The 71144-nt window shown below is 40.1% G+C and overlaps 6 protein-coding genes and 1 long non-coding RNA gene across 8 annotated transcripts in view; 1 reads left to right on the plus strand and 6 right to left on the minus strand.

The window, feature by feature from the left end:
• Positions 1-2454: 2454 nt before the first annotated feature.
• Positions 2455-6553, minus strand: ambp (alpha-1-microglobulin/bikunin precursor). Its single transcript, XM_056404356.1, has 10 exons — positions 6348-6553; positions 5643-5785; positions 5077-5153; positions 4863-4979; positions 4448-4549; positions 4266-4327; positions 3710-3794; positions 3402-3569; positions 2841-3014; positions 2455-2638 (listed from the first exon to the last, which is right to left on the minus strand). Exons 1-10 carry the CDS (start codon positions 6462-6464, stop codon positions 2613-2615), a joined length of 1071 nt encoding a protein of 356 aa, XP_056260331.1. The 5' UTR covers positions 6465-6553; the 3' UTR covers positions 2455-2612.
• A 1549-nt stretch (positions 6554-8102) lies between these two features.
• Positions 8103-10435, minus strand: LOC130186968 (protein AMBP-like). Its single transcript, XM_056404357.1, has 7 exons — positions 10231-10435; positions 9864-10009; positions 9705-9781; positions 9372-9491; positions 9146-9247; positions 8774-8823; positions 8103-8673 (listed from the first exon to the last, which is right to left on the minus strand). Exons 1-7 carry the CDS (start codon positions 10348-10350, stop codon positions 8611-8613), a joined length of 678 nt encoding a protein of 225 aa, XP_056260332.1. The 5' UTR covers positions 10351-10435; the 3' UTR covers positions 8103-8610.
• A 109-nt stretch (positions 10436-10544) lies between these two features.
• On the plus strand, positions 10545-11823 carry LOC130186970 (uncharacterized). Its single transcript, XR_008830367.1, has 2 exons — positions 10545-11186; positions 11269-11823. It is a non-coding gene; the product is annotated as an uncharacterized LOC130186970 (long non-coding RNA).
• A 50-nt stretch (positions 11824-11873) lies between these two features.
• Positions 11874-15685, minus strand: ptgdsa (prostaglandin D2 synthase a). The gene is made up of 7 exons (XM_056404358.1): positions 15496-15685; positions 13692-13831; positions 13359-13435; positions 12531-12641; positions 12334-12435; positions 12198-12226; positions 11874-12071 (listed from the first exon to the last, which is right to left on the minus strand). The coding sequence occupies exons 1-6, from the start codon at positions 15589-15591 to the stop codon at positions 12198-12200; spliced, it is 555 nt and encodes a 184-aa protein (XP_056260333.1). The 5' UTR covers positions 15592-15685; the 3' UTR covers positions 11874-12071.
• Positions 15686-17206: 1521 nt separating this feature from the next.
• On the minus strand, positions 17207-35601 carry slc27a4 (solute carrier family 27 member 4). Its single transcript, XM_056403860.1, has 14 exons — positions 34826-35601; positions 33076-33237; positions 30280-30490; positions 29661-29844; positions 27692-27850; positions 26255-26324; positions 25969-26060; positions 25382-25491; positions 24930-25139; positions 24480-24606; positions 23424-23561; positions 23171-23335; positions 22435-22581; positions 17207-22049 (listed from the first exon to the last, which is right to left on the minus strand). The coding sequence occupies exons 2-14, from the start codon at positions 33234-33236 to the stop codon at positions 21892-21894; spliced, it is 1932 nt and encodes a 643-aa protein (XP_056259835.1). The 5' UTR covers position 33237; positions 34826-35601; the 3' UTR covers positions 17207-21891.
• Positions 35602-37907: 2306 nt separating this feature from the next.
• On the minus strand, positions 37908-44260 carry swi5 (SWI5 homologous recombination repair protein). Of its 2 annotated transcripts, XM_056403988.1 has the most exons (6): positions 44070-44260; positions 43126-43174; positions 42835-42935; positions 42425-42519; positions 38217-38308; positions 37908-38052 (listed from the first exon to the last, which is right to left on the minus strand). In XM_056403988.1, the coding sequence occupies exons 1-5, from the start codon at positions 44165-44167 to the stop codon at positions 38244-38246; spliced, it is 408 nt and encodes a 135-aa protein (XP_056259963.1). In that variant the 5' UTR covers positions 44168-44260; the 3' UTR covers positions 37908-38052; positions 38217-38243. The 2 variants fall into 2 exon arrangements, with proteins under 2 accessions (XP_056259963.1, XP_056259962.1); XM_056403987.1 differs by having other exon boundaries at positions 37908-38308.
• Positions 44261-49150: 4890 nt separating this feature from the next.
• The window catches only part of fam163ba (family with sequence similarity 163 member B, genome duplicate a), a 27217-nt gene continuing 5223 nt past the window's right edge, over positions 49151-71144 (minus strand). The window contains exons 2-3 of the mRNA XM_056404295.1: positions 55727-55842; positions 49151-51825 (exon numbers count right to left, since the gene is read on the minus strand). Coding sequence (XP_056260270.1) covers positions 51388-51825; positions 55727-55819 — 531 coding nt within the window. The 5' untranslated portion in view covers positions 55820-55842 and the 3' untranslated portion in view covers positions 49151-51387. The remainder of the gene's footprint in view (positions 51826-55726; positions 55843-71144) is intronic.

Below are 71144 nucleotides of genomic sequence, written 5' to 3' on the forward strand. Positions count from 1 at the left end.
TGGGTTTGTATATATGTTTTCTAGCCTTTGCTCCTAAAAAATGTAACCTCTAAGACACTCTCCAAACTCAGTAAATGTTTCCACTACAGGCCATATGTTCATTGTGTGTATGTCCAGCTCCCATCTGTGTGCAACCTGTGTATATTGACATCTGCTTCATTTTTTTCAGTGAAAGAGACATCAGTTCACTTATGACGCTGACTGAACAGACTTATTATCAGCAAAATCTACTTTATCTATGATAAGTTAAAGTACTTATAGAATTGTAATATTTTGTTGCTCGAAATAGAGCAAGTTTGAACTATTTTTATTATTATTATTATTGTTGTTCCAAAGGGTCACAGGATAAATCTGAGGGGTTGTGAGATGATTAATGGGGCAGGAAGGAAAAAAAAGGATAAAATATTTATTATTTAAATAAACCATGTAAGAAGTTCAGTGGGGAAATCAGTTTTTGTGGAGCTGCTAACAAGTCATACACATCTGAAATGTGATAAGGGGCCCCAACTCACGGTTTGTGTTGCTTAGATTGTTGACAGTACATAATAAAATAATAAAATGTCCACACCCTCATTCATTTCTTATTTCCAACTGCTAAATGAAGTAATCCCAGCCTATGGGCAGTGGGGACCCTGATCAGATGTTACAGTAAAAGGGCTGATGAAGTTCTAACTGAGAGGATGGTGGACAATGTGGATGCCTTCAGCTTTGTATGGACAGTAGGGAGGGTATTGTGTGCATTGAGGGAGGAGGGGTGGGGGGTGGGTATGTGTGTGTGTGTGTGTGTGTGTGTGGGGGGGGGGGGGCGGCGGTTGTCCTCCTAATAGTCTTGAACCTTAAAATAAAACTCTTCTTCTTTCTCTTCCCCTTTCTTTGTAACTTGTTGTTAACCAATCCAGTCCGGAACACTGTACAGGTGACTGCATTTTGTGCAGTTGAAATGAATAATACTGACCAACTCAAATGGTCAGTCAGCAAGAAAAGCATACAGGCTGGCAAACATCTTGTAAGACAGACAGTTCATCAGCTGAAGTGATGAACCCACTGAAGTGTGGTGGGAATTTTCCTGTCAAATATGTGGTTAGTTCAGCCTGTCTATGCAAAGGTACTGGAAAGTTTTGTGCATGACCAATTGAAGTTATCGCTTCCTCTCTCTCTTCGTGGGAACCTTGCTAAAAGGTTTTCCTCTCTCACTCTTTCTGTTCTCCTGGAAAGAAAAGTGAGGGCAAACTGAGGGGTCCGAGTGTGTCACTAAGTTTCGCTTAGTTATGTGCATGCATGTGTGTGTGTTAAAAATGAGAGAAGTCCTGTATGTGGCTCTGATTATGTATGTGTATGTGTGTATGTGTGTATGTGTGTGTGTGTGTGTGTGTATGTGTGTTTGCACTTGTTTGGTAGCTCTCCTCCCTGCAGCACCAGGTGATATGGCCTGGTACGGAAGGTCACCACTGTGATGTCACTTCCCCTTCCTCTCCGGATATTCCCAGCATTCTACTGCCAGCAGCCGGGAACTCTGGGAACTAAGAGCAGGAAACCTGGCTCCTTTGCAGGAGAGAGAGAGAGTGAGCGATAGTGATAGAGCAAGTAGTGTGGAGGTTATGTAGTGATTTTTCAGCACTTTAGACTCATTTGCTGTAAAAAAACAAAACCAAAAACAAACAAACAGTGTGGAGACAGTTAAAGTAGATTGAGAAGCCCCAATGACACAGGAATGAGGGACCCTCTGTTGTGTACTGTTTGTGTCATTTACTGTAGAAATGTGAGTGTGTGTGTGTGTGATTGAAATTGTGTCACACACATGAATCCTCTTTAAATGGAGAAATATTGCCCCCTCCTGGTTATACCCACATATAGGAAATCAGTAGGATCCAAAGACTGTGTATAGAAAGTGGGTTGGCCCGGTAGATGACGGAGTCTGAGACTGATTTTATTTCCGCACTGTTCACACTAGTGTATGTGTAAATATAACACACATCATTTTTTTATTTCCTTTGACCCTATAAAACTGAGCACAAAGGTTTTGAAGTGGAAACACTTTCCTTTGCTGTAAACCAGGTTTGATGAGAGGAGCAAAATACAGAATGACCTTAAGGCACCGTTATTACACCAAATAAGGAAATATTTCATACCTTATATGTTATGAGGGCTATGTATGAATAGTTATATTTATTTTGTTTGTGAAATGGAAACATTGTCACTCAGTATTTAAGATACAGCAGATTTACAGCAGATACAACCAACAACCTCCACTGGTTTACTCTGATAAAGCTCTATAATGCTGCAGTCGGTCAGTGGTAAGAGTGTAATGAGAGCATATAACTGGTTATCCTTATGTGAATCTGAAAAGGAAGAAAGCCCAGATTTTTGTCTGGTCTCATTTGCATATATTTATAGAGCAACTACATGAGCAGAAGCCTATCAACAATTCAATAAACAATAAAAACACCAGCCAAACAGAGTAATGACTTGTTTTATTGGTGATCTGTTGTGATATGACTTCTCATATTTTGTGAGTGCTTAGACAAATTCATGTTTCTTTACTGTGCACCTTCTGTGATGCTGGTTCATGCTGCATTAGTGTATTATAAGTTCAGAAGAGCACATCATGTCACTCAGTTTGTATTCAGGAGCTCTCCGTCTGTAAAAGAGCAAAAGGACATTAAATCATATGTTGGCGGAGGCAGTTTAACCAAGTTTTCTTTGTGATAACAGAAGTTATCTCAGTGTGTTGAATTCTCTTTCTTCAACTGAGTCTGTGATGTTTCCATGGGCTAGGTCAACGAGATGAGTGTGTGTTTCTATTTGCACTCTCTGTGTGTTGCTGTTCTGCATTATCTCACCATCTTTAACCACCCCGCAGTACTCCTCACACTCAGCCTTGCTGTAGAACTTGTTGGCGTTGGTCTGGCAGAAGCCCTGTTTGTAGGGCACACAGAGACCAATGGTGGAGTCAAAGGACCAGATGGGTGGCTGACCTGTGCAGGGTTCGGCTGCCAATGGCAGACGGCACACAGCTGGAGAGACAGAACAGAGCAGTGCTGATATTTTTTTATGTATTTCCATTGTTATACATACATATATGTATTTCCAGTCCACACATGAGCATCATGACGGGCAGTGATACTTAATTCTGGCCCATGGATGTACTTTTTTCTGTTTTCATGCTGTTATTCATGAGGATAGAAGTTAGCTGAAGGGAAGTGTACATCCTTCTCCCACCAAATTGCCAGCAATTAGTTGTAAGAAAATGGCTTCTCAAATTGTGGAAGAAAGTGGTTCAAAAGCAAACAAAATTAAAATAAATACATTCACATAATTAACTAGAAATGGATAAAAATATTGATCTATGTATTTCATATCATCCCATATGCAGATATTGTGTTCTGTGTTTCAGCCCTCACCCTCAGTGCGACATCTCTGCAGACACTCTCTCTCACTCTGAAAGTTGTTCTGGTTGCCCAAACACCCTCCATACTTAAAGATTGCACAGCTCAATGAGGAGGCGTTGTAGTAGTAACGCTGGTGCAACCCAAAACATGGTCCCGTATCTGGTTCTGCTTGACAAGCCTCTATAGAAGGGGGGTGGGTGGCATAAGAAAAAAATAGTTCGAATGTTACAACATCCGAATCAAGATCTCTGATTTCTCAGTCAGCACATGCTCATTTTCATGACTGTGATACACTGTACATTTATCATTAATTATCATACCGGTTCCATTGAAAAGAGGTGAATCATCAGCAGAACCCTCCTCCTCTGCAGCAACCATAACAGGGATCAAAGTTCTCCTCACCCGCTACATCACACAGAGTCAGTCAGATATACAAAGCCACACATTCTCCTTAATATTTTAAACAATTCTGTAACTCCCTCTTCCAGTGTTATATTGAAGCTATACTGCTACTAATATACAAAATATTATATAATAATATTCTGTTGTTGCAGCATTACATTAAGAGTAGAATTCTATATGCCCATATTAATGGAACAATACTAAAATGCATTGTCCACATTCATTTAAACTTTTCACAATACTTTTTACGATATGTACTTTTACTTCAGTGTATGCTTTTTTTCTCCAGTTTTCAGTCAGAAAATTATGACCAGCATTAAATGTATTTTTGAGTAATATATTGCTGTTAAAGGGGATTTATATTTGACTGTACTCAACAAGAAGAATAAAACTTCAGTAGAGCTTCAACCAATTGTTAAAAATGCAGATGATGCATAATAAAACAATATAAATCAGATGATGTATTTTCAGTACCTGAGGCTCAGGCTCAGGCTGAGCTGATGGTTCTGCCACTACCTCTCCAGGAACACAGTCACCTGCACAGAAATTCAATGAAAACATTTAGACTCTTTTAACATCTTCAGTTTTTCTTAATGTGTCGTTAATTAAATAAAGACCTGAACTGAAGTGTTTCATCTCTCTCCTCTCTCCCTTACCTTTGTCCTGCTTAATGATAATAGTGTCGGCACTCATTCCCTCTTGTCTGACCAGTGTTTTGAAGTCCTCCAGCACAGTGGGTCTCACAGCCATAGTCCGACCTGAACGGGACATAGTCATTTATTTGAAACTGATGCACAGTAAACTCAAATTTTAGTACAGTGTAAGTTTTTTATTCATTTGGTCTATCTTACAATGAATTAGGGGAAATCCTAAGACTTGAATAAAGTGAATAAAAACTAATTATACAGGCAACAGAAATAAAAAATATACTTGTTTGATTTTGTTTTGTGTTTTATTCAGCAGTATTTTGGTTGAAATGCTGCTGAAACACCTACAAAGAAATCATCAGTCAAGACTGCTTTTCAAAATAAAACAATAGGGAAAAAAAATCCATGGAGAGTGTGCACTTACTATAAAGCTTCAATGAGATGCTCTTCTCCCTTGATGATTTCTGTTTGCTCATTATCACTATTGCGTACTCGTTGTAGTTTGTGTGAACCACGTAGGCATCCACGTCTGACCCATACCCTGCAGGAAGGACAGCACAGGGACAGTGAGGGAGTCACAGCTGCACCAGAGACAGAGCTGAAAGGTTATAGAGAAGGAGACTGACAGAGATACATACTCTCAACATGGTAGAAGAACCGTCCTGGTGTGGTGGTTAACTCGTATTCCCCAGAGATCTCCTTACATGTCCCATGTCTACACACACACACACACACACACACACACACACACACACACACACACACACACACACACACACACACACTTCCTCTTTTACATCATCGTTACATATCCAACTAAATCTGACTAAATGTGCAAAATATACCAGATGAGATCAACCTGAGATTTTAGACTCTTTATTTTGACTGTTGCACTGAGATGTTTTTGATCTAATCTTGACAAACCACTGACAGCCTCAGTCTGTGCACAATAATTTACATAATACGTAGATACATTTGTTATTTACATTTTTTCCCCCTCTAATTTCTGTCAATTTTGCATTAGCTAATTCCCCAAAACATTTTATATAGCAATAATTGCATGTATGTATTTCTTTCATTTTTTATTTTTTTTTTTACAGATTTGTATTATTTTAATGTGTCTAATGAGCAACTACAACTTTCAAAAAATGTTTTCCATCTGTGTGCCTCTGTGTGTTTCTGTCATACATACGCTTTTACAAACCTGAGTACGGTTCGTTTCATCTTGAGTTTGTCTTCGCTGGTGCCTCTTTGCAGAACCAGCTTACCAATGGCTGCATCTCCCCGGTGACGCTGCATATGGGGACATGTACTTGCAATGGCAACATCATGCCAAGTTCCCAAAAACTGTTAGGAAGAGAAGCCATAATATACTTGATAATATATACTGTACATAACACACATAAAACCTAAACCTGAATTTGGTACAGTACTGCTGGTTCAGTATATATATATATATATATGTATTTATATATATATAAATAAATACATAAAAAATTGTTGCTAAAAAATGAAGATGTTGTTCAAGGCATTTCTTTTGCAATGCTGAGACCAGTAATGCACACGGCTCAGTACAGCCTTCCCAATGGAAACCATGTTGAATTTGTTGAAATTGAATTTAATACTTAAGAGAGGCACTGCTTTAAAGTTTTCAACCATTTAATGCATAAAAATTTGGTTTAATGTATTTTGAGGTCATTATGTTATGAAGGTTTCCACTGCCTGTAGAATGTCAATCTAACAATAGAAAGAAAATGACAGAAAAGAGAATACAAAGGATGTACAGAAGTACATTTCTACACCTCTGCGTTTAATCTTAATATACTAAATCTATAAATTGAAGTGAAAGATTATTACGCAAATATAGGAGGAAAAATAAAACGTAAGATTGCAGGACTCAACCACTCACCTGGGCCAAGTCAAAGTTCTCCTGTGTGGCGTAGAGAGGTTCTGGGAGAACAAGGAGCCCCTCAAGGGTCGAGGTCCATCCCAGGACCAGCAGGGGAACCAGAATCACTTTCTGCATCCTATCAGCCTGTCTGCTCACTCGTCTCTGAGAGGACTAAAGCCTAAGACACTGAAACCCAGGAAAGGGCTACCTGCTCTCAACTCTTCAAAGGGGGGACGGGGCATTGACCTGTTATATGTGTGCTGCGGCCCTTGCATGTACACACTCCCGCTGCCGAGTAAATAACAAACAAGTAAGAGAGCAAAGTTCTGCTTGTCTCTGTCTCGCTCTGTGTGACCTGACTTGCCTGGGCAGCTGACCACTTAAACATTGGACTTCAGGTTTAGCAACGTCAACAAATCAATACCTGTCTTAATCTGACATACAAATGAGTAACAACTACCTGATATTTCATCCTGTACATGTGAAGTTTATATTGCAAATTTTCCTATGCTGGATGGGGCTTTTATCTTGTCAAATTCTACAAGTATGTGGTTTAATCTGTGGCACAGGGTCCACACCCCAACCCAGTCCCGTTTCTACATTTTGGAACTACATTCTACATTTCAAACCAAATGCAATTTTCATGTCTATTGTGAATGTGACCTCCCAGTCACACCAAAAATGAATGCAGCTATTGTTATTGTAATTGCTTCACCTATGCTTTTCCTGCTATGACAAGTCAAAATATGTGGGCCAGGAAAAGTCTACAGCCTGCTGGGAAAAAGACAAAATGATAACAGTAATGTCACACATGACAGAGAAAACATAAAAACAAATGCACGTTTGTTCTGATTCATGATGATAGTGCCATCACTCATTCCAAGTTGTTCTACAATTTGGAACTACAGCTCCCATAATGCTTTGGGAGATGTAAACAAGAAGTACAAAGCTGCCGTGGAGTCAGTGGGTTAAGCTGTGGGCTACGACTTGAGCCCTGTTTTATTTAACCCCAAACATTGTTCACATTTTTACAAACTGACACCATTAAAAACATGCCAAATTAGATATCAGCAGTTCCTGCTTGTAATGTACCTGTGGATGTAAAGACAGCTGTCACTGAATCACTGAAGAAAAACATGATGATTCCCAGGGAAGTTCTGGAGAAAAGTCTTATTTCTAAGATCCCTAAGTGAGTTTGTGGGTTTGTGTTTGTCTGTTGGTTCGATTATGACTGAGATATAAAATATGAGAACAGGACTTACAGGAAACTCTTATCTATAAGCATTTAAGAACATACATGCTTTTCTTCACCAACCTGGACTATTGCTTTTCAGCCGATATTATTTTGTATAAGAATGTTAACTAACCAATGAATCTAAATAATAAATTCATTTTAGTATCCTACTTTCATTTATTACTTATATCTAGAAAGTAATCGGTGATGGCAAGGCACTGAGAAACAACATAATGTCATGTCACCATAAACAGCAGAAAATACGAGCACTTCATTCAGCAGATAGACAGAAGCTTTATGGGGAGATGAAGTGAAATTACTACAGGTACCAGACAAGCAATAAATTACTAATTATGAAAAGAGACCTTAATAGTATGTCAGCCCCTTAGGACTCCATATTCCTGCCTTTCTCTCTATCTTTTATTGTCTTTAACTTACTACACATGTTTGAAAATGAGGTGAGGCTCAGTCAAACGTTGCAGTACGAGGGTAGTATTGGCTTCGTGTGCTGTAGCACTGAAAAGTCAAATGCACTCAAATAAACACTGAATCATTTTATTACAAATTAATTTGGATTAATACTTTTCATATATATGAAAAATGCAATATCACAATAAAACAATGAGATGGAAACATATTCATACAATTTGCACTGCATTTGTAGGAAACCAGTACCAGTGACAATAACAGTTGTTTTTTCCATTGAAGATGTGACAACGTGATTGTCTTGTGAGTGTTTGTGTGATGACCCTCCTCTTCAGTTTGTCCACATGACCTCTCACCTTGTGCAGTCTTACAGTAAACATACATTTATTAATATATATTAACCTCTCCTTATCCTCACCGCTAATATACGGGGACAAAAAGGACCCTGTAGTATTTTTAAGTATTAGTTTACAGGTGTACATTACTGCTCCCATGGGCTACCGTATGTGATCTGCGGGAGACTGAGTGACCGTAAAATTCTGAAGAAAATTTGATACAAACAGTAAACACTAGAGTTTATAGTGACGTGACCATTAAATAACGAATCATTTATCCATGTGGTTAAATATTACCGGAGTTCACAGCTGGCACCACCTTTCTCTTCAACCTCTTGGTAACAGAAATCTGAAGGATAGATTCACAAGACACAGCTGATTAATGCTCATTCTCATTACAGACACAGATCTGTGGCTTCAGTATGCATCATGTCATGTCTGGTGTGTACCTGAGGCTGAGTAGTTGGCTCTGTCTCCAGATCACCTGGAACACACTCGCCTGGGAAGATGGGAAGAGATGGGAGAGGGTGTTTATGTTTTTCATGAAGACAACATTGGTCCCTTTGTGTCAAAGAAAAGCCACAGAAAATGTAATTTGCATTTCAAACCAAATACAATTTTCATGTCTATTGTGAATGTGACCTCCCAATCACACCAAAAATGAATGCAGCTATTGTTATTGTAATTGCTTCACCTATGCTTTTCCTGCTATGACAAGTCAAAATATGTGGGCCGGGAAAAGTCTACAGGCTGCTGGGAAAAAGACAAAATAATAACAGTAATGTCACAGCAACACAGAGCAAACATAAAAACAAACCTACCTCTGTTCTGATTCATGATGATAGCGCCATCACTCATTCCAAGTTGTCTCACCAATGTTTTGTAGTTGTCCATCACCGCAGGAGTCACATCCATTGTTCGACCTGAAGAAGGCAGAATTTCTATCACACACACTGATCTGTACATCCAATGACAAACTTGAAACACATTTCAAAAGCATAAGTACAACAAATTGTCATTTTGATAGATTCAAGAATGGTCACCCACTATAAAGCTTGGCTGTGGTGGTTTCGTTTCCTGATGGTTTCTCAATGCTCAGCAGAAGCATCATTGCATACTCATCATAGTTGGTATGAACCACGTATGTATCAACATCTGCTCCAAACCCTGTGGAAAGGAAAGTGTTGGCAATATGCTGCGTGGCAGATCTGTGAACAACATATTAGTGGCTGATGTACCAAGTCTGTGGCATTTTAGTTTAAAATTGAAAAAAAATCCTTGTTAATGTGGTGTGAAATGTGTGGACAGAATGCACAATTAGATTTAGGATAACAAAAAAAAAAAAAAGGATGGAGAGATGAAAGAAGCTGAGAAACATACTGGCAATATGGTGGAAGAATCGTCCTGGAGTGTTGGTCAAAGCATAATCTGTGGACGTCTGCTTACATGAGTCATTCCTACACACACACACATGCACAGGTTACACTGAGTTTAACACATTTCAGATTGTGTGTGCGCTGGCGTGGATGTGAGTCTGACCTGAAACTAGTGGCCGTCATGGTGAAGTTGCTCTCAGAAGCAACATGTTGTAGCTCCAGTGCGACAATGACGGGGTTTCCCCTCTTGCGCTTCATGTAGTGAGGACAGGTAGAAACCACTGCCAGCTCATACCACTGCCCCATGAACTGCAAGGTGAATGCAAATATTCGCTGCACATTAGAAATAAATACCATATAATAGGAAGCATTAGCATATGGAAGGGTATGCACCCATGACAGCATGCTGTTAAGGACAGTGCTATTGTTTACAGTTTATAATTGTACTCTAATGCGCAACTGGAACAAAATCTGATACTTTCAAAAAACTTTCAAACATTTCAAAAAGATCATTTTCAGTTGCCACTCACCCGGCTCAGATCAAAGTTCTCCTGTGTGAGGGTAAGAGATTCTGGGAGCACATGGGCCCCCTGGAGGGTCCAGGCTGATCCCAGGACCAGCACAGAAACCAGAATCACTGCTCTCTGCATCCTGCTGTGTTTCTCACCAACCAGTCCTTCATGCACTGCTCCTCCTGCTGCTGCTGCTGCACTACGTCAAACTGCCACAGTGAGAATGTGAGTTTTCTCAAAATTTTCTACAACACTGCAAAAAAAAAAGAAAAAGAAAAAAAAGTTCTGATGATATCTTTATCTGCTTTTGTGTACTTTTATCTGGCATGTGCACTAAAGTGTGTCCATGTGATTGCGTGTTTGTTGGTTCAACTAATCAGCAATGAATGACTGGACTTCAGAATCTGTAGCTAAAACAAACAACCAATCAATACATGGCAGAATTTAGCAGCTGATAAATAGTAGGGAAAAGGCTGCACTGCCACAGTGAGGCTGTACAGTCAAAGATTTATTTTAGAAAAGTTTGTTCTCTGACATGAGGTGTGAAGAGGGTGGGGGGTGGTAAAAAAATATTTTCTGTCAGGCCAGTGTTGTTGTCTTATAGGCTTTATGATATATGGTTGCACAGCCAGCTTGAGCGTAATCCAGCACTATGTAATGTGTTAATACAGCTATGAGGTCTTGTTCACAGCAGAAACATACTGATGAGGGGTGAACTCTGCCCCCTTGTGTTCATATTAGACTACAGGCCTGATTTACACAAGACACAACTCAGCACTACCTCCTGCAGTATACAGCAGATGGAGGGTTCTCAGTACAAACTGAGTCACACACACACACACACACACACTGGCAGTGGTTTCTACCTGTCCTCACTACATGAAGCGCAAGAGGGGAAACCCCGTCATTGTCGCACTGGAGCTACAACATGTTGCTTCTGAGAGCAACTTCACCATGACGGCCACTAGTTTCAGGTCAGACTCACATCCACGCCAGCGCACACACAATCTGAAATGTGTTAAACTCAGTGTAACCTGTGCATGTGTGTGTGTGTAGGAATGACTCATGTAAGCAGACGTCCACAGATTATGCTTTGACCAACACTCCAGGACGATTCTTCCACCATATTGCCAGAATGTTTCTCAGCTTCTTTCAACTCTGCGTCCTTTTCTTGGTTGTTGTAAATCTAATTGTGCATTCTGTCCACACATTTCACACCACATTAACAAGGATTTTTTTTTTTTAATGTTAAACTAAAATGCCACAGACTTGGTACATCTGTCTGTGTATACAGTCATGAATTAAAACTTTTTTTTACTTAAGTAAAAGTACTACAGCACAAACATCAAAATACACTTAATGGACCAAAAGTAAAAGTACTCATTATGCAGAATGGCCGATTTCAGAGTCATGCTTATTATGTTTTTGGATTGTAATTATTGATGCATTAATATGCAGATCTCTTTAATGTTGAAAGTTGTAGAACAGAGTAAATTACTCTCCACCATGGGAAAGTGACTAACATTTAGAAAACTCAGAATAAATTCAACAGAGCTGCCTGATCATAAAAAAAGATTTTATATCAAATTTTTTGTCCAAAGGCCAAAACCAGCTAAAATGTGTTGTGATTACAAACAAACAAAAACAGTATAATCATGACCTGAAGGTTAGTTTTATTTATTAAACCATGCCAACACAGCAGAACAATGAAAATGAAACATTACATAAAATAGGATTAGATGTTATAATAGAATGATGATATTTGCTTTGCTGAGAGAAAGCTCTTTGCAGTAAATGCTGGGAAATACAGAGCTGGAGCCGCACATCAGAACACACTGGCACCCTCACCGCAGGTACATCTGGGAACATAGAGGAAGAAACAGAAAATAATTTACACTAATTTACACACACATTTGTCACACACCCCTGACTATCATTAATGAAACAGCCTTGGTTTTCAGATGTTCCTAAAGAAATAGACCCACCTAACCAGATCCAGATTGTGGGCAGTTTTCTGTTGGCCAGAAAAAAACACACAAACAAGAAAGAATTAGGAAACTTCATGGTCATTTAATCTGCATTTACATATACTGTGTATGTGTGTGTCACCCAATACTTTACCTGCTGGAGGTGGAGTCAGAATAGACTCTCTGGAGAAACCGCGGGACAAGGCTAAGGTTTTAAACTTGTTGATTACTTCAGTCCTAACTCTTTGAGAGCGACCTGCAAGTACAGAGACACATGAATGTGCGTGTATTTGTGTGTGTGTGTGTGTGTGTGTGTGTGTGTGTTTGCGTGTGTGTGCGTGTGTGTCTCACCGTAAAGTGCCACTTGTGTGTACTCGCTGTTAAAAACCTTGTGTTTGAGAACCAGAGCGTATTCGGTGTAGTTTGTGTCCACCACTGTGATGTCCTTCACCATGTTGTGGCCTGACAGAAAACACAACACAGAAGTACTGAAAATGTACCGTATATGTATGAAAATGCAAAATACAAAAATGCGCTATAAATATTTACAACACAATACGATACAATATATGCTGCACAAAATGAGAGAAAAAAGAAAAAACATGAAAGGAATTAAATATTAAATGTATGTATTGGAAATATATCAAGATGATGATCTACAATGTTAGACAGAACACAAATACAAACAATGTATCAATCGTAATACTTTTTTATTTTTAAATGGAAAATTTCAAAGTGCTACAGTTCTTGCGTAAAAACACACTCGAGTGCATCACCAAAACTTTAACAAAAACAAAAAACAGGTTTGTTTCATTTTTGTGTGAAAAGAGACACAAGACAAAACTAATACATTTCTGCTTTGCTTTCACTTCTGTTCTCATACTTCTCGCACAACAATGTGACAAAATGCAGTTTTGAAGAACTTGTTTTGACTTGCTCAGGCCTCCTGACTTACATCTGTGGTTGTTTCCTCGAACTGAAGAGATTCAGAATTTGAGCCACTGCTGTTGGCACCCACTGAGTGCCAGTCAAATATTTACATTGTCACGTAAACATTGTCAGAACAGTCACAAAACTTACTAAATATCATTTATCTTGTCTTTTTCTCAGGTTCAAAGCAGAAACCTTGTTATCTGTTGGAAAGCTGATGAGTCAGATGTGAAGTGAGCAGAGACTTACGTGAGCTGAAGTAGGTGAACTGTCCCGGGACGTTGGTCTTCTCATACTGGTACAGCTTACTGTGACAGCCCAGAGGTCTGAAGCAGACAGAGGAAACACAATGTGTCTTTATCTCCTCCAAATCTGTCCATTCATCCATCTCTCTCTCCTGATTTCCTCTCTTCTTTTCCTAGCACATCTATTTCTGATGTACACAAAAATAGACTATGCTGTATATGCCCCTGTCTAGACTGTGCTTATATATGTCACACACACACACACACACACACACACACACACACACACACACACACACACACACACACACACACACACACACACACACACACTCACGTGGCTTCCCACATTGTGAGGTTAACGTTGCCGTTTGTCAGCGGTGTGATGATGCCCATTGAGGCCTTCAGTTTGTCTCTGTAGGGAACAAAACTTGGAGAGTCATAGGCCAGGCCCACACGGTACCATCTCCCTGCAAACTAAACACACACATAGGCACACAAATTTCAACACACAAAGTTTGACTCTATATTTGACTTTAACCAACAGCTATCATTCATGCACAGGTTACACCTTTACTTTTCATGCCCTGACAAGTCTAAACGTCTGATTCTATTAAAAAAAACAAAAAGAACATAACAGCATAAAACATCAGAACTGTAATTTCTGACTTCCTCACCCTGTATGTGGTTCTCAGCCCTAAGCCTATTGATTTACATTGAAAATGTAAATCTGTCAAAGTATATAGTTTCACTTTTGAAAACAGCTGAAGTTTTTTAAATTAAGGTTGCTCAACAGCAGTGATTAGTGTGCAGGGACTATTTTCAGCTATGAATTTGTTGCGCTACTAAATATTTAAGGAAGCATGATGGCGTTGTATGTGGGATCAACTCGAAATAAACTACAGTGCCCATGTTCATCATAATGAAGGAGCATGTTACCCAGTGCGATCATGTGGCTCACTGATGTGCTTTTAATAGTCCCTGGACAAAAATAAAAGTCTGTGGCTCAAAGGAATAAACTTTATCAGGTAATACCTGTTGATAGTATCAATTCATTATTAGTTTTGGTCTTTTTATGAGATTTATTGATAATAAAAGAATATAGAATATCACTAGACTTCTTCCTTAATGGAACATCTGCCATGTTGTGGCTGTATGTTTATGTATGTATGTATACATACGTACATTTTTAGAGTTGACATTTTTAGCATTAACAGCCCCAGTGGGAAAACAAGCTGTACTGGTACCATGATGCAAACATTGCTGTAAACCACTGTATTCCCTCATATCTATACATAGATCCTTTAAAACACGGACTGGTTGTTAATGTTGATTGAACATCCTGTATTTATCTAACCAGACAGAGTCAGCATGTTTCTTTATGTAAGGAATAAACATCAGCTGCCGTTTATCCTTTGAACTGCTTTAGGTTTGAAGAGTAGGCATGCGAGAATTTCAGGTTGGGTCTTGTCCTACGTTTTACATGAACTCACACCAGATTCACTGGTTGATAAATCTGGAAAAACCTCACCATAAAGATTATTAAAATGCTTCTGGGATACATCCAGTTGCCTATCAAATCACCCACAGGAAACTACTGAGGATGTTCCTTTTCCGGACATTTCTCATGGCACATCTGCCATGGGAAATGTCAAACTGACCTCTCTCAACCTCTGGTGTGTGACGAAACCAGAAAAACAAGGATTCACAAATTTATTAATCATAACAGTTTGTGACTTGACTGTCAGCGCTGAGGCAGGACTTAAACCCATAACTGTTTGTCTTGGGTCACCAACTGAGAAACTTTGACTACACACACACACACACACACACACACACACACACACACACACACACACACACACACACACACACACACCACACACACACACACAACACACACACACACACACACACACACACACACACACACACACACACACACACACACACACACACACACACACACACACACACAGACACCAGTACACAGTGTTCCCTCACAGATGGAGTCACCTATGATTAACAACAAATAATGAGAGCACGACAGCAGAATCCCTTCACTCATCAAACCAAACTGAGTTAGATACATTCATGCTGAACAGCAAACATCAAAAGCAGAATGTGTGTGTCCATCTTACCCTCTGCAGGTTGAAATCTCTCTGCGGCTTCACGTCTGCGTGCACCATCATCACACACAACATCACCATGACAACAGCGACCACCGTGGTCCTCATGACTGCCCGGGAGAATCGAATCAGCGAGATGGGCTGAAAAGTTGAGAGAGGTTGTCTGACCTGAGCCTTTAAGTGAACTGTGGGTTGTCAACAGACAGGTACAGAGTGGCAAAGCCTGTGGCAATGTTTGTTTTTCTCCTGATCCACCCACCTTGTTGTCAGCCAATCATCGCTGAGGATCAGGGATCAGGGAACAGTGGCCAAGTGTTGAGGATGTGTGGCTCCAAAACAACCCAGACTTAGACTTCAGTTCCCATAGGTTCAGGAATATATCCTGCTTGTGGTTTATTAGCATCAGCTGAGGCTGGTATGGTGCTCACACACACAGGTTCACAAGACCTTGTCCCACACTGACACATACAGCATACACCAAGAAGAAGCAGCTTCTATACATTTAATAATGCTGGTAATGTTTTAAAGACACTAACAGATAATGGTGGAAGAAGTATTCAGATCATTTACTGTCTCCATTTAGTACAAAATAACAGACTGTTGTACAAAATGTAGTGTAAAGGCTATGAAGTGGTGGAAAATGGAAAAACTCCAAGTACAAGTACCTCAGATCTGTACCTAAATATAGTTTTTTTCCACCTCTGCTAACAGATAGAGACATGTACAAGACACAGCATCTTTCAGTATCAGTCTTGGCTAAAGTACAAAATGCTGGTCATGGTTATATTCATGTCTCGACAAGGGAATCTACTCCATAAATGAGTCTCACAGGTTCATTTTGACTCTGCTTTCTTGGTTGCAGTTTCAATATTTCTGTCTTGGTAGGAATCGTGTTCTCATATTGAAAGTGATTTCTTTCCAAGAAACGTTATACTATAGCTTGGCTGCCAGTTTTCGCACAAAAAGTATACTTTAAGAAGTATACCAGTTAACCATTGTATAGATTAGGCTAAAATCACATTTCTAATTCAGAGCCTTGCTGGGGAGTAGCTTGACATTGCTAAAATCGAGACTGTGGCTGTAACGGATGTTGTGGGCTGTGTAAATGTTGAAAATAGGCCAACAGTGAGGAGAGTAAATGGATTTACAGAACATACGATCAATGTTCAAAGTGGGTTTGGAGGGAGGTGAGTTTGCAGGACACAAGAACTCACTGTTGAGCCTTTCAGAGGTTGTTGTGGGTCAAATTAAATTTTGGTTTCCTCTAAATTCCGAGGAACATTTTTTCATGCAGTGGTAAATTAATGATCTTGTTATAACAATGATCATCTCCAACAGCAGTGAAGGAATCTGTTTTTCTTACAAGAGAGTGAACTCCTCTCTGGTGCACCTGAAATACAAGTGCAAGTCAATTTGTTACAGCAGTAAATAAAACACGTGTAGATCAGATCCTATGGTGTGTGATGTAATAGGAATGGTTTACTTGTTGGACTGTCAAAAGGGACAGTGAATAGAATTGAATAGTTACTAGGGAATAGGAATAGGAATTCTCTTACAGGTTTGGTGCAACGATAAAATACAGACCTTCAGGATAAGGCCTTGTTGTTCATGCTGAAAACGGTTCAGCATAAAAACACAAAGAATCTGTGTGGATGAGCTGAGCACAGCAGTCTGGTGTCAATCATACTGTAGAAAAAGTGGCACAACAATCAGGACCCAAGTGAACAATTTAAATAGTTTTTTATTAATAATGATTTTTCCATTTGCAGCACTGCTTTTGTCTCATTTTCTTGAAATGCATGATGTATACAGCTAACCTTCAGTGGACAAGAGGACATCAGTGTGTGTGTCTCACACACACAGCACACCTCACAGACCTCCCCTACACACTCTGCACAAGCTGAGAGCTGCTGCCTTTGCAATGAGACGATAAAATAATTATAATAAAAAACACGTTCACACACACATAGGCAGACACATACAAACTTGTTTCCTTCTCTAGCGCTGTTTGATGTTCCTGAGGACCACGACCGGGAGAAAAAGACAAACAAAAAGTGCAAAAAAAAAACAAAAACAAGGTGTTAAATGTTGATCAGAGACATGAGGGACAGTAAGACCAGAGAGATAAAAACAAACAAATACACGCAAGTCTTCAGTCAGGGTTTGTGATCTGTGGCTTGTCTGGCGGGTAATGATCCTCACATAATTGTGAACTTCACTGTGACTTATTCTTTGATCATATGTCAGTGATTTACACTCAGACTCTGGTTATCTTGATTAATCTCAGTGTGAGCTGGGAAAGCTGGTGACAGTTAGTTAGATGCCCGTGAGGCTTTCTCACAACATTGTTCACTTTGGAGCTCGACTGAATAATCTCATACATCAATATATACATCAATCACCATACACTGACAACATTTATTATCTGTGTATTAAGTGAAGGCATTGTATTGGTTTAATCTGTCAAACTGTTTGACAGTCTTTTGAAGCAAAAATGCAATAGTGAAGTGATTTTAGCTGATTATAAATAAAACAGTGAAATCTGTTATAAATTGTGTGAAAAATTGCATCGCAAAATCACATTTTGAAATATATCATATAAGGTTTCATTTAAATCAGTACATCTCTTATCCAAGGACTGTGTGATGAAATAATGGCAAGGAAGCTTGTGTGTGCCTCTCTTTGACTCGCCCCTGTCAAAGCATTGGTGAGGGTACAGCGCCCCCCTCTGGTCAAACAGGTGACTGGAAAACCTCAATACACCCTGTCCCATAGACCCCTCACTCCCTACAGGCCTTCAGCTGGGAAATGGTTCCTGCTCAACATCTACAACCCATTTCATCCAGAAAGGTAGATCCCTGGCTGGTTCCTTGTGCCAAAGGTAGAAAAAAACAAAAAAAAAACAAACAACAAACTGACATTTGATTGTCTTCCACTCATGCATGAATCCCCTTTTTCTATACCAAAATCACAAAGCTATAATTTCACAAAAAGAAAACAAGAGCAAACACATAAAGCAGTGAAACAATCAAAGTATAATTAACAGTTCTTCAAAAATAATAATTTAAACTCATTTAAAAAAAAAAAGTGAAAATGGAAACATCTTATTCAGAGTGCTCTTTGTGGGGCTGTTTAGTCACGCGCCCCCTGGTGGTCAGGGTTAACAAGTGTAACCCTCAGTCAGAAGCATCATAACAGCCAAATTGTGTTCGCTTAGATACGTAAATCACACTTTAGAAAATCAATATCATTGGTCACTCATTTGCTTTTCAGACATTCATGAGAACATTTCACACTCATCATTAAAGAACAAAATACTTGTGAGAGAGAAAAAGACAGACTCATTGAAGACTACAGAAGAAGCAGGGGTGAATCGCAATTTCTGTCAAACGGCTTTGTTGGTGTTCTTCCCAAAACAGGGGAATGATAAGTGAGAGCAACATTGACGAACGCTGTCAGCAGACTGCAGCCGTCAAGGTCAGTCAGTGAAAAGTACAAACCGAGGAAAGCCGTTGAAACATATTGAGAATCAGTCTGCAGAAAACAAAGTAGCCTAAGCATTGCCACAGAAAGAAGAATAGGAAGTCATCTACGTTACAGTCGGTCCTCAAATGTTGGCAACACCTTGCCTGGCTGTACTGTAGGTGACTTAGGATGTGGTGAGTTTCAAATGTAAGGAAAAGAAATATCACAGGGTAATGGCAGACTACACACAACACACATCGGCAAAAGATACTTGGAAACAGTTTTGAGTGTGTAGGTGGAGCTTGATGTTACCAAACCTCCTGAACAATCTCAAAAATTGACAAAAGAAAAATCCCTCCAATATGCTCAATCAAACATTTAAAGAGATCCAATTAGGAAATATTCTAAAGGTATTCAAATGCTGTTTTTTTTTTTTGTTTTTTTTTTTACCCTTGTCTGAATCAACATGACCACAGACGTGGCAGACAATGAGGCTTGGAGCCTGACAGAGACAGCCAGGATTAAACAGAGGTGCCTGCTCGAAGGGAAGGGGGGCCACAGTCAGAAAGAGAGAAGACAGAGGAAAGAGGGAAGAGATGGTTGAATGCAAAGGATTGGAGTGGTTGGCAGAAAGACGATAAAGGCTTAAAGTAAAGGTGCCGAGCAAATGGAAACTTGGGCGAGTGATATCTTAAAGATAACCCAAGAAACAAATGTGTAACAAATAAAGACAGCTAGAAGACAAATTAAGGTTACAGTCAGGGCTGAGAGATCCGAGGGAAAGGAAGTGAGGAGGATAGAGTCCTCGAAAATTCTGTGACAGCAGTCTCGCAGCAATTGGACTCTTGCCCAGTGAGACATCATCACAAACTCGTCCTGCACCTGGCAGGATGAAGATGTCAGTCGCTGGGCTGCCTCCGTTTCCTAGGAGATGATTTTTCAGAGTAAAACCTGAATTCCCAAGATTTGGGCCAGCTTTGCGATGCCACTGTGACAGGAAACTTGGACACGGACAAATGAGATTATGGTAGATAGAAGCTTAATGAGACGAGTGACGGTTGAAGTCCAACACAGGGAACCATATGAGACACTATGTATGGGCCAGGGCCTGTGAATCTGGGAGGTGAACTCACAGTAAGGCACAGTGCTCTGCTTGTGGTTGCTCATTCATGCTGCTACAACCTCTGATGACAGCTACTGCAGACAACGGACAAGACATCGATGGCAAAGCACATTTTCTCTTCTTCTCTACTGCTCCGTTCCGATGCATCCTCTCCGTTACAGTGTCCTTACTCCCTGCCTTTGAATCTTTGGATCGTTCGGCTCTCCTGAATCTGGCAGAACATCCCTCCTTAGCACCAGAATATCGTTAAAAACACAAGTCCTCGCTGATGAGGCAATTCGGTGCTCCTGTCTCTTCAGTCAAGTCCTTCTCATATGTTTCAGAAGAATATACGAGCACCCTACGATAGGCAAAATCTACCTCTTACGACAAAACCTGCACAATAAAGCCACACGACCATACTGCACGTCCGCTCAGTGAGTGAACAGTGCTGTGTATGGAAATAACCCCATGTATTTAGCCCAGGGTTGACTCAGTTGGAGCACTTTACTTTTGTGTTCCAGCTGCTGATATAAAATGCATACTGCAGCTCAATTCATGAGGACTCCAAGAGCTACTGAAGCACAGATTTGGATTCACGTAAAGCAGAAAAACCCTGATACATTTGCACTACAACAAAAGAGAAAGCTTTCACAACAACATAAATTACTAAAAGTTTCATATTTTCTTAAATATGTAAACAAACACTACAACTTAAATATATCTGGTGTAATGCAGACATATTTAAATAAAAAGCTTTGTTTTATATCAGCTGTGGTGCGGCTGATTATTGCACTGCAAACTCTGGAGCCCTATTGCACTTTAGTAAAATTTTCAGCTTCAACCACTGGTCTAATTTAACTTCTGTAACCATTAGTTACATGTCAAAGGCTCTCCAAAATCCTTCACATCTTAATGTGTTCCCTTTAGAAAAAAAAAAAAAAACCTTTGGTGTCCTTACTTCATTTTCATTGCAAGCTCTGTAGAGCAAGGATGGAAACGAAGACAAGGAGACCAGAGAGCTGAAGGAAAGACTTTGATAAAGTTAACTTCAAACAGAGGAAAGGTGTAGGTGTCACATAGGTCTGTCACTGCTGGCTAATTGTGCAGGTGAGGTCAAGGATAGAGGCTCCAGTCTTTCACAGAACAATCTCGTTAACATAACAACAATCAGAGAGACAGTTTAGGTCCTAACAGGTCCCTCCGCCGTGCCACATATGTATGCACTGAATCCATGCTCCTCTTTATCATCCATCAAGTTTGTGGTTATCTGTAGTTTCAAGTTTGTGCATTCTGGATGCCAGGCAGCCTGTACTCCTCACCCCCCTCCCCCGAGCGGTGTCCCCCAGCAAAACATCTGGTTTGATGGACCATGATGAACAGGAAGGGGTTGTCTGAGGGCTGTGTGCACTGGGATTGTGTGGCTATGAAGAGTGGTTTCAAGTTACCAAATAGACCTGGTTACTGGGTTTGTGCCCCTCTCTGTGTTTGCTGAGGTAGCGAGAGGAGTTGCCGCGGAGATTTCAGGAGGGATGGATGGAGTGGTGCTGTGTTTGTGTGTGTGTGTGTGTGTGTGTGTGTGAGTGGCGTGCATAAGTCTGTTTTCAGAGATCAAAGAGCAAAGAGGGTTTGGGAATACAATGTGTATGTGTGTGTAAATGTGTTGGCTCTGGGTGCACAGAATGTGTATGGCTATTACTTTATACTGTTTGTATTTTTGTGTATATGGGGGCAAGGTTCTGCATTCTGCTATCCTGCTCTCAAAATATTGTCTTCTGTTCTGTATTTGTATGTGTGTATATGTGTGTGTACATATGTAAATGTAGTGGTCAGCCTAGTCATCACAATTTGTGTTTCCCTGACAGTATGGAGCGGTAAGTCTCCTCGTCCAGCTGCACATAGCGCCCTCTGCTGGAATCCAGGAAGTAGAGTCTGTCCGACACCGCGCTGGGGTCAAAGCCATCCCTACGCAACTCCGTCTTTTGAAACTTAAATGTTCCTGAGAAATAGAGACACAAAGAAATAATGCAGATAATCCAATTTGCCTTACAATGCCTCTTAGCATTATTAGTCTTACTGCTTTAAGAAAACTATCAGAACACATCACTGTTTAATCAAATTTTGCTTGCAAAGCAATTCTAATATTATTATTACTTTTATAAGTAGTGATTTTGAATTGGTGATGCTGTTTAAATTAACACTCATAATGCCTTGTAAAATCCCGAATCTGTGAATATTTAAAATGGTTTTAATTTCAAAAGATGTCTCCTACTCAAACTGAGATTCTTTAACTGCTTTTTTATTACAATTGCATTGTAAAAAAAACTATATTTATCCTTGCTTTCTCATGCTTTACACAAACAGCTATGAAAAGCGCATTGTACCCGTCTTGTTGACCTCTGGAAGGAAGCGAAGGAATACAGGTCTGGCGTACGGAGGCAGAGCCTTCTCCATGTCCTTTACAAACTTCTCCAGATCAGTGGAACGAGACGGATCAGCGATGGCTGCCATTCCAGCCTTTCCCTCTGCTCCTGCTCACACAGAAACAGGCAAATGAAAGGTTTGATTCTGTGGACCACTGAGTTTCAGGTCAGACATCCTTGTGTTTGTGGAAGGAGGTGATGAGTACTGTGCAGAACCATCCTTATGTCTTTACACAAATGAAATCTGTCTGCCAGTGTTAATTTACCTCTACTTCTATACATCATTGACTGTATTAAACATAGTTTTTAATCTAGTGGCTAGATGGGTAATGTGGCAGTATCTCTTGTCTATCGTGATCTGTATGACTTGTGTATCTTTTGTTATTTGTCACTGCGCATTAGTGACCAAACTGCTTCCCTCCTTCGGGTATTAATAAAGTTATCTAATTTAATCTAATCACAGCGGCTGGAAAGTGGCGTCGTGATTTGTCTTTTGTGGCATTCAGTCTGCAAAGCTTCAGCTACAGCTCTGCTTTAAATGTAGTGAACTTTCTAAATGGTAGAAATCATTTAATGTCATAATAGGTCAAGAGTACGCAAAGACATTGCAGCTGTAAAACTGATACAGTATGGTTCTTGTCTTTTCTAATGGAGGAATCTTTAATCTCAAAAGGTACTGTATGTTAGACATTGTTACCTGGTACTTCCACTCCATACACAACTACATCTTTCATGTCTAGCAGCCTGCTGAGCGTTCCCTCCACCTCGGTCGTGGAGACATTCTCTCCTTTCCAGCGGAAAGTGTCTCCTGTTCGGTCCTTGAAGTACATGTGGCCGTTCTCATCCATGATCAACACATCACCTGGTAAGAAGGGGTCAAAGATCATATTCATTTATTTCAGCACTTCAGCAGGGAATATAGTGAATAGGTGTGTGTGTGAGTGACTAACCAGAGAGATAGGCACTGTCTCCCTTCTTGAAGACACTTTGAGCAATCTTCTTGCTGGTTGCTGATTGGTTGACATAGCCATCAAACCTCCTAAGAGGGTCATTCTGAATGATCCTGCCGACTAGCTGGCCAGGCTCGCCTAGAAAGAGAGAGAAAGAGAGAGAAAGAGAAACAAAGACAGAGAGAGACAAAGAGTGAGAGAGAGGTGTCAAAGACCAGAGGGATTTACAGTATGAATGTATAAATGGCATTCACGTGAATTCAAATTGCTATTTTAACTATACAAAGTGTATTATTTGAGCTCCATCAGGGGTTTCAGAGAGGACTAATGTCAATAGGCCCTTTTACACAGCCTATTCAAGGAGGGAATGTTGCACCATTATTCTGCCTTGCTGTTCTGTATAAAAGGTACAAACACGGAATGGGGGTGCTTTGTTCTTCTGCCTTTATGACGGCAGTGGAGGTAGTCACAGAGCCGAATCAACGTTTGCGTAAAAGCGAGAGAGGGCATGGAGGGGCAGGATGACGACACTGTTGACATCACAAATCACACCTCTGATCCTGGAATTCCAGCATGCTATCTAAAGGTCACATTATACTGACTTTGTTTGGTTCAGCGAACACAAGCACAGAAATGAAGGGTCTTCTTAATGGCAATATAGTGCAATATAGTACAAACACAATGTTGTGCTATATAATTCATGGGGGTGGTAGGTTGGTTGGTTTTAGCAGAAGAACTCGGCCAGTGACTTTTTATGTAAAAATTTCGAGAAAAAACAAAACAAAAAAAAATTGCAATATACCAACAGTAGCACTTCCTGATAGGTAGACAAGGGTATGTGCATGGATTATCAGTGTTGAGTGATGTCATGAGTGTTTGAGTTGAAAGACATAGCCAGAATCAGTACAGACTGTATGTTCAGGTTTATTCCACTGTTAATCAAACATATGATGTGGATGGGAATATATGAACAGCTGTGTATTCTCCTGATGTGTTTTTTTCTGTTTAACACCACCTCTCTTTCTGTAGTTTAATATGTGTATACAGTAAACATACCAGGTTTACACGGAATGCAGACGCCATCAGGTCCCCGAATGAGCTCCATGGTCTCTTCATCAACCCTCACTAGTCTGATGGGATAGATGAAGGGTAGAATCTGACTGTTGAAGCCACATGCTCCAACCTAGAGGACAGACAAAAAATGTCAAAAACCAAAGAGCTTTTAATGTGGTGAGGAAGACGAAAGGCAGATTAGTATTAACCAGCCCAAAAAAATCAGAGCTGTGTGTTGTGTTAATGAGAAGCTACCAAATCTGATACAACAACACATTTACAGCATCAGCATCAGAGTGCTTAACATGAGGAGGCTTTTAGAGCAGTAATGAAAAAAAAATCCTCATGATGTTCTCTCAGGTGAGAAGACTTGAGTGAGTTGTGGTAGTCTAAGGATTTATATGAAGTTTGGTCAGAGCATTATCACCACTTCTTTGCAGGACACCTTCCCACCTTGTTATCGAAGTTGCCCAGGCTGCAGTTGCACTCTGTTGCTCCGTAGAACTCTGCAATCTGCGAGATATTGAAGCGGTTCATGAACTCCTCCCATATGGACTGGCGAAGGCCGTTGCCCAGGGCCATGCGCACCTGATGTTGCTGCTCTGTGTCCCGAACTGGCTGGTTCAGCAGGTATCTGCAGATCTCACCAATGTACTGCACAATCTGGAGGATGGTGGTAAGAAAAACAGTAGTTTAGTGATGAGACATAACAGCGATATGAATAAACCAATTACTGATTTAACACCAAGTTCACAATAATGAGAAAGGGAGTCCAAGAGCTTGGCTGGGAGTAACATTAAATCTTAAGATTCATTTTATAGGCACTGACAACAAAGACGTCTTTGCAGCAACACTGAGAGGCTGCAGTGTGCCACTCAATAACTTGTAATTTACACTATGCTTACAGTGCAGTTGTATTTGACACAGTCGTCCCAGAAACGCGAGGCAGAGAACTTCTTTCTGATGACTACAGTCATGCCATGTATTAAACACTGTCCCACTCCCACAATGTTTCCTGTGGACAGACAAATATGAGTGGTCAAGGTCAGAGTACCAGTCACAACATGGAAATGTACAAAGACATAACATTTAACTCAACAACATGCAACTCCTCCTTTCATTTAAATAATAAACTAATATTATACATTGTCAGTCTTAGTCTTTAACATTATCTGTACGTGTCATTCTCCAAATCTTTTGATTGCACACCAAGTGAATATGTGACTATGAAGTAAAAAAAAAACAAATGGGTTTTGGGCAAATCTACCTCTCAACATGAGGAAAAATTGCATTTTAGCTATAAGGGCGCATTCAAAACTGACTCTTCCTTTTCCCCCTAGGTATGATTTGTTAGGGCAGATTTGAACACAGCAACTGTTTACCAACTCATCCACTGAAGTGGAGCAGAGAAAAATGAACTATAGGTTTGAAAGTGCCCTTACCACCACCCCCACCACCACCCCCTGACCAACACACACAGTTATGGCTTTACCTGCAGAGTGGTAGAGTGGAAGGCAATCATACAGCACGTCATCTGATGTCATCTTAAACCCATAATACACCAAAGCTGCCATGCGATAGTACCTGAAAACCAGGGTCGAGTGAAGCAGGGAAGGAGAAGAAAGTACAATAAGTCAAAGGAAAGCCAACACATTAAATGTTATTTCTCTTCCATTCTGTTCTAACAGTATTTGTACTCCACATGAAAGCATGGATCAACATAGACTGCAGCTGCAATTCCTGTGTGTCTGTTAGTCAGCTGCATGGCTCCTTCCTACCTGCTGTGCACAACAATAGCAGCTTTAGGCATCCCAGTGGTTCCTGACGTGTAGATGTAGAATAGGCGATCTGAAACACAAGACAGTGAGAGTGAGATAACATACATATCAACATCAAAAGTCGCTTTGACTGGTTTTAGCATGTGTAAAATGAACGCTCTGTCATGTTTAAATGTGTAGCTTCAAATAACTTCTTTCAAATAAACATTTCGCTGAATGCTCACTTCTGATTAGCTTCTGGAGCTCGGTTTTGATCCTTAATTAGAGGCCTATTTACAGTTTTGACTGCCAGCTGATTTGGATTAAGTTACAGTGCTAGAGGATAAAGGAGACTCCCTTTTTAAGGACTGAATCAGAGCATTAAGTCCCCTTTTTCTATAGAGAATACAGAGAAATGTGACAGCTAACAGAGATTTCATATTCAGACAGAGGATCTTGCTTTCAGATGTATTCAAATTGCCCCTACATGCAATGGATGATCGCTGGTATGACAACCACTTGTGTTTGGATTTTGCTTTCCTGTTCACAATTGATTTTATCTGTAATAAACAGCAACCCCTCAGTGCAGCAGTACTTGTTGACATTTACTCTACACAGCACACTCTATAATCACCTCTGAATGTGACCTGACTGTTCTGATCCTGATGCATTTGTTTGCAATCTGTCTGGATTGCCAGAGAGACATACTGCCAAGCGTGAACACGACCAAAGGTCATAGTTTTTATTGATGCACCTGCCTATGCCGCTGTCGTGTGGTGCTGAAGTGTCCTGTAGCAAAAGTGAATGAGCAGGTAGGACTGGATTGATTGTTCAGAATCAGGTCTAATTGATAGCTCTGTGGATACAATAATAATATTAAATTCTAAGCAATGTAGATAACAACAACAACAACAACAACAAAACCTATTATTAACTATTCTGTCTACTTACTTTTTCCTAATCTGAACTAAGGGTCTAAATATAGAAGGTGTCAAATTTCTGATTTTTTACACTTGCTCTGTGTTTATTTTTAGTAATAAATATAATTAAAAGCAGCAAAACCATCAGTGATTATATTCTTGACATTTCAATTAAAACAATTCAATTAATTGGTTCGGTGTTGTGATTTCACTATGAGTCACTGCTGGGGCAACAAAACTATTACTCACCACTTGTCAACTGGTCTGTGCTGTCAGTCTATCAGTAAATGCAAAGAAATTACTTTTTGAAATTGCTGTGTTGCTTTGGTAAGAGTAGGTGCTGAAACTTTGACAGAAAGAAGTGTTTTATTTCTGATGACCAGGACATCTGCTATTGGTTGGTGAATTACTATTACGCCACAGAAAATATCACCTAAAATTAGTCCCAAAAGCACATGTAAAATGGCTTGAAAATTTCCTGGAAACTCTGATCCTGATCCTTGGTTGTGAGAGCTTTGATGGAAACAGCATTTGTCACCTGTGAAGCAGCGCTGCGGCCGGCTGGGCAGGTGAGATGGGGCACCATCCAGCAGGGGCTCTAGGCACTCGGTTCCCTGTGGGACCCGTTTGGGATCCCATTCTCCAGAACAGAACATCTGCACCGCCTTCCCCATTGAACTGTGTACCTCGGAAACAGCTATGACAGGGAGACAAACACATTAAAGCAAATTAGATTTATTTCACCATCCCCAAATGCAAGAGGGAAACACTTTTGTGCAAAGTATGACAAAAGATAAGGGCAACCAAGTATCAATATGTATCAGTGCGAGATGCAGAAAGAAAAAGGGAAGCAACATTTGAAACAGTTCTCATATTTTACCCTGAAAAAGCAGACAGTGTATCTTAATTTAAAAGCCTTATGTCCTGCCGGCTCAGTACTAATGCTACCGGCTTGACTTTGGCCTGCTCAGTAGCCAAGAGGCTGCATTTCCAATTACTTAAAGGCATAAAGCACATGACAGGTCCGGGATCCAATACAAAGACTGCTCCATCAATCCCAGGATGACCAGCTCAAAACTGATTCACTCTTTATAGCTGTTGAGATCAGGGATTTTCAGATTGGGCAGGGACTCAAAGGGCGTCATGAGGAGATTGAAATAGATCCATAATTTATGTTTGACCATTCGACTGAGCTGCAGCACTTTTATATCATTAGTGCCTCCAAAGTCTAAGGAATATAAGGTATATTTAACAATACACTGCAGATTAGTAGATTAGATATTATAACAAGAAATTAATTCTACTTGCACCTTCAAAAATATTCATAAACACACAAATGTGATCATGAAACAATTGATTTAAATCTTTAATGTTATTGTTTATTGTTTTTCTGTTTGTCTTATTGTTTAATTTTATTGCTAAATAGAAATCAACAACAATCGCTGCACATTGGACAGTTGCTGGGCAACTAATTTGTTTATCTATTAATCAATGAGTGTGTTAACATATGCATTGGTATCCTGATTTTGAGCCTTATCCAGTTTTTTGATTATATTTGTGATATGGCGTTTACATGCAACATGAAAAACCTGGTTATTCATATCCCTATATACATAAGCATAACAGTATCAAGGTTTACATGCCACAGTGTCCTGGTCTCTATTAGAGATTCCAGATAGCATATCCGGGTTTCTCAAAACCACGATGAGGTCTTATCCAGATTTCTGAAACTGGGATAAACAGTTTACGTGGACAACACATAACTGGGATACTACTGTACTGTAAACACACTCAATATCAGAGATATAAGGTCAAGCCCTGTATTGAGTGAGGGAAAGACATCAGAACTATTTAATTCTTTTATATGCTGTACTTGAAAACAGTATGTACACAAGGTCTTATAGCGGTTTTAAATCAGCTCTGTTGTTTTAGTTTTTATTCTAACTTTCAAAAATAATAATAATAGTTTCTAAAAAATAAGACTGTAAAATGTTTTGAAAATCTCTAGTTTTCCTGTGTAATCAGTTTCTAGTTGAATATCATACTGTGCATATCTGTCTCAGTGTTGTAGGTCAACCCATCCCTTATATACGTTTTATCTGTTTCAGTTTATCATTTATCAGTCAATCTTCTTTGCTCAGACCTTGAACACTGTAGATTGATGATCAAGACATTTCTCCACTTCCCTCTTCATTACTTCTTCCCTTCCTCCCCTCCATCAGTCATTTAAAGCTCCACTGACCGATATTACAAAGACACCTCCTTCAAAACCCATTTATCTTTTATGACCTCTGTTGCCACTCAACACTCTCATTACAGCAGAAGTAGAACAAAACTCATCAGCATGACGCAATGTCATACAGACATTAAAGCCCTCTGGGACAAACTTCAGATTTCTAGCTATAAACTTGACTATGTCAAACCATAACAAACAAAATCTGTCACTTATCCTTTGGATACTTCTCTAATTCCATTCATCCCCCTTCTCCACTCTCCCTTGCACTCACCATCAGTGAGCTCTGAGCCAAACACCACAGCCTTGGCATTGGAGATGGTGACACAGTGGACCAAGGCCTCCAGTCTCAAATTGAAGTTGATTAGAGCGGCCTCTACTCCGATCTTGGCCATTCCCAGCCAGAGGCCCACGTACTGGGACCTGTTCTCCATGAAAAGGGCCACCACATCACCCTCCTGAAGAGGGAAACAACAGAAAGAGGCGCTTGTCAAACTGACTGTCATTAAATAACATTAAATTTTGTGTATCTCAATTCCCTATAAAAGGAGTGTTTCATATTCATGCCTACTCCTGGGTGAAAAAAAAAAAACAGGCGAGTGAGCTTCAACAATTAAAAGAAACCAGTTCTGCTTTAGCATTGATTGATTTTTTTTTTTTTTTTGATAGACAAAGTATTAATTATTTTTCCACCATTTCACAGTAATTTTTAAAACAAATTAAAATCGGATCAATAGCGGTTACGTTTGGTTTTTAAAGTTTAATCCAAACTAATGTAGTTATATGCAATAAAGACACTTTTCAAAAAGGTTTGTGGACATGGGATGTTGAATTTGCCACAGAAGTCTTTTTCACCCTAATTCTTTAAGGAAAATTTTGTTTTGAAGACGTACCCTGAAACCCCGTTCCAGCAGCAGGTTAGCCACTCTGTTGGAGTACTCGTCCAACTGTCGGAAGGTCCACCTTTCCCCAGTCCCCTCGAAGATGAGTGCAGTTTTGTCCCCATGACGACGCACTGTTTCAGCAAAGATCTTGGGAATTGTGTTCTTCTCTCTAAGGTGGCGTCTGACGTTCATCTTCACCCGCAGTAACACAACTGCCGCACTGGGGAAACAAGAGAAAATTATCATTAAAGAAAGACATCAGCAGGTTAAAAATAACATTTCGTGGAGTTATTCCAAAAGACCATTTGCCCTTTAATTGTACAAGCAAATACACCTCACCTAAATGACCATCACACTAGTTTTGCATGTATTAGTTCATGTTTTATCGCATAATTTTAGTTCATTTCAGTGTCAGTATTAATTTGTTGCTTTTATTTTTGTTTTCAGTTATGTTATCAGTACATGTTATTGCAGCTGTGAAGAGAAAACTTTCCTTTTGGTGATTTAAAGATGTTTTGACATTTGAGACTCAGCTGCCAAAAAGCACTAGTCTGTGTCAATGTAACAATGTGACAATAATTGGCAACTCCCATCCTCCACTTTGGCAATAAAACAAAGCCAATTGAATATTTATTCAATATAAAGTATAAGAGTATACTCGGACTGGTTTTAAGAGTCTGAATGTTGATTTTCACTCTGTAGTAAAAATAATGGAAAACAATCACTTTCTTTGCACAATGGATGCATGGATGGTGAGAAATCAATCATAAAACATGGGATGTCCTTCAGATAATGGTCAGCAGTATCATGTGGTGTGCATAATGTGTAATACTATAGTGTACTTTGAAGCTCATCTACAGTTGACCAACTATCCTATATTCTATCATATATTCTGTTTTCTAAATACCTAAACTGTGCAAAATGTAACAACCTAGACATAAAACATTATGACAGACATGAATGGGTGGGTCCAAGGGGCAAAGTCTGCATCTCACCTACTACTTTTCTTTTATGGGGCAAAGGTACAGGTAGTGGGCATTCTGCTGAACACTGTATAATTATAGAAACATCATAAAAATATATTGAGCAAAGTTACTTCATGGCTACACTGTGGTGGTAATTATATTTCATCATTATATTGTTTCATGTTGGTCCAGATAACCATGATTTACTGTTGTACAGTTGTTTCATTTATTTCATTTGCACACTTGACCACAATAAAGCTCTTTCTAATGCAACAAAGGAGCTACATGACAGAATTGTGTATACTGTAGTTTGGTTTAGTGTACAAAGGAATTAAAATGTGAACCACAGTGCTTTTAACAGTGTAAATACCTAAGCCTTGTCACAGCACATTACACAATAAGAATTTATGAGTCACTGAGGAAACGGCATAATTTGACAGAGTTAGATATGGTGAATTTTTAACCTTGAGGCATCAGATATTGTCAGTACGTAGACAAACAACTACACCATTATCAGAACTCTACTTATGGTTTGAGGTATTTGTATCTGAGCAGGTGAACTGTGGTCTTCTCTCTCTAACCAATAAGAAAGCAGAGGCATTTTTTGTATATAATGGGCCATAGAAAAGCAGTTATCACTACTGGTTAAGTCACGTTGGCTTATTTTTCACAGAGGTCATAAAAGGTAGTCTTTTACAATTTCCTGTTTTACCATCAGTGGGGCTATTGAGGAAAAAAGGAAGTTAACCACAAACCAATTACCATGGCAACCTCCAACTGTAAATATTAGCTTTAGGTAAGACAGTTAAAAGATTAGCTCCTTCCCCATCCTCTGTGTTGTCTCTTGTCTAAAATATTTAAGGCTACCTGCCATGTCACAGAGGTTTGAAACATGCACGACACGCTGGTTATAAAACTAAGCCTGTTGAGGAAGAGCCTCAGGTTCTGGCCGGTGAATTCTTCAAAGCTGCTTTCAAAGATGACAATCTATATTCTTGCAGGGTTAGAGGTGTGAAAACACTTCACATACACATAGTGAAAGTTAGCTTACTATGGACAAATTCACTGGAACAAGCAAAATCAGATGGTGCATCACTGCAATTAGTTGCATGATATCCTATGTACTGAGAATGAGAATTTTGAAGTTATGTGATCAGATTGTAGTTTGCCAGGGAACTTGACCTGGTGCTTATTTTTTAATAATTAACTAAGAAAACATTATTGTCTATGAGTCAGTATCATTGTTTCATCACATATAATTCCACTGAGCAATGATAAATTATCATTCTGATTTATAGCCCCGCTCTTCCTCACTAATGTCTTTCACAAGGCTCAAAGCAAAGACCTGTAAAACATTTTAATGGTCCTATTCTGACTTTTTAATTATGTATGGCAGAATATTTGATATTCACTATTTGTCAGTAACTACAGTGTGTCCAATGCCAGATTTGTATTACTTGTGTCCAAGGTCTTGTTGTAGCTGACTACAATGGTCCTAAGGAACTCTTATTGTTGAGATGCTTGTAAATGTTTGGAGAGTGACACATTTTCTATTGTTCTGATTGTGCATCCAGTGCACTGGATTTGAAATTAAATGATCATTGTTTTACTTGAAGTTCAGTGTTCTGGAGTGAAGAGCCAAAACAACTGCAAATTTAAGACCCAAAAAAAAAAATACGTACAGACTGCACTAGATTTTGGATGACACTTCCTGTGACAGCAGACAGTTAAAACAAGACATAACTGGTTGAAAAACGGAATTTAAAAAAGGAAATTAATCACTAGCAGTAATAATTGGAAGGGCATGAAAAGGATTCCATAACAACAGCCCCATGCTTACTGTAAGTCCCTGCCAACTGTTCTGGCAAAAATCTGCAGGAAGCTCCATCCTCCGCTTCCCAGGTAGAAGATCAGGATGGCCGGGAGAACCTGGTACCAAGGCAAGCCCACCAGCAGCCTCAACACAAACAGCAGGGCTGTGCAACACGCTAGACGCATCATCCTGAAAGAATGCACACACATATAAATAGATAGGGATAATGGCCTACAGGCTGCAGACCCTAGCTAGTAATCACAATCATTTCATACCAAACATCAGTTCAGTGAGGGAAAGGTTACATGTGGTTTAAACAAGCAGAAGTGTTCTTGAATCTGAATCTTCACAGTGGTATTCAACACAACCACTTAACAATGTTATCTACTTTGATTTTGTTTACACATCTTGTGCCCATTTCAGTCCAGTGACTCAGCTCTAGTAGACTGAGATTGTAGTGAATGAGGACAGGGTCGTTACGGAATAACAGAATAAAATGAGAGTAATTTACTGTATGTTGTCATCTTGTATGAAATCTGTAAGTGGCCATAATCATGTAAAAAGTGAGTACAAACACTTTGTTAATAAACAATTACACAAAGGATTATAGTACATCTTTTTACATGTGCAAAGCTGGTAAAACCAAGAAACCTCTTGAGTTTCCCTTTCCCTTGGAGTTGAACAAAGACCAAGGCCAAAGAGACCTTGGGGAAACCCCTACTCAAAGTGAAATAGTCTTTTCTTGACAGCTGAGAGCAATAGAGGACAGCATGTGTTGACATTGGTGTTCAGTGCCACCTGATAGCTAGGAAGATGATCCTAAAGCAGTAAAAGATAGGTTTACTCTGCTTATTATCTATTCATTAGTCTACTTAGAGAAACACTGGGGGGTTATTTCCGTTTATCATAATGGAACAACAACTGGGCCTTTTTTAGAGCATAATTTTCTAGAGTCAAGACGCTGACAAGATATTTATCGCTCTGCCCCCCTGCGTACGGCTGTGATGGTGATGATGGCTTTATCATGCCAATTCAATCACTGTGCTGCTATTTAAAACGTAGAGCTACGCTCTATGTGGAAGATTAAATGACTCTAAACGACGAAATGACAGGATTTGTATCATGGCAGGGGAAAGAAATGCAGTAAGGAGGCAGTAACCACTTCGCAGTTGGAGAAAAAAGCCTCATCATTCGCTGTTGCTACACCCGGAAATTTAAAAGGCGCGTAGCATCATATTGCGGTAGTGGATGGGGAGAGCATAGGGAGGCTCAACCCACAGTTTTTTTAGACTGCTCCAACCATGCCATGTGCGCTTTCAGACAGGGCCTTCAATCGTAACCCGGTTGGACAATATTTATCGGGCTAACCTGATGTAGGTTATCATGGTAACAGGCGCGCCGGGGAAGCAGGATGCGCAGCGTATTGCGCGCATCGGCTTAGCAAGGAAGCGGATGGACAGTGTGACAGCACCAGCAACCCCTCTCTCTTTTAGGATGAAGAGACACGCTGAATATGCTATCCACATTCACATAAGTTATCCTTCATGGACCGATAGCTGCCTGATATTAAGTCTTGAACCACCTATCGAGTCCCGTTAGAAGGTTGGGCGCTCACAAGGTTGACAAAGGACGAGAAAGTCATTGCCGGACTCTCTCCCTTTCTCCTAGCAAATAATAACCGGACCCATCCGTGAAGTTGAACATAACGGTGGCGCTCAGTCAGCTTGGGCTGTGGCTGGGATGACCAGTTCTTTTTTTTTTTTTTTTGCTTACATACCTTGCACTTGGCTCACACCGTCACAGCATGTAGGTGCGCAGAAATCCCTGACGTGAAACTCGTTGTGTGCGATTCCACCTTGATCGGCTTATAGGCTAGCTTGGTCGCCCCCTCCGCTCCTCGCCGCCGCTTGCTCGGGTTTCACAGAGGCTCACAGAAACGCACAGAGACAGACACACGCACCGGGATCCCCTCCTGTTGTTAATACCACAACGAGCTGCTGCCGCTACTCCTCCTCTCCTCCGGTGGGTCGGGAGTCAAATTCGCTTGGCTGTACGCGTCGACTTTGACCCCGCGATCATCATCCGTTCATTGTCACAATCACTGATATCATTTCTGGGTTCATTGTAGCCGATAACCTCGCTAGCAAGCGTAATTCAAATGACCTTATAATTTTCTTAGCTGCGCCCGCCCACCACCGTCAGCGTGCCGTCAGTGTATCAGGAATAAGCGCTGACGGACGGGTGCCAGAGCCAATAGGAGAATACGATTTTTTTTTTTTTTTTTTTTTTTTACTTGTCCCATCCGGCTAGGGGCGGGGTTTGCGGCATTGGTGAAAAGGAAATGCGGCGCGGCCCTGCCTGCTAGCCCAACAGACAGCGAGGCAAGCACGCACAGCAGTCTGTATCCAGTAGTGACAAGGCCCTGATGCGGAAACGTGTGGCATAAAACGAGCCCTGCCTCTGCCCGTAGAGTCCGCCTCACCACGTCCATTCATTACTCCGCGCTCTGCTACAAGATGTGCTTTAAATACCCATCTGTCACAAGAGGGACCCAAGGAATGAGGAAGGACACGGTATCATACAATATTGAGGACTAAACTACCATTTGCCACTGTGGGCCAAGATCTACAATGAAAAATAAAAACCTATGAGGCATGAGCCCACAGGTTTTCACTGCAACCGAACGCTACATCAGCTGATTTGGGTAGCTGTAGGGGTGGAGGTTGGTTGCTCAGCTGAAAACCTGCAGTTGTCGATGCACTCACAAGGCTGACAACTGATAAATGTGAAAATACAGTAGATGAAGCCTACACAAATATCTGGACTACAGGGGCAGACAGCACTGAAAGATGATCAGAATTGTGCCAAGTGACATGCCAACCCTTAGTGGATATAAAAAGCATTTCTCCAGCCTCGTGCATTGCTACAATTTGGGTCTTTTTTTGTTGTAAGCTGAGAAGAGACTTGCAGCACACAATGACAAAACAAAGTAACTCTGGCCTATTTTAAGTGGCACCAGGAGGCTGACATCTTACACACTGTTCATTACACCAATGTGACATGTGATGAACCACATTGCATAACCACAAAAGATTACAAATGGTCTATTATAACAAATGGCAGTAGATCACTATTGCAGGTCAACAGAGGTTACTTCCACGATGGGCTGAAGAGCTCTAATTAACAGGGACACATTTAATTCTAAGTTCTTACAGAAAACCTTACATGTAACCCATTTTCAAATAGCTGACCCCATCTGTAGGAAAACCAAAGACTAATCACATAAAAGTTAACATTTTACAACTTGATCAGGCTTTATCATCTGGTGTTGTGTAGTACCTGAGATGGTAAATGAATGATAAACAATGCAAAGATCAAGATAAGAAAATAAGATGAGCTTTGACCTGCAAATGAGAGATTTTCACCATACACTCACATTATTACATGAGAGAACAGGCACCAACTGGCACAAACATACACACACAGTGATATGGCATCATCAGAGCCTTGCAGCTACTCAGCCCCTATCAGTCCGAGAAGGCACATTATCAGTCGTTCTCAGACTGATAACGCCACACCCAGTATATTATGGCACTTGCTGGCATTCTCTTTCTCTGAATATTTCAGGCAAATAGAAGAGAATTGGGGACTTCTTTATTAAAAAAAAAAGGAAGTGCAGATGGGTGACAAATTGATAGAAAAACCAACATAAAGTGTTGTAGTAAAGTGTTGTTCCACCTTACTAAGACACTTCATGAGCAGAGCAGCTCCAGAGCAGCTCCAGAGCAGCTCCAGAGCAGCTCCAGAGCAGCTTCATTGCTTCCTTTACATAGATTCTGTCTCTGAACTCTACTAGAGAGATGAAAACGCTCTACCAAAAGATATTCTCTCATTTGGTGTTTTGATGATGGTGGTGGAAACGCTGTCTAACACAGGTGTTCAAGTTGGGTTGAGATCTGGAGACTGTAAAGGCCATCAGTGATGGGTTGATGAAACCTTGTTGAAACATTGAGGCTTTCAAGCCAACTGTGTTGAATGTGTCACTTGGGACAAGTAGAAATACCACTATACTATATCTTTCAAATTTTAATCACATTTTTAACCATTATCAAATATCATCAAAATATTTCCATAGTGGAGACAACAAGAAATGTCCCATCTCAACACAAAGCTAACCTACCACTAATTCATACTTGCTGAACCATTCAGTGAGCCCTTGCTCCCTGTATGAAGGCAACCCTTTCTTTTTTGTTAAATGTTTGGGTGATTCCAAAGAACAGACAGGAAACTGTAAATGAGTGACAGTTGTCTAATACCCTTTGCCTCCCCCTAGGATTTTTTAAGAAGTGGGTGACATTAGGATGACCTACTAGGCAATGTTACAACACCAATGTGTTGCAATTTGAGTTGAATTTAACCGACAGGCCTGTTATAAAAGTGGCATCTAATTTTAAGTTACATATAAAAGCATTTACTTAACTGTATTGAGGGTGTTAAGGGTGGCTGTATGTTGATAACTTGTGACATAGTTCCACTCATAATCAATGTTATGACCATGATGGATCTGTATCTCTTGAGATTCTATAGTGGTCTTAGAGGTAACAATGGAAATGGGAACAAACTGTATGGTGGTGCCGTATTATGTGTTGTTGCCAATGTACAGAGCATATTATACTGGGAGCAGAAACACTTCAAGGTCTGGCATCCCTGCTTTTGAACTGGCATTCATACAGCCATCATACAACTACATAAAACTCTATTTAGATAACCTCAAATGTCAAAACAACACAAGTCCTTTCAAAGTTGTGCTTCAGTGGCATTTAAATTCTTGCACAATCAAGATAGGGAACAGGCTGGAGAAAAGTCATAATATTTTTATTTATTTATTTTTTTTACATTTGTTTTCTGTCACAGCCTTAAGTTAATAGTTTAAAGTAGATGGTCTTTCTTAAATATCAGGTCTGCCTGCTGGACTAAACACCATCATAGCATATGATGCTCTCTCTGTAAAAATGTGAAAACAGAATCGTAAACAAAATGAGCAAACCTCTGCCTCAAAGAGGAAGTCGAGGTCAACAGTGCAAATTCATTCTCCTATTAAAAAGTTCTTATGTCTTTTCTTTTTATCTTTATGCCCCTCTCCACTTGGTCTTAGGAACCATTCTTACCACTGTATTTTCATTCTGTTTTCTTTCTCAGTCATCTAGTTCCAGGCCGAAGTGGCTGTAGAGATCTCGTGTGGTGGTCCCCCTTACAGCAGCTGTAAGACATGGCAAAGTGGGGGTTAGGCCCTTTCAGCAGATTACATGGCCAACTTCCTCATCTTCTTTTCAAATAATCCTCAAAACACTGAACAGACCAAGGCCACATGATAGTACTAAACACTCATTTTAAACATAAGGCCTGTACTTACTGAAAAGTATGTATACAATAAATTTCATCAAAACAGACCTCTTATCTCTATAGTCATTTCCATTGCATCTTAAAACATAAAATCTGCCATTTTTTCTTTAACCTTGTTAAAACATAATTTACTTTATATCATCGAATAAATCTGACAAATTAGCCCCGCTGGCTAGATCTCTGCCTCCTTTTATTCACGCAGAACCAAGCTATGCTGAGTTGTGCTGGGCTGACCCTGATACAAAGACCAGTTAGCCTCTACTGTGTTTTCCTATAGGGCTGACAAAGCTGTAACATTTATTGGTGCAGCATACTAATGCACTGTACTGGTGGAATCCTACTAGGACTGGAAATTATTATATTTTGTTGTCAGTTAATGTATGGACTTCTTTAGATGAACTGAATAATAATTTGTAGCTTATAAACTCGAGAAAATAACAACACATGCCCATGACAATTTATCATAACTAGCATTGATAACTTTAAATTGTTGACTTTGTTTGACCAGCAGTGAGAAACAAAATATTAAAACATAAGTGATGTGAAGCAGAAAATAGACAAAATATCACGATGGCGAAGAATAAGCAACTGATTGGTATCTTCTTTTGCCATATAACTTCATTTTTTTTCATATACTCTTCCCCACTCTCCATCATACACATGTTCTCCTGGTTGTCTAACAAGTCTTAACTGTAATATACAATAGCTCAGCACTTAAGTGGTGCCATTGTTTTTCTTTTAACGTATGTAAATTATATTTGTGCAGTAAGGGTGTGTACATGCAGTGCTGTTGGAATAAGGGGCTCTGAAGGTCTGGAGCTACAGAGTGGTTCACTGTTTTGATGTTAGTCGACTTTGCAGGGCAAGACGCAAGACTCTGTTAGCCTACAAGGATTGGTGTTTGCCTTTACTGACATTTCAGTTTAGAAAGTACTGTTCATTAACGGTATATGTGAATTTACTAAATGTGAAGAAGGGATTACACAATTTATTATAAACAGAAACATCTGTCAGGAATCATAAATAATGAACAACTTTCAACTAAGAATGGGGAATTAATACTTTCTCTGTATATTCAAAATATGTTTGTTTTCACCTGAAACCAAAAATATAAATACAAACACGTCCATCATTCTAACATCATATGTACAAAATTATCCTCTTCATCACCCATGGTTGATAAAGTAAGTTTTTTTTTTCATTTCATTCATAAGATCAAACATATGCACAGTCTGAACTCTGTTTGAGGGTAAAATTCTTATGGGTGAAACTCAGGTTTTATAAATGGCTTTAATCTTTTGAAAATTTGAATATTTGACAGACTGTATAAGCAAAAAAAGGACAGTTCTAAGTGACAATGACCTTAACCCGGACTGACAGACAGACAGACGGACATGGTAAAAGACAAAGGGACGGTTGTCTTTAGAGGGTACTGCAGGGCATCTCCACTTGTCTCCTGTCTCACTCCACAGTCTGCCCACTGATCTCCTCCCTCTCAGCATAACAGCATACAGTACAACAGCAACTCAGTGTTAAAGTGTAGACTCTTTGTTAAGTGTGTGCGTCTATGTGTTTGAGAGAAAGTGAGAGAGAAAGACAGCAGGAAGGGGGTAAGAGAGGATGATAGCATGTGTTTGTATGTAGCAGTGTGTGTACGTGTGAGTGTATGCATGTGTCTGCATGATAGACAGAGATTGTAATTGTGTGTGTGTGTGTATGTGTGAATGTGTGTATGTGATGTGAAAGACTGTCATTGTGTCAGAGGGGAAACGCCATCTCCATTCACTAAGAGGTCATTATCATCCTGATTCCACTGTACTGAGATAGAATTTAAAGGGATAGCCAGGTTTTAACATTTCAAATTTTATATGACAGCTCACTCAGTTTTTTTCTACACGGATTACAGCAGAAATGGAAAAAAAGTGACAAGAAATGATCAGTGTTGTTCCTTTGTACATATTCTGCAGATTAGAAGACTAAATTGGAGGGATTTGCAGATTTTAACACCACGCATACAAGCACATACATGCCAAAGTAGGTAAAAAGTCATGTTTGTTATGAATCATGCACAGACCATAATGTGACTTGGCTGTGATTCACTACAACTTTCCAAACAGTGTGAAAGGTGTCAACTTCTCAACAATTTCTCAACCTCATGCCGTTGCAGCACATGCACACAAATGGACATGAAAGATACACAGACTTACAACACTCATTCACCCATTGCAGCCTATTTCTTCATATTAGTGTACCTGAAATGTACATTCCTTACTTGCACAGTATGATACAGTGTCACAGAAATTAGGGTGAAAGCTGCAGGGAGAAGCTGAAATTCCAACATGAGATTTGATCTCACTCAGAAAGGTAGGCGATGGGTTGACACTGGTGATTTGAAGTAGGTGATCACTAAATTTCCCACCAAAATTATTGAAGTTTCAACAACATTAATATTCATATCATGTCAAATTATGTATTAGAACAATGCCGATCAATATTAGCCAATATATCCCTGAACACAGAAAATTATAGGATTTTCAGTGGCTGGTTTATTTAAGTTGGATGAGCTGGGAACCCAAGTATAACCCAGATGGCCCAAATAAGACAGACACACAACCAATAGCATTTTCCTCTAAAGTGTTAATCTAATGGGACTGAATAGTTTACAGGCAGGCAAATGTAATCTGTATGCAGACGTAATTAAATACTGTCTAAAGTTAGATAATAGACTGGCCTTGACTTTTGCGTCAGCCTTAAGAAGTAAACAGTGACGCCTCTCTGTTGCCCTCTGGTGGCAGGCTGTAGAATAACTTCGATATCAATATATTGTAATGTGACCAAGCCAAGGCCATCATTTTTAGTTCAAATTTTACCTATATGCAATAGCTGTAATACCTAATAAATTAATAGTTTATTTGGTTGTGTACAGCATTGACAGCATTAATTGTGCATACACACCAAAATTCCATGATCTATTAGACTGTGACGACAATGTCTGTATACGATTGTGTGGTAAATCTGATGTTGCCTTTTGTATCTAAGGGTGTCTGCTTAAACTCATCACCGTCATTGAGGTAATTTTTAAGGATGTGATTACACTTTGTTACTGTTTGTTTTCTTAGGTTCAAATCACACCAGAAAAAGACATATTGCTGTATGTCTCATCTAGTCTGTTCAGAGTTCACACTGCCTGATGATAAGTGAGCCATGAAGTGTAAACATGAGTCACATAGACAGACAGACAGCTCATTCAGCTGACAGTTTTGGTTAGCTGTCATCTTGCAGCACTTGTTTTGTTTTTGGTGTGGAAGCTTAGAAAGAAATAGCTGAAAATAACAAGTCATAACTGTGACTGGACTTCATCTGTCATGGCTACAAAAAAGGCCATGGCTAACAGAGGGAGGAGAGAATACATCCTATAAATGGCTACCAAGATCAGAGGACAAGCGGAGTATTATATATACTGTGGGTGGTTCAAGTTGCTTTCATACCATAAATTTTCCACACCTTGATCCACATGGAAATAAAATTAGACCCAGGCTCTGTGAGACTACACCAGGGTTAGATTGACATTATACTGATTTGATCAAAAGAACTGAGCTAAAGGAGTGAAAACTCACAGTAGGGTTTGATAAATCAAATCATCAAGGTGGGATGTGCATGTAACAAATTCCTGACTTTCTTACCATTCACTGCACAACCCAAAACTTAGTATTACTAATTCACATCAAGCATCTTGTTGTGACTGTAACAGCCTTAACTGACCAAAAGTTAGACTAGTGCAAACTGAAGTGGCTTTTTTGAGGGCTGTACAGAGACAAACATAATAAAAAATCGGTAATCACTATTGTATTACCAGAATCACTGTCCAGAATCCATTGCAAATTTAGCAAACCTACTATTACTGGTGCCTTTAAATTCAACTACAAACTACTGAATAGGAAAGATATCCTGTCTGTATGAGTAATTATCTTACCAATACGGCCCAGGAGTGATTGTCCAATGTCTTTAATGTCATTGTATTCATGCAGCATATCAATATGATGCTCCAGCTCCTCTACTCTGTATCCCCTGAAGAAACACACACACAACTGGTGTCACACAAAAGATCTGTGCAGATGCTCATACAGAGACACACAAAAAATAAACATCATGAAAAGATTTATACTGACAAAACTATGTGCAGAAAAAAGAAAAGAAGATACTGATATGGGCATTATAGGTATTCCAGGGTATTACTTGTGGGGATCATCACTATCGCCTGTTCCCTAATCCTAAACCAACCCATCAACAATCAACATTACATGCTTAACCTCAACATATTCTATTCAAAAAGGACTTCAAAAACAGAAATACAGCAAGGCAAATACACACAGCTGTACTCACTCAGCCTCCAGCTGTGCTATCTCTGTGTCCAGCTGCTCTCTTCTCCTCTCTAGCTCTGCCACCTCCTCTGCAGGACTAACTTTAGCACTTGTTGCTTGAATCTGTGAGGTGCAAAACAGGGAACCATGATAGTATAATGCACGTGTTGCATTAAAAGCAGGAGTTGTGTGTGTGTGTGTGTGTGTGTGTGTGTGTGTGTGTGTGTGTGTGTGTGTGTGTGTGTGTGTGTGTGTGTGTGTGTGTGTGTGTGTGTGTGTGTGCGTGTTACAGACATAGAAGGGGTTTACTTACAGGCGATTTGAAGTTGGAGTGTACTTTCTTAAACTTTGAGAATGGAGTTCTATGGAAAGAAGGGAAACTATTGTTAAAGACAGGACATGTTTCATGAGAAAATGTTGACAGAATAACAGAATGAAATGTCTTTGAGGTGACTGGTTACATGTTCATTAACTCTTCAGAAATCACTACTAACTGTCAGCAATAACAATAATAGCTGTACCGTCTGTGTGTTTTAAAAAAGAGGTTCACAGCAAGACTGCAAACTTCCCACAACAAACTCTCTGTCTCCATCAATTTCCTAGCAATGGCTGATGATGATCAAACCAAGGATTACTCAGATGCTGATCAGAAAAGTTCTGTTCTATTTTACAAATTAATCAAACTGCATTTTTTAACTGTTTGAAAAGATTAAGGGGGGTACTCAGATGAACTTCTTGGGGTTTAAAATGTAGATGAATTAATTTTCTAAATGTGACAACACAGGATAGATAGCTGCTGATTTTGTGGTCAATAGAAAAGTTGGCATCCTTTCACATGTTGTCAAAGTTTGGCCTACTACAGTAACACCAATGGCAGTATTTTCAGTATTTTTCACACATAGAAACCCTGTTAAATAAACAGTGCAACATGTCATGTAGTTTGGGGTTATCTAACAAAGTTACCTGTCTTTATCAAAGGTCTTTCTATTTAAAAAAAAGTGGGTAAAATATAGTGAGATCTTGGAGCATCAACAACTTGACCTAAGAAACGTTAATATCAGCCACAGCACATTGTCTCAGGAGGGTCTTGAAACAATATCTCAGCGAGACGATGGGACAGTAGAACTACTCTATGTCGAACATATTTAAAGCGATAATCTTAATCAGTAATGCCTGACATTTAGGTTATCCGACGCTAGCCCTGACGTTAGCTAGCTCGACGAGCTAATGTTAGAGCTAATGCTATCTGTAAATTACCTTTTCAGTGCTCCTTTCTTCAAGTCGTTCGCCTCCGGCGTTGAAACTGAACAACTGTTTGCACTACAGTGGGTTTCAGCGGGCTGCTCTATGTTCATACTGCTTTAAATGTTGAAATCTGCGTGACAGAGTCGATTTAATACAGAGAAATAGTATATAAACAGCGTGAAGAGGAGGAAGTTTGCAGTTCGCGGCTGACAATAAACACACCCCTACTAAAATGTGATTGGTTCTGAAAACGAAAGGCGGGACTTGGTTTGGTTTGGTTACCCCGGTAACCACAGTATGACAAAGACGATTGAGGCGTGCTCACGACATTTATTTCGATAGTTTTGGGAAACATTATTTGCAGATAAACACTTGTTCTTTCTCAAAGTATTAAATACTGTCACCAAAGACAACATACAATTGTATTTTGGCTCTGGTATTTTGAAATTTCCACTCTTCTATAGGCCTACATGACATTGTTAATAAGCTAGCTACCAAATTGATGGCACGGTGTTATACTCATGGAAGACATATCATCCAATAGTAAATCAGACAACTTCCAGATTTGCAATTAATACTTATTTTCATTACTGATTAACCTGCTGATTATTTTCTCAATTAAACATTTGTCCATAGTGTCAAAGTAAAAGTGTATATCCCAGTCTCACACAATCTTCAACCAGAGAACCTTTGTTGTTTTTGATCAATAAATGACCTAAAATATCAATTATCTGATTATCAGAGTAGTTACACACCAACTTTCAAAACCACTGTCCTTATTGACCACCAGATGGTGACATAGTACTTCTCAATTTGACTTCTTTATTTCTGTCCTCATCACATCTCTCCCTTGATATCCTCTCACATCACTTACATAGACTCTCTCTCTTTCAATCTCTGTCTGAAACAACCCACACACTTCTTGACTGAGGAGAATATTGCATAATCATGCAATGCTGTGACATCTATTCTGTTCTAATCTAAACTGAGTGTGGACTGCTCACCAATCAAGCTGCCTCTCAGGCTGATTCAAAGCCACCAGTGCTCTAAAATCTAAATCGGTGATGGATTAGTAAAGCAAAAGGTCATGTTCAATCCACAAAAGCACACACACACACACACACACACACACACACACACACACTTTTCCACTGCATATTGGGGCCAGAGTCTTTCCAGTGCGGTTCACTGGGCAAGAACCAAAGAAAGAAGAACACAGCAAAAAGATTTAGCTCTTAAAACAGATTGAGAGATGGAGAGTATATGAGTTGGAGAGAGAGACAGGGTTCATAGAGACAAGAAGAGGGTTAGACAGAAAGAGAAAGGCAGACAAAATGTGTATCTAGGGGAGTTGATGTTGGGGTGTGGAGGACATAAAATTGAGTCCATTCTTGCTTTATGTCCTCAGGATTCATTGCTTATTTATCAGTTGTTATACAGAGACAGAGAGGGTGGGGAATGAAAAATTCAGACAGGAGGCATGGCCTTTTCTCCTTTTTGAAATCAAACGATTACACACACTGGGCGCTAATGGCTCCTGCATGCAATTTTGTGTGTGAGACAGATTTGTGGAGAGTTCTCCTTATCTCTGACACAGCAATAAGCCTGTGTGTTACTCTATCACATACATACTTTTTTAGTTGTGAGAATGTACCAAGATTCCTGCTATTATGACAGAGATGGGGTTTTTTGTTTGTTTGTTTGTTTTAATGTCACAGCAAACTTAACATCTGCTTTTATTGTTAATGTGGGAAAGGGAGAAGTATCTGTTTGTGATGTTGACTATATAGTCTGAGGAAAGTGCTCCTTCCTAATGTGCTACCAGCCTTTCAAAGTTCTGACTGTCTGTGTTTATTTTTGGGCGTCTGGGTAATGTCCATGTTGGTGGTGAGAGGTCTCGGGAATGTTCTGTATGTTCTGGAGAGCAGCATCATTACAGAAATTTGCAGTCTTGGTTTATGCTCAAGAATGCTGCTGAATCCTGTATGAACATTATTAGAAGTTATCAATCATGCTCTTGGTGGGCGGCTGCATTATTTGATGTTCATAGACTCCTAGCTATACTCTATAGGTCCTTTTCACAGAAGATGATTTGACTTTTCATTTAATGAAAACCACAGATGTTACTAATACTAAGTTGGCCTTGAGTTAAGTTTTTCGTTTTTTAAACCAAGATCAAGAATGAATGTCCAACTCGACTCAGCTGTAATTTGTGACAAACCTGTGCCAATTTCGACGAGGCATTTATTAATAGTTATTTGTGTTTTCCTACGCAGACCAAAATAGCATGTAAAAAAAATGCAATTTCCTTTGCTCTGTATTAATGCAATCACAACATGTCTTTATTTTTTATAGTTTGTTATTTTACAATGTTTTGAGCACCACAAATTACTTATTACATATTCGCTTTTGGCAATCAAAAGAAAATTTCATATTAGGATTCCAGAAAAGCAAAATTTGAAAAGGAGGCAGTAAGCAGTGAGAGAAGTGAGTGTAAGGAAAATCTGAGCAGGAGAAAAAGAACAACATGGAAACGAGTGGAAGTAACAGGACAGAAGGTTGAAACAGCAGGACAATAAGAGGAAAGGAGGAGAAGGGGTAGGAAGCTTTGGTTCGAAATATTAGTTGGAAAGCCCCCTATATATCATGTTCATAATTCATGGAATCCCAGCTGCTCCTCTGGGCTGCATCTAAATTCCACTGCTGGGGAATTATGGCAAGGACCCATAAAACAAACACACATACACACACACATACACACGCACACACACACACACACACACACACACACACACACACACACACACACACACACACAACATGTAATACTGGAAATGAAGGGAAAGAGAGAGAGAGACTATAAGAGATGCAGTGGACAGACAGAGTGAGAGTGAGCACACTGCTACAGGGTGAGGGGCAGATGAGGAGGATGATTCAAAGCATGTCATAAAACATCAATACACCTCTAAAGGCCACGCTACGAGCTCTGCTTACACTGGAGGCGATTATGCCTCTAAATAATTCATTTAGCCTGTGCAAGTGCTTATTCACGCATATACAGGACAAACACTTAATGCAAACAAATGCAGGGATGCACACATAAAATACACAACCGCACTCTCCACTAAACACCAACACACAAAAATGTTTACTCCTGTAATGCGCAACATGCTAGCAGTGAGGCAGTTCAAATCAGTTTACGTTAGTTATGCTGAGCTATTCAATGTCAGTCGTGATGGAAGGGTACCGCCGCATATCTCCAACCTCTCTTTTCGTCACAAAACCTCAACCAAATCAATATTGGGAGACCTCTTTCCCAACAGTAGGTGTAGTTATCTTCATCCTACTGAAGCCCTCACTTTTCGACAGAGCGAGGCTGGCAGTTTAACGATGCTTCCAGTCTCTAGGTTGAGCTACAGTCTACTTGACATATTCTGTACCTGAAATTGAGATGAAAAGTTATCAGACTCTACATTTGCTTGTAGAATTTTCCCAACACAGGGTTTAGAAAAAAGCTGGTTAGAAAAAGGCACCATCATCGAACCCTTCATTATCTCTCCTGCAACTTATATTCCACTATTGCCTCAAGTGGTCCAAGTGTTATTACATGTAAATTATAGTGACTGTAAAGAGAACAAATAAATACATTTCGAGCCAATTTGTCTTGTGGGTGGAATGCTGGTGTGACAGTAATTCCCTGTTACAGTACTTGCAATTCATGTAGAAATAAGTGGGAGTTTGAATATATCCACATCAAAGGGAATCCATCATAATCTGAAAGGGTTTTTGTGTCTGAAGCAGTGCTGTTGTATTAATGCCATCACAAAATGGCTATTCATGTCTCTGCCAGGGAGGCCTCGGTTTGATATCAGCTCCTCTACGCCTCCATCTGTCTGTGTGTTCTGGGGTATGTTCTATTTCTCATTCATTAGCTCTGACTCATCCTTCTAATAACCACCTCTATTTCCTCTCTGAAATAGTTTTCTGTTGTTTTTCTATTGTATGATTAGTCGCCTTGCCTCTCTGACTCACCCAGTTTATTGTCAGAATAAAGCTTCCTGTTTTCTCCTCTTAGCCTTCCTGTACGGGTGACTTTTCACTGTGGCGATCATCTCCTCGCCGCTGACAGAGTAGTTTCATCATCACACTTAGGCGTCACCATTCTTGTTTCTTTTACCCTTTCCCATTCAAACACGTCTGCTGTCATGACTCTCACCTCATTGCCTCTGGGCTGACTGGATCTGCATACAAACAGACTCTATCGCTCGACAGGCTTCGCTGTTTTCTCCTGTTAACATTTCATCTGTTACAGTCTGATGTTTGACTTCAAACATAAAAGAAAAACACATTAGTAGAATCACTGTTTTCCCTTTCACACATATTTACACCAGTAAGTGCTTAGAGAATACAACTTTTGGCTGCTGCAATAACAGTAAGTTTCCTCTCTGATTTGAGATGATAAACAGATGTTGGCTTATTAGTTCCATCAACATCAAATAGCCAACATATGCACCAAACAAAGCGGAATTAGATTGCTGTTTTCAGTCTAAGGTGAGACAAATTCATTTTTCTTGCAAAGATATATCCAGACAAACGTGCAGTATGCTATTGTGATCAGTGAAACTAATGGTCTAAATCCCACTTCTGATCTTGTGGTCTAGACAAAAAATAAATCTTATACAATTTCTACAAGGTTGCTCGCAGGAAACGGGTGCAGCTCTGTTGTTTGTGGTTTGGTGCTCTGAACAAAGCATATATCTCAGCTATCTGATATTTACCACGCGTCTAGCAGTTCACTAAATAAGATAATCCAGGATGATGCACCATGCTTTTAGTTGAATCCACTGTTCAGCATTTGGCAGCCAGCAGATATATGGTCCTGTGAAATCCTGCCCCAGGGAATAACACATTCTCATTATAGAAAATGTCCATTGACAAACCTTTTTATCCTGAGGCTTCTCTTCATATAAACATTGCAACCATCTTTTTAAATCTGTAAATTACTTGAATTGAATGAATAACTTCCCCCAGGCTTGAGTATGAATTTGAACCGTAAGAGATGTTTTGTCAATTAACAGCAACAACAAAACAGATTGGAAGGATTTTCACACCATTTTATTAGCAACAATGTGTCTGTTAGTTATACATTAGAAACAAGGACAGAAACATTTCTGCTGTACTGTACTGAGTCTGAAAAACCAGCTGGATCATAAAATAAAGCAAGTAATTCAAATACTTTAAGTTAAAAGCAACACTGCATTTGAATATACACTTGTAATAATAATAATAATAATAATGATAATAATAATAATAATATATTTCTCTCATAATTCTTTATGGCACTAAATTTCCTGTGCAACTGTCACATAGTTTCAGTTTCAAAAATAAGGAAAGCATAGCATTGAGAACTATTTCTAGTGTATTTGCAGGAAAGCACATGTCACAAGAGGAAAAACGTAAAACAAAGTCAGTTACTGTTTCACCCTTTGGGAAAATAAATGAGCATGATGTCTGATAAAATCAACAGAGAGACAGAAAAAGAGAGAGAGAGCGAGAGAGAGAGAGAGCGAGAGAGAGAAAGAGAGAAAGAGAGAGGGGCACAACAGCATTTACCATCCATTTTGAGGGGAAGGGGGAGGGAGGGGCGTTGTCCAAGAAAGGACAATCCAATCAGATTCAAACTCCTCACACAGCCACCAGTAAATAATTTCATTCATCAAATGTGTGTCCTGTGTCCATAAAACTCAGCCGCTGCTTCCTCCAGTCGGAATATCAGCCCTGCAGCCAGGCCGCTCAGCCAAGCGCAGGAAAATAAAAACAATCCCGAGAAAGGAGTTCTCCGAGTACCTCAGAGCAAGAGCAAATATTCCCAAGTCCAACGAGTCAGAGAAGAGAGAGCGACTGCGGTGTATGCCATGGCCTGTTAAATATTTATAGATGTGTCTCTAAAGGTGAATTAATCTTTAGCCCATGAATCCATATATCAGCAAATCAGAGACAACACAAGGAACGCAGTGAAGAGTCCACAAACTGAAACCCTAAGTGAAGAACTATAACAAAGATCACATTTGTTAAAAGTTAAAAGTGCTGCCGTAAAAACCTTTTGCCTCTGACAGCCACCTACAGCTCGAGCCTGTGTAATAGCATTAAATCAGTAAAATAAACATTTACAACATTGTAGCAAACCCAATTTGAGTTTGTCATATCAATGTTTGGGTCATTCTTTGCATTGACATGAATTTAGGGTAAAGTGGCGCATGGAAACTTTACCTTGACAATTCACCCTTTAAGATGTTTAAAATGTTATTGCAACCCACCACTGGGTTCAGTATACTTAGGGGTAACAGATTGTGTTCAATTGTATGGAATAAGAATTCTAGTACAACATTCAATCAAGTTATACACACACGCACACATGCATGCAAGCACGCTCACACATATGCACACAAATGCAAAAACCCAGCCCCCTTTGGCACCTACTCCACCCTGCCTGCAAGAACACAGAGGTCCCTCTCTGCTTAAGTGTAGAATACTGTATTTACACTTTGTGTTGTCAGCAGGCGCTCAGAGAAACCAGCCTTTCGTCAAAATGGAGACCTCTAGGAAAGCATGTGGAAAACGAGCAGGGATTTTTACGTCTTCTGTAAGCCCTTTATGTCTTAAAATATTATGGCCTAAGTTAAGTCTATCTAAAATGTCTGTGGGTGGCAGCTAAAACATGACATCCCCGTTCGTTCTCTAGTCTTTCCACTGGTGGTGAGTGACATTTTATAATCTCTATAATCTGTGGATGGAGGAACAGACAGATCATCCCATCATAGGAGAAGGAAACACTGGACGTCTCCTAATCATATTTTGTTTGTAGCAGCTATGGCAGAGAGAAAATCCCTGCCGATTATGTCATTTGGACATGGCGGGAATCTGTCTGTCTTTCAGGCCATTGGTAGAAGAGTCCAGGGGAAGAAGGGCTACACAAATTTTATCAAATCTTAAAACAAATTCCATTCTTTTGTTAAAAAAAGAACTATTCACAACAAGTTCATGTTATTGATAATTTAACATTTTTTAAATACTTTTAATTCTATATTCGCCCAAGTGTAAGGTCCTGGACCTGAGCATAGTACCTTTGAAAATGCTGTCCTGAGAGCCATCTGAGTCCTCCATTCTGCAAGAGGTGACCAGAAAAATGAGACCAGACTACATCAAACAATACTAGACTGGACTAAAGTGGTCAAGATGACATAAACAAAGTCTGACTCAAGCACAGTCCAGTCTAGGCCTTTCCAATCCATTTAAACAGAAACTTACACCAAGTTCCAACCTCACCCAGCTAAACATCAGTGCTGATGCTACAGCTGCGTGTGAACATGTCCCTCATGGTGACCGACCGGGCAAGGTTTGGTTTGCGATAGTTTGAAATATTCACAGGCACTGGCAGGTCCAGATCCTGCTGCTGGACACTGCGGTAGCTGATCCGGTCACCTCCGTTCCTCAACCCATCTGGTTGGTGGTGGATCTGTGGCTGAGGGGGCTGGAGGTAGAAAGGCAGCTCATAATGTGTACAGGATGGACAGAAGGTCTGTGAACGTGTCAGTTTCCTGGCTAGCGGAGGGGTGGAGAAAAGGGCGGGGCCATTTGGGATGGAGGAGGCGGCGGCCGTCGCCGCCACAATGTTGTGATTGGAGTGGACCGGTGGGAGGCGGGACGTAACGGCAAAGTCTGACTCCTCCTCCTCCGACTCGGACTCTTCCTTCTTACAGCAATAATACTGTTGGTGGGAGAGGGATGAGATAAAACACATATAGGCTACATTAATGAATGTGCACATTTGTCAACAATGTCACATTGCCACAATTGTCTATGGTTTGCACACTATACACAGAAAACACTTTTCAGGGAAGTAATGTCTGTTACATTATAACCCCATCTTTACCCATCTCTCCATCAGGTGTTTTCCAACTCATCTGACCTTACATGTTCATATGTGTCACCTTATTGAAGATGCAAATCCTCAACAATCACAGTTTATGCAGACGTTTCAGCTGAGAATTTGTGGTTGCTATTTCTGATCAGCAAAATGTAGCTTTCAAATTCATTTCTGGCATTCCGCCAACTTATATGACGCCATAATTTGTGGATCATGTTTGATTTTACTGTTAAATATAAGAATCTCAAGAACTGTAATCAGCTCTAAGTGAAACAGACCATATATAATTTCCCCTCCAGCAAAGTTACCTTAGTTTTCAGTTGATCTTGGTAATTGGATTGCATTTATATTGACACTTTTATACAAAGCGCTTTACAATTTGCCTTTCATTCAAATCATTCAGTATTCACTGATACACCATGGAAACCAAGGTACCATGAATACACCTGAGCCTAACCATCAGCATCATTCAAGGACACTTCAACAGGAGGACTGAATCACCAGCTCTGCGATTAGTCGCATCTGAGCCACAGCTCTTTAAAATAAAGATCACATTTTTAAATGCCTCAGACCGTGTTCAGAGTTTCTGAATCCTTCTGTGTCAGATCTTACTTTTGCATTACTCTTACAGCCAGATTTGTAAATCATTATATACAGTGCACACATTATATCATAGACCAATCTTGTTGTAATCTTCTTCTTTTAAACACCATTAAGCCATATTTTTGACATTAATGTTAAACCAAATGACTCCTTGCAACTATTTCTGGTACCCTTGACCCCACTGAGAATCAAAACCCCAGTCTGCAGCATTCAGTCACTTTCGGCCAATTGATTGATTTGATTTCAAACTTCCCCTCACCCCTTTCCACCGGATATAAACAGGTTTGGAGAATGCAGAAGTGCAGAAACACCACAGCCATTAGATAGAATGAGAGTCTTGTTCACTATACCTTTCAGAACCTGTTTTTGAGTTAGCAGCAATAGTAACACCCTAATAACACCATTATGTCCCATTAATTCAGTTGGGTTGAATAAAATATACTAGTAAATGATGTTATGTTTCCTATGATATACGTTTGACTATTTGGAGCAAAGCTTTTTAGAAATACTCTAAGGAGATTTTTACACTATGGGCAGAAATTTGGACTTCTTTGATCAAATTATTATTATGTTCCCTCAAGGAAAAATATGTATTTTTCATGTCCCTAGACTAACAGAAACTGATGCAATTCCTAGCAGTTGGCTGGTGAGACCTGAATTTAGTGTAGATAAAACCTAAAGTAATAACAGTGTTTAATGATTGAGAACTACTTGATAACAAGAGTAAGCTGCTCCCACACATTTTTCTGTACCTTGATACCCAGTGTTAAAACGGATTTATTTTTGTCTACAGTTCACATCTAACTCAGTCCCACAGATGTGAAAATGCATTTTAGTATTTAAAACATGTGTGATGGCAGCAGAGTTCCAGTCTATTTTAGCTCTGTTGCTGAAAGCCTCTGGCCCTGAGACAAGGGCAGTGGTGGAGTTGGTGCAGATACTCAGTTGCTTTGTCTGAGTGGTTGGAAAGCATTGTGATTTGTAGGGTTCACTTTCGGGGCTTTTAGATTGTTGCAATTACAGCTTGTACAGCTGCACATGACAAAGCAGATTTGGGGTAGAGGTTAAAGCAAAAGATTGACCTTTTGAGAAATTACATAATTCTTTTGATGACGAATTATTCGAGATTGATTGCTTTGTAAAAAAGTACCAAAATTCACCTACCAACACCTTACAACAGCTTGATGTAAGGGAGGTGATGTGCTGCCAGACAACCAGGAACTTACAGGTCACATAATCATCCATAAAACAGAGCATTGTGGTTTTAACACTAATTAGTGAGCTTTAAAGGTGCTGATAGGTGGATTTAGTCACCATTTTACAGAGCCAAGTTAACCGTCTTTTGTTTTGTTTTTTTGCTAAGCTAAGGTAGCCATAAATTTAACTGACAGCTCCTATTTGAGGGTGGTATCAATCTTCTCATCTAACGCTCCAGCAGAGAGTGAATAAGCATCATATTTGCCAAAAATGTCCAAACGCTCCATTAATAAATTTACAAAAATGTAATAGGTGTAGGTTGAGCTGTCACTCAGTCTGTTGCACATTCTGTGTGCCAAAAAGACTGTTAATGCTCCACTGCTGTCAAAGCAGCAGAGGGGATTAGTCCAGTGTAACATACAGTATATCATGTAAAATAGAAACAAATCCACATGTTGGAACAGAAATCTGCAAACTGCAGTAATGCTCCCCAGTGGTGTTATTAGTGTGATGTTTCAACCTAACAGGAGTTTGTCAAGCAAAAAAAACAGGGCACTTCTTCTCGCCCGATTCTGTTTTCATTTTATTCTGACACAATACAGAGCACCTGGCTAAGACCAGTTATCTGTAAAATAATAAAGATGAGCACAACACAATGGGAGTTCCTCAAGTCTGTAACACAGCTAATGTGAGATGAGGATCAAAGAGAGGATTAGCTAAACTATAAGAATTTGTAGAGAAGACCGGCTTCAGACTGGAGACACACTGAGGCAGATGTGCTGATGAAAGCTGAGTGCTAACGCATGTTCGATTTTTGCTCTCTGGCGTGAAATGACAAATATTGGAACTTTCATTGAGTATTTGTATTTATTTTATTCCTCACACTGCTGTAGTAGTTTTGGACATTTTCTATTCTATCAGCTGTAGAACAGATGATTCACTTGATGTTCCAGTTGTCATCTATCCCTAATTTGATGGCCAGTGAGTCCTGAAGACCAGGAACAACAACTGCTGTCATAGAGTGAGTTTTTGCTTCATTGCCATAAATGTACATTTTAGCCACACCTTGGCTCGATGGATGGCAATGCCCATTATTTGGATGGTCGGCCCACCACTGTGTACCAAACTGAAATACCTCAACAACTACTGGAATGATGACCATGAAACTGGGTTCAGACATTCATGTTGCCCCCAGAATGATTTGTAATAACTTTGGTGATCCCCTGACTTTTCGTCTACCGTCATCATCAGGTCAAAAATTCAATTAGTTCAATAACTTGATATATGATCAAAGCTAGCTAGCATCATCCTTGTGTGCATCTTATCATGCTGATGCAGAAATGACTGTACTTGTTGAAGTATGGATAGCATCATGTGGATATTTATAAAGCACTAAATGTTTTGGTTTGCAGCCAAATGCACATGAACGGTGCCCATATTAACTTTGACATTTCACCTACAAGTGGCACCGTAGCAATGTGATTGATTTAAATGGCCATAACTCAATGGTTAGGAGTATGGCTTAAAATCCACCCTTGTGCAAAGCCCTAACACTCTTGAAAGGGCTTTATAAGTCCTCCAAAAACCACTACAGCCCAATCAGCATGACTGTCTATCACTGAATGTGGATGTGATTCTGAATACAGCTGCAAAAAAAAAAAAATTCTATTAAGATAACAGATTTAGAGGATTGTGCAACCTTGGCAGTTGCACAGAAACAGAAAGATGCTCTACCGAGAAATTTCAATGTTTGGTTTAAAGAAAGATTTTATCATCCTTTGTAACTGAGAGTCACAAACACAGTTTCACAGATTTAAAAAGCGACTATACAGCCATTTAACACAATGCTATGACCATCAACAAACAGCTTACCTGCAGCTCTGAAAACGTAAAGAGAAAACCAATGAATGTAACAGAGTCTGAATGCAGCATGGGGCCTCACCTGCAGCCTACAGTAGCACAGTACTGCGATGATAAGGAGTAATATAACTGTAGCTAGAATTCCACCAGTGATGACCACTGTCCCGGCTGTCATTCGAATGGCTCTCCATCAACACCCTGCAGAGAGCAAGAAGAGGGAAGGATGACAGGACAGGGACAGAGAGAGAGAGAGAGATAGAGAGAAAGAGTGGAAAAGAGCAGAGGATGGTAGGGAGTGAGTGAAGGGAGAAATGAAGAAGGAGAAAGCATACAATTCATCAGTACAGTGGCTTCATTAAGTAGATTATAACTGTGTGTCATCTCAGTGGTGCTTATTGAATTATCCAGCAGTTAGGAGACACGTAATTGAATCATCCCACAAATGCTGTTCATAGTAAAGACGGGATCTCAGACTGGGACACAGGAAGAAAAAAAAAAAAGAAGTGTGAGAAATCAGCGTTCAATGGCAGAAAGATGAGATGCAGAACTGACAGGGGAGCTAAGAGGTAAATGGATGGTGGGAGTGAGGGGAGCTGAAGGGAGAGACCAGGCGGTAGAAACGAAGACGGAATGAGCAGTGAACTGACGTGGAGCGAACAGGAGAAAAAGGACGTCAAGATGAACTGAGCATGTCATTTGATGAATGGATATGACATGGAGAGACAAAATGATGGAGGGGATGGAGACGGTGGTGTGACACAGATGTGAAACATAAACAGAGGGTACATGGAAATGGAGAGGAGTGGATGAGAGAAAGAGGAGATAAAATTGAGATGACAACAAAGGAAAACAGGGTTATCGGATGACTAAAAAGATAAGTATATCTTAACAGAACGAGAAAGGGAAGAAAGAGAACCAATTTTCCTGATATTTAGATTTGGGATATATTCATGCAAAGCATACGGGTGAATGACAGGTCAAAGTAGATATTTTTATGCACGCCCCCAGGATTCACAAATGTCTAATCTGTGAGGATTTTGTTCATGCTCTCTTCTTAGAATCTACTAAAAAAATATCATAAGTCTATGGTAAAAAAGCTCTGAATTAATGTAGCTGAGCCTGTTTGGTGTCACAGCTGAGGTTTTGATTTATGTTTCACTATGTACCTCTGATTTCAAACATAATACAGAACTGCATACAATAGAACAAAGTACACCAATACACTGAATGGAGAGTCCATGGGCAGATGTATAACAGGTACTGGAGAAATCCTTGGTCAGTGGTTATACATTTGTACCTGATGCATCAGCTGTCAGGAACACAGCCAATATGTGGTCAATGTATTGATGTATCAACTCAGTGAATGTTTGGGGTCACTCTTGAAAGGGTTTTTCAAAGTCACAATGAAACAGCATTTTGAGAGTATTGCTTCCTTAATCAGATTAATCTCCTGATGAAACAGGGATCATTTAAAAGTCTAGACCAAGGGGATCTCAGGTGAAGGAGAGAAAAACAAACGATCTTCTGAGATAAGATGCATGCTGTGATTCAACGATGAGCACAAAGAAAGGTTCAATAGACACAGAAAGGTATAAGGTACAAGGCACAGCAGACACAGAGAAAGATTATTATGCAGTATTCAGCTGGAAACAGATAAGTGGACAGCTGTGGGTGACCTGTGAGGTCTGACCTTAAATCAGAGGTCACAGCAAAGACAAATGGAGATGGTGACCCTGAGCTTTAAGTTAATTTTCATCGAGCTCAGCTGAATCACATGTGCAGATCTACGTTTAGTGTTATCTATATCTATTTTGTTTCCGTGTGATTGTGCTCTTTCTTTTTGTTATCTGCTTATGTGCAAAGCAATGTATGTTTCATTTGCATTCATTTATCCTAGGTAGTGTAATGTAGCTGTGGGTTTAGCATGCTTCCCTGAGCCACTGCCTTCTTATCAGTCATAATGTATATGAGAAACAATTTCCTCAATCAGGGTAGCTGATATTTGTTATAAATTGAACACTGGGAAATTTGCGGCAGACAGTGGTTTCACATGTCAGATAAAAGAGTGGGGGTGAAAGCTGCAGGCCACTACAAGAACATTTTCAGCAGTATGACTGACTTGAGGCTGAACTGACCTCATTCTCAGTTTAGTAGATCAATGCTTTCCTTTAATTACCTCTTTTCAGTCTCTACAGCAGCTGGATTACCATAAGATGCCCTGAGCCTAGACGCTTTAAATATTCATTTTGCTCTTGCGAGTAATGTACATTAATCACAAAACATTTGTCGTTCAAATTGTCAAAAGTAAGTCCTTAATTTCTTATAAAGCAGGAAAGTGCCAGTGTGTTTCCATCGATAACTCCGCGAACTCTTTCCTGTTCACTTAAAGAATAACATCAGTTAAAGAGGAGCACCACCATATAGTAAATCCTGTATACACACACACACACACACACACACACACACACACACATATATATATATATATATAATATATATATATATATATATATATAAGGACGGAAAATTGTGATTTCTTACAATATTTTGATGGTAAAAGATGTTTTTTCCCCGATCCAATAACCCAACACAGTTTGTCTTGTTGGGCTCTCTTACTGTGGTAATTGGCATATCTCACTATTGTAAAAGAACTATATTTGGTTCTTTATCTTTGCACAAGTGTCACCACACAATGATTTGAAAAAAAGCACAAAACATCCTTATATATTTGGGAAAAACCCTGCAGATATTGTACAGATGTGGATACAGATCTTCAGACCTTCATTACATCCACAATCTGGAAGTGTCATAGGACAACGCAATCACACTGCATTGTGGATAATTGCCTGAAACCAAAAATAGGCCAGCAGGCTTGTTGCTAAGCTATGACTCAATGGTGCAAGCCATTATCAGCACCAAGCACACAGCAGTATAGGCTTGTGTTGTCAAGATCTAACTCAACTGTGACATGGACACACCCTAAAATAGAACTGCTGAAAAAAAGCCATCACACAAAATATGGAGCATTCTGTTGTAAATGTCATCTTACTTCCTGCTATAGCATTCACAGTGGCGTTCCAATTCCACACCTGATGTGAATAATTCTCTCCAGCATCATCCATCAGCCTTCTCACATGCACTTCACTGTAAGCCAGTGTGTAGTATTCACCAAAATACTGACAGCTCTGACCTTCTCACCCTGGAAAACCCCTAAACCATGTTGAATTCCTTTATGGGTAACTTGTCTAAACCATGTTAGCTTTCCTGGTGATATGCCTCTCCAGAGATGCTCTATACAGTTAGAATGGATCAGACCGTCTCTATAGTAGCCATCTGCCCTGTCTACAAACACAAGGCAGCTTCTCTACCCTCAAGCTGTAATACAGCTGGACTCTAATCCAATCTGCAGGCCACACAGTCCACCAACCAAATCAATATAAAGGAACAACAAGAACAGAGCGTTTTGGCCTTAAAGGGTTCGAGTTACACTGACGAGGGAAATGTGGGTGACTTTGAGACATTTGGTGTCAGGAAAAGAGCAAATCGAGGAGTAGAGTCTGAAATCTGAAGTACTTCATGCAGGTGAAGCTGAGAGTCATTGACGTAATGCACTGCAGGCCTCTAATCAAGTCTTTGCTTAGTTAGTTAGAACTTTATCAAATATTAATAAGCTGTCTATTGATAATGGTGGGCCTAAAGCTGCAATAAATAATAAATCAAATAAAAAATTATCAGTGGATCAAATGACTAAGTGCTATGTGAAAGAGTTCACCAGTACCGACAGAGAAACATCACCCTCACTAAATCTGCAGTTCCCTTCAGCTCTATGGAGAGTTTCAGCTTCAGTTTTATGGGCCACAGCTTCACTGTTTTGGTTCACTCTCGCCGTTCTTATCAGCGTTGTTCCCAACAGCAGCAGGCAGCTGTTTTCAGAAAAAGCTTTGAAAAAAACCCACTGTGCACCACCTTCCCAGCACCAAACAGCTGGTGAACACAGTGGAACATTAAGCCACTAAAGAGCCAGCTATTTTTCTGAAGTTGCTAGAGACTGAAATAGGGCTAGAAAGGAGAGTGAATATTGGTAACACTACTCCATATGCTGGATGTGTAAATATGCAGCTATTTATTAACAAGGTTTTATAAGGTCATAATATGTAAATGTTGTGTTTACAGCTCGTTCCAGTGCCCAAAGTCATCAAAAAAATCAATAATTGCTATTTTCAAAATACAAAAAAATAATAAAATGTATGAACAATTACTTATTAGTTTTTAAAGCACAATTCAACAGCACAATGAAAATATGAGTCAAGTTAAGTCACACACAAATATTATGAACTATATATAAGTCCATATAAGTATACAAGCAATCAAGCAAGAAAAAGAGAAGCTTTATTTCAGAAATTGAACTACTGGATAAAAGATGGATTTTGAGTGGAGGGGACCTTTAAAGAAAAAAAAAAAAGAAACGTGAGAGCTGTATAGTAGAAGAGCCTAGGAATATAAGCAATAACATGACACCAGGTGGATAATGTCTCAAGTGCTGCACCATTAACCTTGGCTGTAGATTTAGAAGACAGATATAAAACAATGCAGTCTGCTCATAACAATACTCCATTCAAACCAACTTTTAAGAATAATCTTTTTGTGCAGCTGCTGAAGCAGCAAGAATTATTAATTTCACTGAATATGGCAGTATAACATTTGGGTTGTGACCAAAAAGCCAGAAGGCTGGGCAAAGTGGAATATGTTTATCAAGCAGATCTACTAATGTTTCAACAACAATGAACCCAGAGAGACTTCACGGTTACACAATCCCAAAAGATATTCATGAAGGTTCCTAGTTCAGTTTCATTTATAGTTCCTAGTTCCTAGTGGGAACACCTACTGTATCATAAAGAGCAGTAAGTCTCAGTCCAAAACAGTGTTCCAGTATAAAGTAACTCTATGTGCAAACTTAAAATCAATCAGTTGACGAGCAAGGTTCTTCAGTTGTTATACTGGCAGAAGAGTCCCATTGTAATGCAGTATGGTGATATGTCTGTGTATTACTATTGCAAAAAACAAAAAACAAACACAAAACTACTCAAAGACTCATTTTCACACCTGGCACTAAAATGTGTCTCGTATCCAGATTGCATGTGGAAATGATTTTAACCTGATTACATTTACACCAATCGAGATCCGATCACTCTGTGCAGCTCACGTCATGTCCTCCTCTCATTTGCGCGGGTCCACCGTTCACACTGTTCTCCACCATTTGCTTAGCTATTGGTTCATAAATTGCTTGGTTGCAACACGAGTAGTTTCGCTTGTATGCTTTCGTCAGTCAAAATTGAAAGCAGAAACTTAGTCTTGTCTTCACTCCATCCATGAGTGTCTTGAATAACACCCATAGCTGAGGACTGAGGAGAGGACTGCTTCGTGTGTTTACTGGCTAATGGCTGCTAGCTGCCTAGCTGCTACCTCACCGGTTTGGAACAGTCGTGCGAGCGATTACGTTTTTCTCTAGTTGTCTGTTGTTGTTGAGGTGGTCAGGCCGATCAGATCACCATCTGTCCTCAATGCATCTGTCATGTGGTCAAGCACTATCCGACTGCAATCCGATCACCCAAAACATTTCAATGCCAGGAGTAAATGTTGTAAAAATCTTGACAAGCTTACAAAAACTATAATGTACACAACCAATTGCACAGGAAATTACTCATGTGTACACACACGGTGTCTTAACCATCCTCACATACAGTGCACATACACACACACAGACATGTACATGCAGCATTAGTCATTGTGCAGGGTAGGCAGGCGGTGTGTCTCTCCTGGGGCTCCCTTAATCAGATCAGTGTGTGAGGGATGTGTTGCAGCAAGACGACGAAGAGTGTTAATTATTTAACCACACACACACACGCGCGTGCACGCACACACACGCGCGCACACACACGCGCGCACACACACACACGCACTCACACACACACACACACGCAACTCCATTGTGAAATAGTACTGGAGAAAGGCAAACTTGTCTGCTCAGCTCCTTTTGCTGGTATTCGTCCACAGAAATGACAAGTGGGTTAGGGGCGAAAGAAGAACAGCAACGGGCACACGCACACACACAAACACACACAAGCACTCACATGCAATATTTTTAGTACTAGCTAACATGCTCAGACAGTGGGCTTTGGAATAAATTGCCACGCTGCGATGAAACATGGCAGGGATCACAGCAGAGGTCTTGCTAGGAATAATGGCTGTTGACAGGCTTTCAGTTCAGTGGGGGAGAAGTACACAGTAGGTGGTGGATTCGAGTCATACACAAGAGACAATTACGTGCCCTGAGAACAATGGGATGAGCTTTATTACAACTGTAGCCGTCAAAGAGTGATTTCACCACACACACACACACACACACACACAACCACAACCACACACACACACACACACACACACACACACACACACACACACACACGCGTTTGGAGCCATATACAAAGACACAGTGAACACACACATATGGTTCTCGAAGGAGAAGAGACAAGCCAAACTGTCCTAAAAAATCTCTTTGGAGAAGAAAAGCTCCAATCTGATAATACAAAGGACACAATAACCAATGCTTCATCAGGTGTTTTGTCCTCCATTAGTCTTTGTCTACGCTCTAATAAACTCTGCAATCAGTGAATATTCAACTAGTCTTTGCCAAAATAATTAACACCTTACATAACTTCCACCTACAGCGTGTATCATTTTATCAAAAGGAAATTAAAATTAATTCGGATCTCCATTATGCAACATTAATCACATCTACCATCACTTACTAAATACTGATGAGTTATAGTGTATATGCATCAGGAAGATAATGAAGCGTCACTGTGATCCACATCATGCACTTCATTATTTTTTCTTTGGAGCACAACCATGTCCCGCTGAGACATGTTTGTGATACAGCATGTATGGCTCTCACGGAATAGTTCAACATTTTGGGGAATTAACTTTCTTGCTGAGAGCGAGATTAGACGATCGATGCCACGCTCACGTCTAATGCACAGCCGGACATTTCACAGAGACTGCGCGCCAGGACTAGGCAGCTGTGTAGAGGTTTAAACTTTCAACTCTCTCTAGCTCATTAGTTACACAACAATTTGTATCACTTTTCATTTGAACATTAAGTGCAACACCGTGAATGTTTTCCTGGAGATATTGTCTGAAAATATGTGTCATTATCTCCATATGTAAGTGATATCATGTTTCATCCCTTCTCTTTGGTGGCAAGGTTTTTCACTCGGCCTTCACGTGATGAAAATGATAAATTCATGAAAATGAGGAAATCTTCCCAAACCCACCTTTTCCACACTAACAGATTGAAAAATACACATTATTGTAGATAAACATACAAATTCCTCCCCAGGCCTTGTCACAACGTTATCCTGTGTGGCTGCTCTGACCCTGACTGTGGCATCATTTGATTCTCCTTCTGAGGCCTCTGGCTCGCCCTGTTCCAGCATAAAATTTCACTACACGCAAAAAATATCCTTTGCTGCTTTTTCTTTGTGTCTCTGCACCCACCTCCAAGAATAATGGCAACACACAGCTCGCCTCAGGCAAAGCTCTCCAACCTCATCCCCTGGACTGAAAGGCAATGACCAACTTAGCTCCTCACACAACTCTGACCTTGAATCGGTTACCAGGGAAATCCTAAAGACTGTCAGGAGAGAGAGAGCGCGGGAGGGCGGGTGAAGAAAAGATAAACTGGTTTTAGCCATGACTGGAACCAGGAATAGGTTTTATCCGTCTCATGTGCCCTCACATTGCTTAGGCAACGTTTCTCTAATTAGTGCTCCTCCGTGAACAATATATCATAAAAATGGCTCTTGGCTAGTATGAATATAGCACCATGAGGACATTTGAAAAAAAACTTAACGGTGACCTGGGGGTCTTCTTTTAATTATACAGCTCACTAAATGTCTCTCATCCATCTGAATGACCTTGCGTAGTTGTTCTTCCAGTTCATATTGCATGCTGATGTAAGAAGCACCGCTGTAACTTTAAACATGTTTTACAGGAACTGGAAACAGAAAAGTTTGATAACTTTTTTTTTTTTTTTTTGGATTGTACTGTATTTAGAGAGATTTTCATTTGAGTTCCAATCCATTTTTAGCAATATTTGGGAATGTTGTGGTACTGCAATGTTGTCAGATTTTTGCAAATTAAACCTTTTAAAAGGATCATCGTCATCTGCATTATTTTTCAAAAATGCCACCATGGATTTCATCTCAGTTTTTGGATAAAATCACTATGATTAATGAAGAATATTCATACAGTGAAAATGGATGGTGTTTTGCTACATTGGAATCAATGTTGAAAACTACAAACTTCTCATTTGCTACACACCACACATCAAGAAGTACCGTTTTACAACCTCTGATGAACATAAACTGCCATTTTAATTTTGCTTCTTTGATACTCTGCAAGTTCAGTTCCATCAAAACCATAAACCATCTCCTTTAATCCGCTATCCTATCCCTGGTAACTGTAAATCAAATATATGATGGATGAACATTAGCATTAGCATGCACAATCAATGTGGAGCAAGCAGTCAGCTCTGATATTTGTATTGATATGCAACAGATCATGGATCGTTAGTGATTGTAAGTGGTGTAGCTCCTGGAAAAAAACACATTATGCAGGTGACTGTATAAGTCAGAGCAGTGCTCGAGTAAAGGCTCTCATCGTGTCAGTGTACAAGAAGCGGTGGCGTGTGTCACGTCCAAATAATGGAAAAAGCCACAGTTTCCTGTTTCTTTCCATTATGAACTGTAGATGAAAAAAATAAATAAAGGAAAATGATCTTTCACTTTCAAATCATCTCAAAATAATTGCATATAATCACATTTTGTCAGACTACTACTGCACTTCCTGCTCCTCCTTTCTGCCATGCCATGCTCTACCCTCTGCTGTGCAAATAATACCACTAGTCTGTGCGTGACAGGCTATAATCTTGGCACCAGTAAGAGCTGAGGCTGGCTCAGAGATATTACTCTTCTTTGAACTTCACAGTTGATGGAGTGAAGAGCAGTTCTTAGCCATGAAACTGAGTGATGCAAGTGGTAAAAAGGTGTCCCCAGTGCGCTTCAACTCTTGTCATGAAAATATGTGGACTTAAAGGGCAAGTTCAGGCTTTTTAAGAGAGTTAGTGTATTGCCTTATTCTTTACGTTAGGCCCTAAGTAATAAGCAAATTTCATCACTTTATTTCACGGAGCACATAGATTGGTTTTAGACACTTAAAGGAGCAAAAGAAGTTTTACGGGAATCTGTATATAAAAGCTAACCCCTGACAGACAGAGCAGAGAACAAGTTATCGAAAAAAGTAAAAAAAATAAATAAATAAATAAAAACTGAAAAAGGCTGCAGCTGTTGGAATCTGAGAGAGTATTACCTCTTAGGTCTGTCTAATGTATATAGTATCTCACTGACTCGCCTCTGCCACTGATTCAACATGCTCAATCAGCCACTGATGAGGCATGACTAGTGCCAGCAGTGCTGAACACACAGAGGCACAAGGATAGCTCAGAGGCGCCGGATGGATGGATCAATGTCGGCTTGGTTTGACAAGCAGCAATTGCAGCCAGCACATCCAATGAAAACATGTTTACCTGAGAATATAGACAGAATGTTGTATTTGTGTGCACATCTCTCTCCTCAATATACAAGCCATAGTTGAGGCAAGTGCACATATTCATTTGCGTCTGTGTGTGAGTGCATGATTGTAATTTCTTTTTTTTAACGTGAACAGAGGGCAATGTTTGATGATGCAGAGCAAATTATTTATTCCAATGTGTCCCCCCCCACACACACACACACACACACTCAGTGACACACACCTCAAGCAAATTCATTGTAATAACATAAGCAGGAGATACCGTTTCTGCTTAGTGCTGCATAAATACAGCAGACAAGAGCAGAGCTACAACTCGATAGAGTCTCGGGGCCCCGCAGAAATAAACTGCTGTTTATGACAGAGCATCAGTCTGTTGAGAGATATTTATGCAAACTCTCTATGCACTGTTCCCTCTGTGTTCTTTCATACTGAATAATAACAATAACGATAATGAAAGCAACAAACCGAATCTCAGCACATTTCGCCTCACCTTCAGCAATGCATAATCTCTGTGTGTTTGTGTGTGAGTAGCTGTGTCTGTTCTGACTCTGAACGGCATAAACCTATCCAATAACACTGGATGCTGCCTGGAACTGGTTCACTCCTTGGTTTATAAGTTCAGTGTCTGTCACGTCTGCTCCTGAGAAATCGCAGCGACAGAGGAGACAGTTTGTTGTGACACTTGGAACTCCGCGAGGACCTCCTGGTGTGAAAAACGTTAGCCATGCAAACACACCAAGCAAGCAGATAATACTGGGCTGAGTCTCCCCTTATGACAGGTTAATACATTATTGCAAAATAATCAAAAGTATAATCGTATGTAAGGACGGACACACACACACACAGACACACACACACACACACACACACACACACACACACAGACACACACACACACACACACACACACACACACACAGACACACACACACACACACACACACACACACAGACAGACAACCCTTCCCTCTGGCTACATGGTCTGTTCAGGATAATACACTGCCCTCAAATAAATTTAATTCCTTTTCCTCTTCCTGAATTAGATAAGACACCATTAAATTACATTTGCTCCTTGACACTTGACAATGAGATCTTTCCAATTTTAGACTTTTTCCTTCTCTCCCCAAGCAACAGCATGGTGTATATAATTTTAGCCCTGGTTTGGGGACTGGTTAGTTTAGTTAGCGTAGCACAAGCATCTGCTTGTGTCGCAGATAAGCTGCCAACAGGCCAACAGACACATATGATGTCTCATTTGGCAGCTTTGACAGATGTAATGTGGGAAACCCAACAACCCAACAATGTTACATACGTATGCCAGAATGATCCTCTGTGATCACATCTGGATCTGCTTGGCTTTTTTTTTGCACTAAATGTCACTGGTTGCATGATTTTGTATCAAACATCTCTGCGGTCCTTCAGAGTCCTTAATTCACTTTCAAACCCGGATTCAGCACTCCGAGTTTAGAGTCAGTCAACTCAGAAAAGCAACAACCCACAGGAGGCGGATTCACAGTTCACAGGTAATGTTAGCCTTCATATCCTATCTTGTTTGCTGCTGTGTGTGAAAACCTCCTGCTGTGAACAGCTGTCATGCGTGGTCACCCCCAGCGTGCGATCGGCTGTCGACTTGTCAGACAAAAAATGTGGGCCCATAAAACCAGTATTTATGCATGAGAATATCAATTTTCTGGCATTGCTGTACTTTGATTTGAAGTTTAGAGCAACTCCTACGATTCTTGATGGATAGACGACCTGATGGATATGGCAACAGTTCAGCTATACAGAAGCATTTCCATGGTTCTCTTTTCTCTAAAAGTCAGTTCTTTTAAATCAGAGAAAAAAGTGGCTGCAGCTGTGTCCGCCTGTGTGTGAGAGAGGAGAGACGGATGAAAGAGAAGTGTTATTTATTTTATTTTTTTTGCAGACTGTGTGAATGTAGAGGTCTGAGCTCTTATTAAGTCAAGGACACGTAACCTGATCAGTCATAACATCCTCATACTGGATAATGGATATTTCATTTGATATTTAATCTAGATGTATCCATTAAAATGCACCATATAGTTCCTCAGAGATAAGTACTTACAGTTTGCAAAGACACACACACAGGCAAACACACACAGACACACACACAGGTGCACACACACAGGCGCACAAACACAGGCGCACGCACACACACACACACACACACACACACACACACACACACACACACACACACACACACACACACACACACACACACACACACACACACACACACACACACACACACACATATGGCCAGAAGCCACAGTAAATGTAGTGAAACAAGAGGTGGTGTAGTGAAGGTCAAGTCGTATTATGGTATCATAACCTGGTTATCACAGCGCTCACTGCTACTTAACCCCAGCTGCTGTGGTTGATGCGCACATCTGACAAAGCATATGGTTTGTGAAGAGAAGAGAAGAGAAGAGAAGAGAAGAGAAGAGAAGAGAAAAGAAGAGAAAAGAAGAGAAGAGACGAGGGCACAGGAGTCCCTTGGCAGCAGTTTTCTGTTTGTTAGCATAACAAGACTTAACTAGAATCGGGTATTTGCAATATAAGCTAAATTCCCTCGCAGTTGCCTGTGTGTGTGTGTGCGTGTGTGTGTGCGTGTGTGTGTGCGTGTGTGTGTGTGTGTGTGTGTGCGTATACATATTTGTGTTTTCCTCTTTGTTGCAAAAAGCGTCCTGTATGAGCACCTGTGCTGCTCTGCTGCTCTCCTTCATCTTTTCATATCTTCATCCATATTCTTGGCACACTGCCAGTCATGTCGCTCATTTTTTTTCTTTTTTTTGTCATCTCTCGCTCTCTTTTTGTTTTCAGCTCCACCTGCTCTCTTGCTGTCTCTTTCCATGTGGCCCGTCTCTGTCTGTTTAGCCTCTCCTTCCATTTGCTTTGCTGTCTTTGTCTGCCTCTCTGCTCTCCACCACTCGCACTCCCTGTGTCTGTTCAGCTGATGTACACCGCCTTAGGGAGCGTAGGCAGGCCTCTGTTTTAAACATCACTTTGAGCAGCAGTGCCACTCACTAGCAAAGACAGTGACACAGAGATGGATAGATCCCGCTGTGTGTCACTTTGCATATTCAAAGCAAGAGTTTCTCAAGCAAACGTGCTATTTACAAGAAGTTACTCAGCTCAGAAGAGTCTGAGGAGAGTCGGAAGTTACTACGTATCTGAGGCACTGATGAAATAATCACACGGCTGTGGCATACAGCAAACGGCACTGTGGGAGATGATATCCACTGATGATACACAACAAAATAGTAACAAAATATAATAAATGCATTCTTAGAAAGTTCTTCAGTTCTTTTTTCCCTCAACTTGGACAGAACCAAATCTAGGGTTATTCTCCCTCTGACCATTTCTGTCTCTATCCCCTAACCTGCTCTCGTGCCCAGTGTTAGCACTATGTCAGTTACACCAGATGGAGGGCATGAAGCTCAGTCAGTGTGTGTAGATGACCTGCTCCAAGCAGGTGTGCAGCAGAAGGCACATACTGTAATGCAGCCATCGTTGACAGAGCTGAGCTCCATACCTTGCACCTTCACCTAAATAGGGCCCTTAATGTTAAACTTGTATTGCACTAAACACTTTGGCCCTGATCTCCTGTCTGCTGCCCATTCAAATTCACAGATTTGAATAATAGGTCAGCGTGCCCCCCAGATGATTCATCGCTATCAAAGTCACCATCACTGTTTCCAGAAGAATATGAAATAAAAAGCTGCAAAAATAAATAATCAGAATTTGGATGCTGTCCAAGCCGTGGCGATCATTACCCACAGCAGAGCGACTGAACTCACATGAAAAACAACAGCATTTGTTGTTTTTTTCAAATGCCTAAAAAGACAAAGACCACTAGTAGCTAAGCAAATTATTATGTGCAATGTCAAAGCGTAACTAAAGGCCCGTACGCTTCAACAGAAGTGCTTGTCAGATGGTCGAACAGCATCTGAAATCCCTTTCCAACACTGGATTGGAGGGGGCTGCATCCAACAGTTTCTATAACTTTCCGAAACCAGCGGTCTGACATTTAGACCCACTTGTGACTGCTGAGGTCTGAACCTCTCTCTTAAGCTCTCTTTTTTTCAATCTTACAGCAAGTATTTCTGTCACTTTTTTCTCTTTTTTTTGTGCAACACTTTGAAAGACTTCCGGGAGAGAAAACGTGTGCCCATATTGGAATGATAACCGCATCAACCTTCTTCTCTGTATGACAGTAGGCTTTTCACTCCACTTTATAACAATTATAAGCACTTTTTGTTTCCTGATGTGCTCGCATGACACTTTGCATGAAATTTTTTTTTTTTTTTTTTTTTGGCAAACCTTGGCCCTTACTCTCAGAAAAAGGAGGTGAGGGCGAATGGAATTGTTTGACTTCAGTATGGGAGACTACTGTTCCCCTCCGCTTTCTACCTAGTAGATATTTTTGCTTAAACTTAACAAAGCTTTAAACACATGTGAATCAGTAAAAAAAAAAAATTCATCACCAGTCATCTGGTTTTGGAAGGCACTGAGAAACAATGACGACCTGCTGACGGAGGGGTCAGTTCAGAAAATATATGCTCATATGTGTTGTTTTAGAGCAAAAATAATCAAATGTTTTCATAACATTTCAATAACATTAAAAATAAGGGTGTTTTTGGACTTTCTGTGCAGCAGTTAGTATTGCCAATTAGTAAACTTGCTTGAGATGTGAAATCCTGCCCAGTGAACATCTCAGTGCTTTTATGATTGTCACAGTTAAATTGTGTGTTTGCAGTTGCAGAGACTGTTTTGAAAAATCATCCTTGATGGTGATGTGTTCATGAGCCTGTGCTTAGGCAGAAAAGTCTGCACACCTTTGATAAACATCTACATAATGCCGAAAAAAGGATTTATCTTGAGAAATCAGACTGCGTTATGTACATGCCTTTATCTCAGAATATGTCTTCGTCTTATCTGACACACACACACATACACACACACAGGTACGCACATGTAACGTGTACCTGTGTGTGACATACAGAAAGAATGTACTGCTCACATCCCTTGAATGTGGCGTCATTACAGGAAAAATGTCCTTGTTAGACAAATTTTATGAGTCCATGAGCATATAGTGAGTGACATGAAGAGAGAGTCAGAGAAAGAAAGAGATGCTGAAACGTCAGATGCAGGATATTTCCAATATTGCGCTTGACGGTTAACTGTTTGCATTTGCCTTGAAAGGTCAAAAGGTTCATGCAGGAGCAACAGCAGACATATGGTGGCAGTTTGGAGAACAAGAAAGGAAGTGGGTAGGCTGGGGAGATGACCAAGGTGGAAAGAAATAGCATGAAGGAGATTAGCGGTAGTCGGCAGGGGAAGAAAAGCAGAGGGCAAGAGAAGACATGGAAGGAAGGGAAAGGAAAATGTAGAAATAAGTGACAAACAGAGGAAGAAGAAGAGGCAGCAGAGGGCACCTTTGAGAGGTTGGATGTATATATGTCTTTTATGAAATGTGGAGATAATTGAAGGTAATGTGTTAAAAGCTCAATGCTGATGGTTGCTTGGTTGTTTGTGCTAATGGTCAGTGCTCAAGAGGCAGTGTGTGTAAAAGTACAAACAGGTCTTCAGTTACCATGGTGACCGGGCTATTACAGACTGACATTTTACCATTGCCTTTTCTGTTGTTTGAGTGGGTGGTTTATGCTTATAAGTTCTGGTCTGATTGTACTTGAGCAAACTTTTCCCAGCTCACTCACTGTATGCTAATCTCTAAGCTGATAAAACTGAGGCTCAGTGCAGTCAGGCAGAATTGCAGAGATGCATAATAAGATTAGACAAATCGCAAAAGAGTGGAATTTATG

Source organism: Seriola aureovittata, chromosome 18 (assembly GCF_021018895.1).
Source record: "Seriola aureovittata isolate HTS-2021-v1 ecotype China chromosome 18, ASM2101889v1, whole genome shotgun sequence".
Classification (NCBI taxonomy): Eukaryota; Metazoa; Chordata; class Actinopteri; order Carangiformes; family Carangidae; genus Seriola; species Seriola aureovittata.

Excerpts from the sequence above, each read along its gene's own strand:
- ambp (XM_056404356.1), bottom strand. The coding sequence starts at position 6,464 with ATGCAGAAAGTGATTCTGGTTCCCCTGCTGGTCCTGGGATGGACCTCG. Across the intron at positions 4,550-4,862 it reads CATCTCATTGAAGCTTTATA|GTCGGACTATGGCTGTGAGA; the intron begins GTAAGTGCACAC and ends TGTCCCGTTCAG. Across the intron at positions 4,328-4,447 it reads TATCATTAAGCAGGACAAAG|GTGACTGTGTTCCTGGAGAG; the intron begins GTAAGGGAGAGA and ends ATTTCTGTGCAG.
- LOC130186968 (XM_056404357.1), bottom strand. The coding sequence starts at position 10,350 with ATGCAGAGAGCAGTGATTCTGGTTTCTGTGCTGGTCCTGGGATCAGCC. Across the intron at positions 8,824-9,145 it reads CATCATGAATCAGAACAGAG|GCGAGTGTGTTCCAGGTGAT; the intron begins GTAGGTTTGTTT and ends CCATCTTCCCAG. Across the intron at positions 8,674-8,773 it reads AGCCAACTACTCAGCCTCAG|ATTTCTGTTACCAAGAGGTT; the intron begins GTACACACCAGA and ends TCTATCCTTCAG.
- ptgdsa (XM_056404358.1), bottom strand. The coding sequence starts at position 15,591 with ATGAGGACCACGGTGGTCGCTGTTGTCATGGTGATGTTGTGTGTGATG. Across the intron at positions 13,832-15,495 it reads GAGATTTCAACCTGCAGAGG|TTTGCAGGGAGATGGTACCG; the intron begins GTAAGATGGACA and ends GTGTGTGTTTAG. Across the intron at positions 12,642-13,358 it reads GTTCACCTACTTCAGCTCAC|GCCACAACATGGTGAAGGAC; the intron begins GTAAGTCTCTGC and ends GTTTTCTGTCAG.
- slc27a4 (XM_056403860.1), bottom strand. The coding sequence starts at position 33,236 with ATGATGCGTCTAGCGTGTTGCACAGCCCTGCTGTTTGTGTTGAGGCTG. Across the intron at positions 25,492-25,968 it reads TCCACTCTACCACTCTGCAG|GAAACATTGTGGGAGTGGGA; the intron begins GTAAAGCCATAA and ends GTCTGTCCACAG. Across the intron at positions 22,050-22,434 it reads TCCAGAGGTCAACAAGACGG|GAACATTTAAGTTTCAAAAG; the intron begins GTACAATGCGCT and ends TCTATTTCTCAG.
- swi5 (XM_056403988.1), bottom strand. The coding sequence starts at position 44,167 with ATGAACATAGAGCAGCCCGCTGAAACCCACTGTAGTGCAAACAGTTGT. Across the intron at positions 42,936-43,125 it reads ACTCCAACTTCAAATCGCCT|ATTCAAGCAACAAGTGCTAA; the intron begins GTAAGTAAACCC and ends TGCACCTCACAG. Across the intron at positions 42,520-42,834 it reads ATAGCACAGCTGGAGGCTGA|GGGATACAGAGTAGAGGAGC; the intron begins GTGAGTACAGCT and ends GTGTTTCTTCAG.